Below are 72,089 nucleotides of genomic sequence, written 5' to 3'. Positions count from 1 at the left end.
TGTATTATACTCCAGAGCTGCACTCACTATTCTGCTGGTGCAGTCACTGTGTACATACATTACATTACTGTTCCTGAGTTACATCCTGTATTATACTCCAGAGCTGCGCTCACTATTCTGCTGGTGCAGTCACTGTGTACATACATTACATTACTGATCCTGAGTTACCTCCTGTATTATACTCCAGAGCTGCACTCACTATTCTGGTGCAGTCACTGTGTACATACATTACATTACTGATCCTGAGTTACCTCCTGTATTATACTCCAGAGCTGCACTCACTATTCTGCTGGTGCAGTCACTGTGTACATACATTACATTACTGTTCCTGAGTTACATCCTGTATTATACTCCAGAGCTGCGCTCACTATTCTGCTGCTGCAGTCACTGTGTACATACATTACTGATCCTGAGTTACATCCTGTATTATACTCCAGAGCTGCACTCACTATTCTGCTGGTGCAGTCACTGTGTACATCCATTGCATTACTAATCCTGAATGACATCCTGTATTATACTCCAGAGCTGCACTCACTATTCTGCTGGTGCAGTCACTGTGTACATACATTACATTACTGATCCTGAGTTACCTCCTGTATTATACTCCAGAGCTGCACTCACTATTCTGCTGGTGCAGTCACTGTGTACATACATTACATTACTGTTCCTGAGTTACCTCCTGTATTATACTCCAGAGCTGCACTCACTATTCTGCTGGTGCAGTCACTGTGTACATACATTACATTACTGATCCTGGGTTACCTCCTGTATTATACCCCAGAGCTGCACTCGCTATTCTGCTGGCGCAGTCACTGTGTACATACATTATATTACTGATCCTGAGTTACCTCCTGTATTATACTCCAGAGCTGCACTCACTATTCTGCTGGTGCAGTCACTGTATACACACATTATATTACTGATCCTGAGTTACATCCTGTATTATACTCCTGAGCTGCACTCACTATTCTGCTGGTGCAGTCACTGTGTACATACATTATATTACTGATCCTGAGTTACATCCTGTATTATACTCCAGAGCTGCACTCACTATTCTGCTGGTGCAGTCACTGTGTACATCCATTGCATTACTAATCCTGAGTTACCTCTTGTATTATACCCCAGAGCTGCACTCACTATTCTGCTGGTGCAGTCACTGTGTACATACATTACATTACTGTTCCTGAGTTACATCCTGTATTATACTCCAGAGCTGCACTCACTATTCTGCTGGTGCAGTCACTGTGTACATACATTACATTACTGATCCTGAGTTACCTCTTGTATTATACCCCAGAGCTGCACTCACTATTCTGCTGGTGCAGTCACTGTGTACATACATTACATTACTGATCCTGAGTTACCTCCTGTATTATACTCCAGAGCTGCACTCACTATTCTGCTGGTGCAGTCACTGTGTACATACATTACATTACTGATCCTGAGTTACCTCCTGTATTATACTCCAGAGCTGCACTCACTATTCTGCTGGTGCAGTCACTGTGTACATACATTACATTACTAATCCTGAGGTACATTCTGTGTTATACTCCAGAGCTGCGCTCACCATTCTGCTGGTAGAACAGACTATTTTCTGCGGTATGTATGTGCAGCTTGTGATTTCCTCTGACCGTTGTTCTCCTCTTATAGAGAAGCCTTGAATCGCGCAGCCGTTCTCCTCAGTATGACAAGAGTTGGAAAGAGGATTGACAGTGTGTGGGGCGCAGGAGGCGGACAGCAGCCAGTTAAGAAATTAGTGAAAGAGGTAAATGTGATAAGAGCAGAGACGTGGCGTCCTGGTCACTGATAATCCAGTATACAAACCAGTGTAACCGAGCGCTCATAAAAGCCTATGGTGAGAGAGTGCAGCTGGAAATCTGTATACGTTAATAACCGTTACTCCCCTTTTCATGTCGCTGTCTCTTCTCTGGTGGTCCCTCCTGGTCCTGCATCGATGACATCATATGACAGCTGCAGCCAATCACTTGCCATAGCACTGATGATTGCATGGCAGATGAGGCTGTGATTGTAAGCAGCGGTTACTTGATAGATGTGATATTGTCACTCAAACCGCCTCCACGCTGGAGAGCCCCAGAGTGGAGGCGGTTTGAGGAGGAGAGTAATGGTTAATTTATTACTTTTTATATATATATATATGCATCCTGAACCTTTTATCTTAGCCTTGTATGTGCCACTGCATTTATTCTTCTTCCCATCAGATCGATATGCTGCTGAAAGAGTACGTGTTATCCGGAGATGTGTCCGAAGCTGAACGTTGTCTCCAGGAGCTGGAAGTTCCTCATTTCCACCATGAACTCGTATATGAAGTAAGCCCCTTCTTCTCTCCTCCGCCCACCTGTCCACAGTGCGGCAGACAGGAGAACGTATTCATTCCTATCCCTTGTGCAGGCAATACTGATGGTCCTGGAGGCGAGCGGCGACACCACCTACAGGATGATGCTCAGCTTGTTAGAGTCCCTCTGGAAGTCGGCTGTGATCACCTTGGACCAAATGAAAAGGGTAAGACTGCCCTCTGCTGGTGGGAGACGAGGTCTACAACAGAATTAATGAGTGTGTTACACTTCGCTTCTCTTTTTTTTTAGGGCTACGATAGAATTTACCATGAAATTCCAGATATTAATTTGGACGTACCTCATGCATACTCTGTTCTGGAGCGTTTCGTGGAGGACTGCTTCAAAGCTGGAATCATTTCTAAACAAATACGGGACCAATGTCCATCCAGGTGACTACTAGAATGATTTTCTTCTATAGGTCGCAAATTATAAATCTATCATCTGAAATAGTAGTGGCCAAATAGTGCCAAAGACTAGTCACACGTAACTGGGGGAGGAGCAGCAGACACGTGAGAAAGTGATACCGAGCCTGAGTGCCATAATGGAGTCACGGGGGGTGGGCAGCCGCTGTGCATCATTCACGTCCCTTACCCGCCAATATCCGGTGATTTTATAGGGTGCCATTTTTTTTATTTTTTTTTTTTCTTTTTTTATTTATTTATTTATTTTTTGGGGGTGAGTACAAAGCAACACTAAAATACATTTTAAATTGTATTCCTCTTCCCCCTAAAAACTGTTTTTATATATTAGATACGTGTTTTCTTTTTTTGTCCAAACGGGTGGGCTTTCTAGCAAAGATTTGGACCAGAAGCTTTTTTTTCTAATTTCATTTATTTCACACATCATGCCCCCCATAAGGCTGGGGAAAGGGTTGGGGGGGGGCTTCTCAAACTTCATTACAAATGTGACTTTCCCAGTAGAATTGACCATTCTCAATTCCGCAGATTTTTTTTTTACTTGTGGAGTGGCTTTAACCCTTTCCTGACCGGGCTATTTTCTATTTTTGAGCTTTTTGTTTTTCCCTCCTCTTCTTCCAAGAGCCATAATTTTTTTTTTTTTTTTTCCCATCTACGTAGCTTTATTAGGGCTTGTTTTTTTTTTTTGCAGGACGAGTTGCACTTTTGAGTGACACCTTTTCAGGAAAAAAAAAAATTCAGGTGTGCCAAAATGGTAAAAACTGTGCAATTACGCAGTGCTTTTTTTTTTTTTTTTGTTTTCCTATTTTTCTCCATTATACAGTAAAAATGACCTGGCAATGTGATTTTACAGGTCAGTATGATTATGGTGATATCAAACATGATTATTCTTTAAGTAGTGAAACAAAAATTGTAAATTTTTTAAAAAAATAAATAAATACGCCCGAGTCACTATTTTCTGAGAGCCCGTAAAGTTTTTAATTTTCGAGCTGAGGGCTTGTTTTTTTCAGTCAATGTTTTTAGTGATACCATTGGGGTAGATACGATATTTTGACATCCCCTTGTTTCATTTTTTTTTCGCTGTTGCTGTGGTTTTTGATTTTTTTTTTTTTTTTTTCCTCTCATTTCATTTATATTTTGATACAGTGGATTTTTACAGACCTGGAGATATCACGTGTACTTTTTAAAAATTTTATTTTAATGGCGGGGGGAGAAAGTGGGGTATATATGCCCAGTGGCTGACATAAATATTGAACACGTCACCAATTTTATAAGTTAATACAGTACAGACCAAAAGTTTGGACACACCTCCTCATTTAAAGATTTTTCTGTATTTTTATGACTATGAAAATTGTACATTCACACTGAAGGCATCAAAACTATGAATTACCACATGTGGAATTATATACTTAACAAAAAAGTGTGAAACGACTGAAAATATGTCTTCTATTCTAGGTTCTTCACAGTAGCCACCTTTAGCTTTGATGACTGCTTTGCACACTCTTGGCATTCTCTTGATGAGCTTCAAGAGGTAGTCACCGGAAATGGTCTTCCAACAATCTTGAAGGAGTTCCCAGAGATGCTTAGCACTTGTTGGCCCTTTTGCCTTCACTCTGCGGTCCAGCTCACCCCAAACCATCTCGATTGGGTTCAGGTCTGGTGACTGTGGAGGTCAGGTCATCTGGCGTAGCACCCCATCACTCTCATTCTTGGTCAAATAGCCCTTACACAGCCTGGAGGTGTTTGGGGTCATTGTCCTGTTGAAAAATAAATGATGGTCCAACTAAACGCAAACCGGATGGAATAGCATGCCGCTGCAAGATGCTGTGGTAGCCATGCTGGTTCAGTATGCCTTCAATTTTGAATAAATCCCCAACAGTGTCACCAGCAAAGCACCCCCACACCATCACACCTCCTCCTCCATGCTTCACGGTGGGAACCAGGCATGTAGAGTCCATCCGTTCACCTTTTCTGCGTCGCACAAAGACACGGTGGTTGGAACCAAAGATCTCAAATTTGGACTCCTCAGACCAAAGCACAGATTTCCACTGGTCTAATGTCCATTCCTTGTGTTCTTTAGCCCAAACAAGTCTCTTCTGCTTGTTGCCTGTCCTTAGCAGTGGTTTCCTAGCAGCTATTTTACCATGAAGGCCTGCTGCACAAAGTCTCCTCTTAACAGTTGTTGTAGAGATGTGTCTGCTGCTAGAACTCTGTGTGGCATTGACCTGGTCTCTAATCTGAGCTGCTGTTAACCTGCGATTTCTGAGGCTGGTGACTCGGATAAACTTATCCTCAGAAGCAGAGGTGACTCTTTGTCTTCCTTTCCTGGGGCGGTCCTCATGTGAGCCAGTTTCTTTGTAGCGCTTGATGGTTTTTGCACTTGGGGACACATTCAAAGTTTGCCCAATTTTTCAGACTGACTGACCTTCATTTCTTAAAGTAATGATGGCCTCTCATTTTTCTTTACTTAGCTGCCTTTTTCTTGCCATAATACAAATTCTAACAGTCTATTCAGTAGGACTATCAGCTGTGTATCCACCAGACTTCTGCACAACACAACTGATGGTCCCAACCCCATTTATAAGGCAAGAAATCCCACTTATTAAACCTGACAGGGCACACCTGTGAAGTGAAAACCATTTCCGGTGACTACATCTTGAAGCTCATCAAGAGAATGCCAAGAGTGTGCAAAGCAGTCATCAAAGCAAAAGGTGGCTACTGTGAAGAACCTAGAATATAAGACATATTTTCAGTTGTTTCACACTTTTTTGTTAAGTATATAATTCCACATGTGTTAATTCATAGTTTTGATGCCTTCAGTGTGAATGTACAATTTTCATAGTCATGAAAAATACAGAAAAATCTTTAAATGAGGAGGTGTGTCCAAACTTTTGGTCTGTACTGTATATTTCTGAAGGTGCTATTGACATGAAATGCTCACCAGATGTCCGTAACAACCAATCCAATCCACACAGGAAAAAAAATAATCTATACATGTCCATAAATTTAAGTTATGCGTAATAATGAGAAATGATGCAGAGAAAAAGTATTGAACACTCTTAGTTAAATTTATTTAATAACTTGTACAAAAGCCTTTGTTGGTAATGAAGCTTCAAGACACCTCCTGTATGGAGAAACTAGTTGCAGGCTTTGCTCAGATGTGATTTTGGCCCGTTCTTCCACATAAACACAGGTCACATCCTGAAGCTTCCGTGGCTTCTTCTATGAACTCTGAGCTTTAGTTCCTTCCATACATTTTCTCTTGGATTCAGGTCCGGTCTGCCATTCTAGCAGCTTTATTTTCTCTCTCTGAAACCAATTGAGTTTCATTGGCTGAGTTTTTGGGATCATTGTCTTGCTGAAATGTCCACCCTTGTTTCATCTTCATCATCCTGGTAGACTGCAGCGGATTTTTATCTAGAATGTCTCGGTACATTGCCAGTGCCTTATGCTGAAAACCAGCCCCACACAATCATGTTCCCACCTCCACACTTCACTGTGAGTATGGGTGTTTGGGGTCAGGGCTGTGGAGTCCATAAGCCAAACCTCCGACTCCTTCATACACGGCTCATGTTTAAGTGATAAATTTACTGTAGCACAGATTCATCTCCGCTAAAAGTCTAGACCCTCAGATCAGGAATAGGACAGACATTTATAGGACATTTCAGAACTTTCCCAAATTCTTATGAAAAAATATTCCCCACAAACTGCATTGAACTCCGACTCCTAAAATATATAATAAATTGGGTACAGGAGTTGGTCCATTTTATACTGACTTTGACGCCACCAAATTGGGCTCCGACTCCACAGCCCTGTTTGGGGTGATATGCAGTTGCCTTTTGGCCTCCAAACATGGTGTGGCATCCAACGAGTTCAATTTTGGTCTCTTCTGACAAGACTATATTCTCCCAGTATTTCACAGGCGTGTGTAAATGTTGTTTGAACATGCTTTTTGTTCAGCAATGGAGTCTTGCGTGGTGAGCATGCTTACAGGCCATGGAGGTTGCGTGGTGAGCGTGCATACAGCCCATGGAGGTTGCGTGGTGAGCGTGCATACAGCCCGTGGAGGTTGCGTGGTGAGCGTGCATACAGGCTGTGGAGGTTGCGTGGTGAGCGTGCATACAGGCCATGGAGGTTGCGTGGTGAGCGTGCATACAGGCCATGGAGGTTGCGTGGTGAGCGTGCATACAGGCCATGGAGGTTGCGTGGTGAGCGTGCATACAGCCCATGGAGGTTGCGTGGTGAGCGTGCATACAGTCCATGGAGGTTGTGGTGAGCGTGCATACAGCCCATGGAGGTTGCGTGGTGAGCGTGCATACAGGACATGGAGGGTGGGTACATTACTTTATAGTTTTTTTTTTTTGTTTTTTTTTTTTACACAATTGTACCTGTTGAATCCAGGTCTTTCTGTAGCTATTCACAGGTGTCCTTGGACAACTCTTCTGATAATTCTTTGCACTCCTCTGTCTGAAATCTTGCGGGTGGCACCTGGTTGTGGCTGGTTTATGGTGAAATTATCTTTTTTCCACTTCCGGATTATGGCCTCTCATTGCTCACTGGAACCTTCAGTAGTTTAGAAATTCTACTGTAACCAATGACATCAGTATGTTTTGCAACAATAAGGTTGCGAAAGTCTTGAGACATCTCACGGATATTCCCCATCATGAGATATTTCTTGTGTGGCACATTGGTAATGAGACACATTTCTATAGGCCATCGGGTGAACCAGCTGATATTATTTCTCACTAAGTGGCAGGATTGCTCTCTAATTACTGACAGATTTCAGCTGGTGTCGGGACTTTTTGCTCCTCTCTTTCTTCATGTGTTCTATACCTTTTCCCTGTGTCATTTCTCATTATTACACATAATTTATGGATATCTATGGTGTGATTTCTTTGCCTGTGTGAATTGGATGGGTTGTTACCGACATCTGGTGAGAATTTCATGTCAGTAGCACCTTTAGAAATATTCATTACTTATTTCACCCGTTATATATGTCAGTAAGGAGAAAATATCTGCGTCTCGTGTATTTTATTGTCAAATAGCTGCAGATTTTCACTGCAGATTTTACACCAAAAATCTTCAACAATTCTGCAAAGTCTGAAGTGGCTGTAAAGGGCACGAGATTAAGGGGGGAAACTGGTGTCTCCTGATATGACGATTAGTAGGGTGGTCTTAAGAAGTGTGATTTCACTTGCTACTTCTACAGTAAGAGATATATATCTGGGCACACGGCTCGTCCGACACATTACTTGCGTTCTGCCTGTGACCAGTCGACGTGCGGTTTCTGCAGTAAATCTGTCTCTTTGAAGAAGAATGAAAGCTCAAAGAGACGCCAGCATGCACTTACAGTAAGAGGTTTGTCTTCTGCTTGTAAACCTTTTATTATATATAAATCCCTTCATGTAGGGGCATGTGTGAAAGGGATCAAGGCAAACGCCGTAGATGTACCGCATCCATTAATGGGGCTTTCTGCCTTTGCTTTGTACATGTGGCGTTCTTAGGACAGCTCTTACCTTGTGCATGGGGTTACAACAGCGAAGGCGAGCGCATGGTTTTGTTTTCCAGGCATCTCTAGTTGATTTGCGTCTTGCATGTGATGGAACAAAGCTCAACATCTGACCGTTCCTCTAAAGGGGCTTTCCCTAGATCAATTTCAGGAGTGCACCACTTCGTCTCCTTGTCTGCCGGGGCGGTGCGCACCTTAACACCAGCAGCATTGTCCTACCGCTGATCTGAACTGTGTACTCTCTAAAGCTGCAAGCAGAGACTTCTTTTCCTCTGCAGCGTCGGAGTAGCACAGGTGGATAGAAACTCACTGATCCAGTGACCCAACCAGCAGCACTAGCTCTACAGCTTGTAAGCGCTGCTCCCTTTGTTTAGGAAACCAGACCCAACCAGCAGCACTAGCTCTACAGCTTGTAAGCACTGCTCCCTTTGTTTAGGAAACCAGACCCAACCAGCAGCATTAGCTCTACAGCTTGTAAGCGCTGCTCCCTTTGTTTAGGAAACCACACCCAACCAGCAGCACTAGCTCTACAGCTTGTAAGCGCTGTTCCCTTTGTTTAGGGAAACCAGCCACGTATGACAGACTGCAGCGGTGGCTGGTAACCTAGGTACCATCCCTCCATTCTTTAAAGGAAACCTGTCAGCAGGAATGTCCATGTTAAACTAAAGGTATGGGCAGTATAGTGCTATCATACTGATTTAATATATACCTTTAGTTTAGTTTAAAAATCTGCAACCTGGTTTTCGTTATATCTTAATGCTACATTTCGGTGCTTCGGGGTAGGACTGTGGGTAGGGTCTTCGGCTCAGAGGGCTCAGCCACGGCCCCTCCAGTGCCTGCTTCATTAATATGAATTTCGGGTTGGCATTGTCTTAGCTGGGGGCGGCGCTCTCAGGGGTGGCGGTCTTCATGAAAATTACAACAGCGCATGCACAGATCAACCTAAGGCGCTCTTCAGGAAAATGGCGCATGCGCAGGATGAGATCTTGGCTCTTCTTTTGATATTCACATCAAATATTTTGCAATTTTAACCATTTACGCTGTTAAGAGGATATGAAAAAAAGAGACAACATTGAAATGTAATTTCTTTCCATCACAGAGGAAGAAAACGATTTGTGAGTGAAGGAGACGGCGGGCGTCTGAAATTCGAGAGCCATTAGAGGAGATGACGGCAGGAGGCGGCACGGCTGGGCACAGTTAACGTTTATGAATCTCCTATATTTGTTCTTATGGGTACAAAGTCTTTCTATAATAGTTTTCTAAATAAAACCGTTTGAGAAGTTGATTGATTGGGGGTGGGTCGCTGTACGGAGACACATGGTGAGACTCAGAAGCTGCACTGTATATATATCTGGACGTGCCATGTGTTTCCAATCCCTCTGTAGCCACATGTACTGGCCGCTCGTCTGTCCTACACGGTAAATCACTCTGAAGACTCGTTATCGTGGGGGGCCGGGGCCCTGAGACCCTCCGTTGTCTGGCGGCTGCTGCTGCTGCTGCTGCTCTTTATACACATATTTTGCTTTTGGTAGCTGAAAGGGAGAAGTGACTTGTTCTGTATAATTTATCCATTTGTGCCAGAGGGGGCAGAGTTTTACTTTATATATATATATATATATATATATTTTTTTTTTTTTTTAAGCAGACGGATTGAGGTGGGAGGGGGATATTTTTATTCACCTTTCCTGAGGAAAAACTAAAATTTTGACATGAAAACGTACAGTATATGGTGGCTGGAACATCTATTTTTCTACAAAAAAAATAAAAAAAAATAACTGGACATACAAACTTAAGTTCTGCTAGAACGCGCGTGTGTGTATACATGAGTGCAAAACTAAATAAATGTTTAGTGACGCAACAACGGCCTCGGCTGATGTTTATGTGCGACCGACGCGATCACCGTCAATTAATGGATTACATGGGACTGTATACATGAAGCAAATGAATCTGAAAGCCCCAATTTTCCTGTCCTTTTTGGCCTCTCTTGTAGTCAGAGCTTTCCTGTATTGTATATCTCTTATGGAAGAAATCAAGCCTGAGATGTCACTCGGAGCAAAAAAGATCACCAAGCTAAGACTTAGCTACTGTGGAAGAAGAGAGCAATGACTAGTGAAGGACATCATGGCCATAAGAACAGAAGGAAGACCAGCAACCCAAGGGCTTGATACTACCAAAATAATGGCTGAGAAGATCCCGGTGGAGCTATCTAGGCTAGTAAAAGATCAATCTTCCTACAGAGCGTTCATCCTTCAAGTCGCCATGGATCGAGATCGAGCCGAAGGTCATTAAAACAAATTAAAATATCCCGTATGAACACTTCATGAGTCAATGTGAAATGTGCCCATTTACAATGAATATCCACTTTGAGACACCAGACCGGACACAAATGGATCTTCCTATTTGGCCATTAGACCCCGAGCCCGCGGTGAGGAGCATGAAATCAAGTGGTAAGTTTTCTGTAGATCAGATTTATTATAAATCCACATTTAGGATGGGGAAAAATTGAGCGATGAGAGCAAGGCCTTGTCCTCAGCTAGACGCGGCTGCTATAGCATAAATCGCCAACATTGTGGGGGTTTTCTCATGTAAATGGTGTGGAGATTATACCGAGAAGGATATAATAAACCAGCTAAAGAAAGGGGAAATAACGCCACTAGAAAAGGATTACAGGAGGATGTGAACAATCGTACTTAAGAAAGGGCTCAGAGAGGAGTGTAAGGAATCGTTGCCATGAAAGGGGAACAGGAAGATGTGAATTGTTCAGATGAATAAGATCAGAGGTGGATGTGAAGAATCGTTCGGAAAAGCGGGCTGTGTAGTCAAGAAATCTGCAGCTAAATACAATGCTGGTGCCAACTAATATGTGTGAATGCAGCTATGACAGCAGACCACTGCTGATGTCTAAGGGAAGGCGACTCCAGAGAGGAAATATATTACTGAACGGTGGGAGATCAGGACCTGGAGGAACCCAGATTTCTTTCAGATGTGGATAGGAGGGTCAGGATTTGGCGTAAGCAGCATGAATCTATGGCCCCTCTTGGTACGGCAGGGAGACTAATGGTGGGAGAAGGTTTTCTGGCCGCACCCTACCTCCTCTGATACCTGAGGATTGATATTTTGCCACTAAGAATTACACTGCTCAAAAAAATAAAGGGAACACTTAAACAACAGAATATAACTCCAAGTAAATCAAACTTCTGTGAAATCAAACTGTCCACTTAGGAAGCAACACTGATTGACAATCAATTTCACATGCTGTTGTGCAAATGGAATAGACAATAGATGGAAATTATTGGCAATTATCAAGACACCCTCAATAAAGGAGCGGTTCTGCAGGTGGGGACCACAGACTACATCTCAGTACCAATGCTTTCTGGCTGATGTTTTGGTCACTTCTGAATGTTGGTTGTGCTTTCACACTCCTGGTAGCATGAGACGGACTCTACAACCCACAGAAGTTGCTCAGGTAGTGCAGCTCATCCAGGATGGCACATCAATGCGAGCTGTGGCAAGAAGGTTTGCTGTGTCTGTCAGCATAGTGTCCAGAGGCTGGAGGCGCTACCAGGAGACAGGCCAGTACACCAGGAGACGTGGAGGGGGCCGTAGGAGGGCAACAACCCAGCAGCAGGACCGCTACCTCCGCCTTTGTGCAAGGAGGAACAGGAGGAGCACTGCCAGAGCCCTGCAAAATGACCTCCAGCAGGCCACAAATGTGCATGTGTCTGCACAAGCGGTTAGAAACCGACTCCATGAGGGTGGTATGAGGGCCCGACGTCCACAGATGGGGGTTGTGCTCACAGCCCAACACCGTGCGGGACGCTTGGCATTTGCCACAGAACTCCAGGATTGGCAAATTCGTCACTGGCGCCCTGTGCTCTTCACAGATGAAAGCAGGTTCACACTGAGCACATGTGACAGACATGACAGAGTCTGGAGACGCCGTGGAGAGCGATCTGCTGCCTGCAACATCCTTCAGCATGACTGGTTTGGCAGTGGGTCAGTAATGGTGTGGGGTGGCATTTCTTTGGAGGGCCGCACAGCCCTCCATGTGCTCGCCAGAGGTAGCCTGACTGCCATTAGGTACCGAGATGAGATCCTCAGACCCCTTGTGAGACCATATGCTGGTGCGGTTGGCCTTGGGGTCCTCCTAATGCAGGACAATGCCAGACCTCATGTGGCTGGAGTGTGTCAGCAGTTCCTGCAAGATGAAGGCATTGAAGCTATGGACTGGCCGCCCGTTCCCCAGACCTGAATACGATTGAGCACATCTGGGACATCATGTCTCGCTCCATCCACCAACGTCACGTTGCACCACAGACTGTCCAGGAGTTGGCGGATGCTTTAGTCCAGGTCTGGGAGGAGATCCCACAGGGGACCATCCGCAACCTCATCAGGAGCATGCCCAGGCGTTGTAGGGAGGTCATACAGGCACGTGGAGGCCACACACAATACTCAGCCTCATCAGGAGCATGCCCAGGCATTGTAGGGAGGTCATACAGTCACGTGGAGGCCACACACAATACTGAGCCTCATCAGGAGCATGCCCAGGCGTTGTAGGGAGGTCATACAGGCACGGGGAGGCCACACACAATACTCAGCCTCATCAGGAGCGTGCCCACGCGTTGTAGGGAGGTCATACAGGCACGTGGAGGTCACACACAATACTCAGCCTCATCAGGAGCGTGCCCAGGCGTTGTAGGGAGGTCATACAGGCACGTGGAGGCCACACACAATACTCAGCCTCATCAGGAGCGTGCCCAGGCGTTGTAGGGAGGTCATACAGGCACGTGGAGGCCACACACAATACTCAGCCTCATCAGGAGCATGCCCAGGCGTTGTAGGGAGGTCATACAGGCACGTGGAGGCCGCACACAATACTCAGCCTCATCAGGAGCATGCCCAGGCGTTGTAGGGAGGTCATACAGGCACGTGGAGGCCACACACAATACTCAGCCTCATCAGGAGCATGCCCAGGCGTTGTAGGGAGGTCATACAGGCACGTGGAGGCCACACACAATACTCAGCCTCATCAGGAGCATGCCCAGGCGTTGTAGGGAGGTCATACAGGCACGTGGAGGCCACACACAATACTCAGCCTCATCAGGAGCGTGCCCAGGCGTTGTAGGGAGGTCATACAGGCACGTGGAGGCCACACACAATACTCAGCCTCATCAGGAGCGTGCCCAGGTGTTGTAGGGAGGTCATACAGGCACGGGGAGGCCACACACAATACTCAGCCTCATCAGGAGCGTGCCCAGGCGTTGTAGGGAGGTCATACAGGCACGTGGAGGCCACACACAATACTCAGCCTCATCAGGAGCATGCCCAGGCGTTGTAGGGAGGTCATACAGGCACGTGGAGGCCACACACAATACTCAGCCTCATCAGGAGCATGCCCAGGCGTTGTAGGGAGGTCATACAGGCACGTGGAGGCCACACACAATACTCAGCCTCATCAGGAGCATGCCCAGGCGTTGTAGGGAGGTCATACAGGCACGTGGAGGCCGCACACAATACTCCGCCTCAACAGGAGCATGCCCAGGCGTTGTAGGGAGGTCATACAGGCACGTGGAGGCCACACACAATACTCAGCCTCATCAGGAGCGTGCCCAGGCGTTGTAGGGAGGTCATACAGGCACGTGGAGGCCACACACAATACTCAGCCTCATCAGGAGCATGCCCAGGCGTTGTAGGGAGGTCATACAGGCACGTGGAGGCCACACACAATACTCAGCCTCATCAGGAGCATGCCCAGGCGTTGTAGGGAGGTCATACAGGCACGTGGAGGCCGCACACAATACTCCGCCTCAACAGGAGCATGCCCAGGCGTTGTAGGGAGGTCATACAGGCACGTGGAGGCCACACACAATACTCAGCCTCATCAGGAGCATGCCCAGGCGTTGTAGGGAGGTCATACAGGCACGTGGAGGCCACACACAATACTCAGCTTCATCAGGAGCATGCCCAGGCGTTGTAGGGAGGTCATACAGGCACGTGGAGGCCACACACAATACTCAGCCTCATCAGGAGCATGCCCAGGCGTTGTAGGGGGTCATACAGGCACGTGGAGGCCACACACAATACTCAGCCTCATCAGGAGCATGCCCAGGCGTTGTAGGGAGGTCATACAGGCACGTGGAGGCCACACACAATACTCAGCCTCATTGTGACTTGTTGTAAGGACATTACATCATGGTTGGATCAGCCTGTAGTGTGTTTTTCCACTTTAATTTTGGGGGTGACTCCAAATCCAGGCCTCCATTGGTTAATAAATGTGATTTCCATTGATGATTTTTGTGTGATTTTGTTGTCAGCACATTCAGCTTTCTACAGAACAAAGTATTCAATGAGAAGATTTCATTCATTCAGATCTAGGATGTGGTATTTGAGTGCTCCCTTTATTTTTTTGAGCAGTGTACTTTAAAAAAACCTGTCATTGGGTCAGCAGTGCCCCCTAGAGGGGAGATAAGGGAGCTAAAGATCTATCATTAAAGTCTGCTATAAAAAGGAGATTTGGAGCTCAGTATCCGACCAGTTTCCACTGCTTCTGCCATCGCACCAAACTCTAGACGCAGGTCACAAATATAAGCTGCTGCGGCCACCCTCTTACATCTACAATGCACTCGTCTGCTTTATCTTGAATGTTTAATGTCAAATAACTTACAAAACTGACAACTAATAAAGTAACTAAGCCAATAACTTCACACTCTGGGGGTGGTGTAGTCGGGGTCATGGCTGGCTTTCCGGCTGCTCGTTCAGAGCCACTTCCTGCTGTCGGATTGTCTCCTGGGCGTCCCTCTGCATCTTTTCCAGCTTTGTTAGGGTGACCGACTTCAGGGGTAACAGCTTCGGTTTGCACATCACCATGGTGGGGACGTCTTCAACGCACAGCTGCCCTACAAAGATCACAAATGTACGGATACGATAAACAAACCTCTTCTATATGGCGGCGGAACAAAACGTTCAGGGCAAGACGTTTTTGCGGAAAAAATCACAGAACGTCAGTCACAAAACAGAAGAATATGAACTCTGCAAGGACATTTCACCAGATAAGATACAAACCAAGAATGGCAATGCCTCTAAAAGATCGAGGCTTAAGTCGGCTCCATGCAATGACTTCTGCACAAGCTGAGCTGCACTGTAAAGTATAGAGGGCAGAGAACTAAGTTGACAGATTTCAGGCTGCAGCTTTAGCTCTAATGGAGCCTATATCCAGTGCAGCATCACTTTCGCTCTATATGCAGTGCAGCGTTGTACACCACAGCTCACTTTTTGCGTTACAGCAGTAAAATGCTCAGCACTTCACAGACCCCGGAAACATTACGGCAGACGATATGGGGGTCTGCGAGTAGTGAGATCCTGCAGGAGCAGAAAAAACAACTTTCAGGATCAGGCTGCACTGTCTCCAGGGAACATTTACTTTTAGCGTTTCATATGGTGGTCTTAATCTCTTGGTACAACATTGTGAACAGCGCTGGGGTCCACGTGTGTGGGGGGACGCAGGAGCTGAGCTTCCTCCATACAGTGGATCCTGACTATTTTACATAACCAGCATCTGTGCCGTTTCAGACAGACCTGAGCTCTGATCGCTGCTGTTAACCCTCTGACAGGAGCGGGTGCTGCTGCTGCGTGCGTACAACAATGGCTTACCATGGCAGCTGGAGACCTGCTGTGGGGATAGGGTACCCACTTATAAACTCAAGACTACCTACAATATAAGCGATCAGACAATGACCGGTTCAAGCCTCCTAAGGGACTAAAAAAAAATAAAGTGAAAAAAACCTAAAAAAATAAAAATCCGAAATCGCCTCATTTTCCTCTTTTTTAAATGTAAAATTAATAATTTGGTGCTGGTGCGTCCTTAAAAGTCTGGTCCCAAATAAATAAATAAAACTAAAATAACTCGTACAATATATGCCGTAAAGCGAAAACAATGTCAAAACCAGAACTATTTTTTTTTCAGCCACAACTTCCCTAGAAAAAAAATGCAATAAAAACCGAGCATAAAGAGTCATATGTGCCATCAAATTGGTATCAATAAAATAATAATTATCATTTCACAGCAAAAAAAAAAAAAAAAAAAAATTCCCGGCCTCTTAATCCGTTCAAATCTACGGAAAAGTAAAACGCTATGCGTCTCGGATAAAACAAACGGCGTTGAGTTTCCACACATGTCCGCTGCAGTCAATCACTGTTCTCAGCGGTCTCATGCAAGCATCATGGACCAAGGCTACTGATTGGCTGCAGCGGTCCTGTACATGTACGGCACAGCAGAGTTGGTGCTGGGGTGATTTAGTTATGGGTTATGACTTTTTTTTCCACACATTTGCTGCTGATCGGGCACTAATTTAATGATTAATATTTACTTAGAAATATGGAGCATTTTTGTATCACAAGATGGCGTGCTCCGTACATGCGGTGCACCGCTGACACCTCTAGGCCTTTCTCCCTGACTGATAAATCCCCTGAATACCTCTGCTCCTTTCATCTCTGATCGCTCCCTGTTGGGAGACGTTTTATGATGTTGGGAGTCGCTGCAGAAATCCTAGTAAAATGCACTCACCTTGTTTAGGGAGCACCTCCCGGAACATCGACTTCACCTCTGGCATCGTGGATAGTTGGAGGGAGAATGCAGCCGAATGTTCGGAAAAGTGAGGTAAGGGACGGGGCGCTTGGTGCCGGCGGGATTATTATCGGACCGATCTGTAATCTATCGGCAGACGACTCGTCACGTGATCGGATTATTGGATCCTTCTGATTTACGGCCGACGACCGATCATCTAAAACATTTCCAGGAATTCAAAAATTCCTGTTATTCCTCTGCTTTCTGTGTTTGTTCTCAGCCGCTTTCTAGATCTCTGCTTGTTGTCACTAAATGAAAACGATATTAGTATCTAAACTTGTAGGAACTCGTTACACAACTGAGAGTTTATTATCATTGTGTCTGGCACAGACAATCCTACATGACCTAAATACAGGAAGCATCATTAATGCCCTGATAGTTTGGTACATTGTTTCAGTGCAAGTAAAATATATCAGTCTGCTTATATCACAGGGAAAAGTCTGTACTTAAGGTACAGGATGATGACGCTAACAATCGGGGTACAGGATAATGACGCTGACACTGGGGGTACAGGATAATGACGCTGACACTGGGGGTGCGGGATAATGACGCTAACAATCGGGGTACAGGATAATGACGCTGACACTGGGGGTACAGGATAATGACGCTAACAATCGGGGTACAGGATAATGACGCTGACACTGGGGGTACAGGATGATGACGCTAACAATCGGGGTACAAGATAATGACGCTGATACTGGGGGTACAGGATAATGACACTGACACTGGGGGTACAGGATAATGACGCTGACACTGGGGGTACAGGATAATGACGCTAACAATCGGGGTACAGGATAATGACGCTGACACTGGGGGTACAGGATAATGACGCTAACAATCGGGGTACAGGATAATGACGCTGACACTGGGGGTACAGGATGATGACGCTAACAATCGGGGTACAGGATAATGACCCTGACACTGGGGGTACAGGATAATGACACTCAGGGTACAGGATAATGACGCTGACACTCGGGGTACAGGATAATGACATTGATACTCAGGATGCGGGATAATGACACTGACACTCGGGGTACAGGATAATCACACTCGGGGTACAGGATAATGACACTCGGGGTACAGGATAATGACACTCGGGGTACAGGATAATGACACTCGGGGTACAGGATAATGACACTCGGGGTACAGGATAATGACACTGACACTGGGGGTACAGGATAATGACACTGACACTGGGGGTACAGGATAATGACACTGACACTGGGGGTACAGGATAATGACGCTGACACTGGGTACAGGATGATGACACTCGGGGTACAGGATAAAGACACTGACACTCGGGGTACAGGAGAATGACACTCGGGGTACAGGAGAATGACACTCGGGGGTACAGGAGAATGACACTGGGGGTACAGGATGATGACGCTGACACTGGGGGTACAGGATGATGACACTGGGGGTGCAGGATAATGACGCTGACACTTGGGGTACAGGATAAGGACACTGGGGGTACAGGATGATGACACTGGGGGTACAGGATGATGACGCTGACACTGGGGGTACAGGATAATGACACTCGGGGTACAGGATGATGACACTTGGGGTATAGGATAATGACACTGACATTCGGGGTGCGGGATAATGACACTGACATTCGGGGTACAGGATAATGACACTCGGGGTACAGGATAATGACACTGACACTCGGGGTACAGGATAATGACGCTGACACTCGGGGTGCAGGATAATGACGCTGACACTTGGGGTACAGGATGATGACACTAACAATCGGGGTACAGGATAATGAAGCTGACACTCGGGGTACAGGATAATGACACTGACACTGGGGGTATAGGATAATGACACTGACACTCGGGGTACAGGATAATAACACTGACACTCGAGGTACAGGATAATGACGCTGACACTCGGGGTACAGGATAATGACGCTGACACTCGGGGTACAGGATAATGACGCTGACACTCGGGGTACAGGATAATGACGCTGACACTCGGGGTACAGGATAATGACGCTGACACTCGGGGTACAGGATAATAACACTGACACTTGGGGTACAGGATAATGACACTGACACTCGGGGTACAGGATAATGACACTGACACTGGGGGTACAGGATAATGACACTGACACTGGGGGTACAGGATAATGACGCTGACACTCGAGGTACAGGATAATGACGCTGACACTCGGGGTACAGGATAATGACGCTGACACTCGGGGTACAGGATAATGATGCTGACACTCGGGGTACAGGATAATGACGCTGACACTCGGGGTACAGGATAATGACGCTGACACTCGGGGTACAGGATGACACTGACACTCGGGGTACAGGATAATGACACTGACACTCGGGGTACAGGATAATGACACTGACACTCGGGGTACAGGATAATGACGCTGACACTCGGGGTACAGGATAATGACGCTGACACTCGGGGTACAGGATAATGACACTGACACTGGGGTACAGGATAATAACACTGACACTCGGGGTACAGGATAATGACACTGACACTCGGGGTACAGGATAATGACACTGACACTCGGGGTACAGGATAATGACACTGACACTCGGGGTACAGGATAATGACACTGACACTCGGGGTACAGGATAATGACACTGACACTCGGGGTACAGGATAATGACGCTGACACTCGGGGTACAGGATAATGACACTGACACTCGGGGTACAGGATAATGACACTGACACTCGGGGTACAGGATAATAACACTGACACTCGGGGTACAGGATAATGACGCTGACACTCGGGGTACAGGATAATGACACTGACACTCGGGGTACAGGATAATGACACTGACACTCGGGGTACGGGACGATGACGCCTCATTTCCCTCTCGCTCCGTTGTTACCTTTGGAGACTTCAGCTCAGAAGCCTCCGACTCTCACAACCTCCGTTACTTGGTAACTGGTGACGTCATCACGCAGGTCCCGCCCCGCAGTGCACGCTGGGAGCTGTAGTTTTTCCGTCTGGGGCAGTGGGGACTCTCAGCTTCTGCACAGTGAGGGATTAGCCATCGGTTTATTGTGACGTTTCTCGGATTACGATGTGCTGTGACGAAAAGCTCCAAATTTCTGCAGATTGTGAGATTCTTGATTTGTGATTAAAGTTTATTGAAACCAACGCGAGAAAAAACGAGGCTCACTGGAGAGGGCAGGTCCACGTCTAACATGTGACCACAGAGATGGGCGTGGCATAGTGACAGCGAGTCACGTGATTCAGAGGGAGGGGAGCGCGGTGACGTCATGCGTCGCAGAGCGGAGGAGGAGGCGGAGAGGAGGAGGATGGCGGCGGAGAGCAGAGCAGGGAGACGGGCAGAGGAATAACAACAACAGCAGCTGCACGGTGCGTGTGACCGCGGCCATCACTGCGACTGTGCGCGCGGCGTGTGAGGTACCGAGAGGGGGGTGCGGGGACGGGAGGGCCTGAAGCCTGGGCCCGAGCAGTGTAACCCCCGGTGGTGGCCTGTGTGACAGCCGCGTCCCCCCCTCTCCTCCCCCGTGTGACAGCGGCGTCCCCCCCTCTCCTCCCCCGTGTGACAGCGGCGTCCCCCCCTCTCCTCCCCCGTGTGACAGCGGCGTCCCCCCCTCTCCTCCCCCGTGTGACAGCGGCGTCCCCCCCTCTCCTCCCCCGTGTGACAGCGGCGTCCCCCCCTCTCCTCCCCCGTGTGACAGCGGCGTCCCCCCCTCTCCTCCCCCGTGTGACAGCGGCGTCCCCCCCTCTCCTCCCCCGTGTGACAGCGGCGTCCCCCCCTCTCCTCCCCCGTGTGACAGCGGCGTCCCCCCTCTCCTCCCCCGTGTGACAGCGGCGTCCCCCCCTCTCCTCCCCCGTGTGACAGCGGCGTCCCCCCCTCTCCTCCCCCGTGTGACAGCGGCGTCCCCCCTCTCCTCCCCCGTGTGACAGCGGCGTCCCCCCTCTCCTCCCCCGTGTGACAGCGGCGTCCCCCCCTCTCCTCCCCCGTGTGACAGCGGCGTCCCCCCCTCTCCTCCCCCGTGTGACAGCGGCGTCCCCCCCTCTCCTCCCCCGTGTGACAGCGGCGTCCCCCCCTCTCCTCCCCCGTGTGACAGCGGCGTCCCCCCCTCTCCTCCCCCGTGTGACAGCGGCGTCCCCCCCTCTCCTCCCCCGTGTGACAGCGGCGTCCCCCCCTCTCCTCCCCCGTGTGACAGCGGCGTCCCCCCCTCTCCTCCCCCGTGTGACAGCGGCGTCCCCCCCTCTCCTCCCCGTGTGACAGCGGCGTCCCCCCCTCTCCTCCCCCGTGTGACAGCGGCGTCCCCCCCTCTCCTCCCCCGTGTGACAGCGGCGTCCCCCCCTCTCCTCCCCCGTGTGACAGCGGCGTCCCCCCCTCTCCTCCCCCGTGTGACAGCGGCGTCCCCCCCTCTCCTCCCCCGTGTGACGGCGGCGTCCCCCCCCCTCTCCTCCCCCGTGTGACGGCGGCGTCCCCCCCTCTCCTCCCCCGTGTGACGGCGGCGTCCCCCCCCTCTCCTCCCCCGTGTGACGGCGGCGTCCCCCCCCTCTCCTCCCCCGTGTGACGGCGGCGTCCCCCCCCCCCTCTCCTCCCCCGTGTGACGGCGGCGTCCCCCCCCCTCTCCTCTCCCGTGTGACGGCGGCGTCCCCCCCCTCTCCTCTCCCGTGTGACGGCGGCGTCCCCCCCCTCTCCTCTCCCGTGTGACGGCGGCGTCCCCCCCCTCTCCTCTCCCGTGTGACGGCGGCGTCCCCCCCCTCTCCTCTCCCGTGTGACGGCGGCGTCCCCCCCCTCTCCTCTCCCGTGTGACGGCGGCGTCCCCCCCCTCTCCTCTCCCGTGTGACGGCGGCGTCCCCCCCTCTCCTCTCCCGTGTGACGGCGGCACCCCCCCCCTCTTCCCCCGTATGACAGCGGCATCCCCCCCCCCCTCTTCCCCCGTGTGACAGCGGCGCCCCCCCCCTCTTCCCCCGTGTGACAGCGGCGTCCCCCCCCCCTCTTCCCCCGTGTGACAGCGGCGTCCCCCCCCCCCTCTTCCCCCGTGTGACAGCGGCGCCCCCCCCCTCTCTTCCCCCGTGTGACAGCGGTGTCCCCCCCTCTCTTCCCCCGTGTGACAGCGGTGTCCCCCCCTCTCTTCCCCCGTGTGACAGCGGTGTCCCCCCCTCTCTTCCCCCGTGTGACAGCGGTGTCCCCCCCTCTCTTCCCCCGTGTGACAGCGGTGTCCCCCCCTCTCTTCCCCCGTGTGACAGCGGTGTCCCCCCCTCTCTTCCCCCGTGTGACAGCGGTGTCCCCCCCTCTCTTCCCCCGTGTGACAGCGGTGTCCCCCCCTCTCTTCCCCCGTGTGACAGCGGTGTCCCCCCCTCTCTTCCCCCGTGTGACAGCGGTGTCCCCCCCTCTCTTCCCCCGTGTGACAGCGGTGTCCCCCCCTCTCTTCCCCCGTGTGACAGCGGTGTCCCCCCCTCTCTTCCCCCGTGTGACAGCGGTGTCCCCCCCTCTCTTCCCCCGTGTGACAGCGGTGTCCCCCCCTCTCTTCCCCCGTGTGACAGCGGTGTCTCCCCCCCTCTCTTCCCCCGTGTGACAGCGGTGTGTCCCCCCCTCTCCTCTCCGGCGTGACAGCGGCGTCCCCCCCTCTCCTCCCCGGCGTGACAGCGGCGTCGTCCCCCCTTCTCCCCCCCCCCCCCACCCCCGTACTCTCTCCTGGGTGACTGCGGCGTGTGACTTACTCCCTTTACCTTCTTTAATTGCTGTGGCACTGACCCCCCCTCCCCCACCTTTCCGTTCTCCCTGTGTGACCACCCCACTCGCCTCTCCATTTTGCACCCCCTTATTTTTATCATAGGTATCATCACCCCCATATCTCCTGGTGCAGCTTTCTGCCTGCGGCTCCCATCGTCGGTCCGTGTGTCCTGGTGATCTGTGGGGTAAATCCTGCACCTGGGCTTTGTCTACAGGAGATACAGGGTTCAAGACCCTGGACTGCAGGACCGCTCGGTGACAACCCTCGTTACCGCCAGTGGGTGGCCGCATCGGTTGTCGCTCTTAACTAAATACTGATGGGACTGTGCAGCGACGACTGAACGGTTCCTTCTCGCTGAATTGTCCTGATTGTCAGTGGTGGATTCTCAGGACGGAAATGTGGAATCTACTATTACTCCAATCGGATCTTCTGGTGGCCGCAGACTTGGCAGCGTTATTGCGGCTTCAATTCTCATTTGGACTCTGCCCCCTCTATAGAGATCGGCGATGGTTTGCTGCCGACATCACATGTTCTGTTACTTCCAGAATGGATCTTATCCGACTCTTCTTGGCTTTTTAGTTGGTAGCAAATGATCAGTGGGAAATGTGCAACGATTTCATAAAACGTCAATCTGTTGCTCTCTGTTATCAGTCATTCCAGGCAGGGGAGAGGCTGACTGTGGGGTTGGGTGTTTCTTGCTCCCTGTTCGGTGTTGGCAGCATTTCTGTACTCGCTGACCCTGTTACTTCTGATCGCTGTGACCCCTCTACACCGGTCATCACGGCCTCACTCCGGTCTTTCTCCAGCGCAGTGACCGGCCTCTGCTGCCATTCCTGGTGATTGCCAGCATGGACTACAGGATGACACATTGTAGCAAACGTCCAGATCTGGAGATACATTGATTCTCACATGTTGGGCTGACAAATAGGACACAATTGTACCAATATCTTGTCCTGGAGCCTCTGCGCTCTGCTGCCCCTTCACTGCAGACATTAGTGGAAGATCGTGAAAGTTGGATGATACATTGTAGCAAATGTCCAGATTAGGAGACAATCCTAACAATGGTATAAACCTTTGCATTTCATTCCTAAAATTGTGCATTGGAATTTAAGAGCTTGCCTGTAAAGATTTCCACAAAAGCATTAGAAATCTTGTGGTATTTCCATGTCTGCACCCACTGAGAGGTCACTAGAGAAGAAGCCGGGCAGGACACGGGCTGCATTTAGCGAGCCTGGCCCCCGGGGGTTATTTCCTCTGTGCAGTTTCACTTTTGTTTAGTTCTTGGTAAATCCTCCCAGTGATGTTGTTCCTGCACTTCCAGACCGGTCCGGTGTAACCATGAGCGTCTCCCAGAGCCGCGTGCACGGTTGGTGCATAATTCAGACTGTACTTTCCTTATTTCCCGTCATACTTTGATATCATTTTAAAGAGGTTGTCTTCCTCATGCACAGACATAATGAACGTCTTTCTCTGCCTCGGGCGGCATTCTGTAGAGCGGGAGGTGCGCTGCAGAGTGATGTCGTCACACCCTGGTGCCTGCACGGGACCCGACGGCTCCACTCCCACATAAGAAGGCAGTGGCGGCCTTAACGACAGAAGGGGGACATTGTGGCCCAGGAGCTTTTCGTTAGTGAAGTTTCACATAACTGTATTTTTCTAGCAACAAATCGGCACCGAGCTGTACAGATCCTGCTACTAATCCCCTGTGGAAAGTGTCAGCGTGCAAAAGAATAACCTTCCTGGTAATTTCTGGAATCCATTGTATGTCTGTCTGTCCATACCCCTGACACTGATGACGACGTCTCATCTCATGTGACTTCTGTAGCCTCTGACTGCAGTGGTCATCTAGAAAGTCTCAAATCACCGCTGGAAGTCACTTTAATAACTTTATTTTTTTTACTTCGCTATTGAACTCCATGTAGAGAGGTTGCAGCCATTCTGCAGGAAAAATTGATGCACTAAGGATTTAACGTCTGCAGCGTATCTCTCTCTGTGCAGATATTGCTGTGCTGAGGAGTCCAGGAGGTGGAGTCACTGGTGATTGACAGCTGTATGCACGCTCACATAGGGAAGGCTCCTTTTGCTTAGATCATCCTGCTTCATAGCTTGCGGTCTACTGATCAGGACTTGGGCCAGTCCTCCCTCAGAGTGATCCTGGTTCTGGAGGTCTCGACCATTATTGCCCATTCATCTAATATCAGCCATTGATGATGGGTGCTAAGCCGACGTTCTCTTCTAACCCCCACAGTAAGTGGAGCGCACACGACACAGTGACCATGGTCAGTGTTGAAAGCTCCATCTTAGCCAGACGCTGTCATGACTGTCTTTTTTTTTCTTTTTTTGCTGATCTTCTTCTGACTACTGTGTCTGTGTGACAGTAATGTGAACGAGTCTAACATCTAATATTTTCATGCACTGTAGAGTAAGTTTAGGATTTCCTCGAGGCGGCACACACCTTTTCTTTCAGGCATTGTTCTACATATACAGTCATCCCGCTAATTTTACCTCCTTTCTCGCGGGTGTCACTGTGGAGTCCTAACCTAAAGCTCCAGATCCGTCAACAGCAGCTTGTTTGTGGGTTTCTTTTTTTTTTGCATATAGTTTTTCTTCCTTGCACTGCACAAAGATATAAAAGCTGTCATGAAAGGATGTATTATTTGGGTAATCTGTTTGTCCTGTGCGCTGGGGAATAGTTACACAAATGGACGCTGAGATGAGCGGTTTCGGGACGGCTGGTACACGCTGATCTCCGAAGTGAAATAATACTCTGCTTTTCAGGTTTCTCGTGGACACAGTGGTGGACTGCAGCGGCCGGCCGTGGTGTGTGGATAGCTTTACGCTTGTACGTGGCAGCAAAGTGGAGTCTAATCAGATATCTCGCCATGAGAAGCGGCCGCCCATCACTTCTGCCGCCGCTTTTTTCACATTCGGGAAAATCTGTCTGCTCATTTCAGTATTCAGAAGTCAGGCCATGGGGGGATTACTAGATTATGGTAAAGCTCTGTCTGCCAGGAATAAAAAAAAAAAAAGGAAAAATCGTAATATTTGGAGAAAATCCCATGTGGCCTTATTGACAGTGCAAAATGATGTGGGAACCACCGAGTCTGTGACTTAGGAAATGCTGGGAGTTGGAATCGTATAACAGCTGGGAGATGCTGGTGGTTATTCTACATATACAATCATTAGAGAAATCTCAGTCTATAAAAGTGCAGAATACACTGCTGCCAAATGTGTGTGATCCCGGACTGCTATTGTAATGCATGTACACAGCGGCTGCGCTAGCAGAATAGTGAGTGCTGCTCTGGAGTATAATACAGGATGTAACTCAGGATCAGTAATGTAATGTATGTACACAGTGACTGCACCAGCAGAATAGTGAGTGCAGCTCTGGGGTAGAATACAGGAGGTAACTCAGGATCAGTAATGTAATGTATGTACACAGTGACTGCACCAGCAGAATAGTGAGTGCAGCTCTGGAGTATAATACAGGAGGTAACTCAGGATCAGTACAGGATCAGTAATGTAATGTATGTACACAGTGACTGTACCAGCAGAATAGTGAGTGCAGCTCTGGGGTATAATACAGGATGTAACTCAGGATCAGTAATGTAATGTATGTACACAGTGACTGCACCAGCAGAATAGTGAGTGCAGCTCTGGAGTATAATACAGGATGTAATTCAGGATCAGTAATGTAATGTATGTATACAGTGACTGCACCAGCAGAATAGTGAGTGCAGCTCTGGAGTATAATACAGGATGTAACTCAGGATCAGTACAGGATCACTAATGTAATGTATGTACACAGTGACAGCACCAGCAGAATAGTGAGTGCAGCTCTGGAGTATAATACAGGATGTAACTCAGGATCAGTAATGTAATGTATGTACACAGTGACTGCACCAGCAGAATAGTGAGTGCAGCTCTGGAGTATAATACAGGATGTAACTCAGGATCAGTAATGTAATGTATGTACACAGTGACTGCACCAGCAGAATAGTGAGTGCAGCTCTGGAGTATAATATAGGATGTAACTCAGGATCAGTAATGTAATGTATGTACACAGTGACTGCACCAGCAGAATAGTGAGTGCAGCTCTGGAGTATAATACAGGAGGTAACTCAGGATCATTAATGTAATGTATGTACACAGTGACTGCACCAGAATAGTGAGTGCAGCTCTAGGGTATAATGCAGGGCTCGAGTCCTTCTCTCATAGAATATGAAGTGTAGAATTCTTGCACATACAGGTAACTTATTTGTACTTTTCTGTGCAGGTTTTCCATAGCTTTCCCTTATTTTTCCCGGTTCTCTCTGGATTGTGAGGATGAGTTCTGCAGTAAATATGGACAGGCTGCAGTTGACCGTCTGTCACTTTCCGTGCAGTTTCTCCGCAGCGTGCCGATGGGATTCGTATAGTCGTGTTCACATTGCTCAGTAATTGCTGCTAATACACACGATGTGATAACCCCAATATTACATGGAGTCGGTCTGTTCTCGGTGGTTTCACGCTGTGGATGTGACGGAGCCTCTGTATTCGGGGTGGGGTTGATTGTTGTGGTTTTGTTAGCGGCGCGGCGTCATGTAGAAAGGAATCTGCAGCCTCGTAAAGAAGGGGAGTATTGTGTCAGCGCCGCTTCTACAAGTGTCCGTCCCAGGAAGGGTTAACTGTCGCCTCCTGGCGGTCGCGCCCCACACGCCCTGCTCGTTATGTGTATAAAGCTTAGAAGACTCATTAGAAAATGTGCGGTTTTGGATTTATAAGCATGTGCATTGTTTTATTCATTTCCTACGGCTCCAGTAGGTAAACACGGGGCGGCTTCCTGCTTCCTAGATGGCAGCGGGCGAAGGACGGGCGTCTGCGTCGCTCTGAGCACAACCGGGAGACAGCTTCATAGAAATACAGTGCGCAGGTTAAGAACTGCAGCTGTCTAGGAAGTTTTGCTTAGTTTCTCACGATCTTTCAACATCTCTGCTTGTTGTCAGTGAATTCTAATATTACTTTTTTTATGCAGAGACTTCACAGAGGCTTGTTACAAATGTATCCATTCTAGATAATCCACTGTGACACCGCCGCCGCGGCCCTCTCGCTCCGCCGCGGCCCTCTCGCCCCCCCCCGCTTGCCGCCGCGGCCCCCTGATACTTTCTTACAATGTGTCATTTTGGAGTCCAGACTCGGAGGATTTTCTAGGGTGGATACAATTTTGCCATCCACTCTGAGAAAAATGAAGTCTTTCAGCGTCTTTTTGTAAGCAGTGATTGATCCTGTTCACTGACAGCAAGCAGAGATCTGGAAAATGATGAGTAATTGAGACTTGAAATATTTTAGAAAGTTGCAGAACTTTTCATTAGACAACAATTTTGCCTTTTCTTATCTTTGGTCGGACCTCTCAGGTACCAGATTTTACATAGCGGAAAATGGGATCATGAGATAAAATCCTGCGGCCACAAAGCGGCTGAATTGTTCTCTTTCCTCTTATAAACATGTCAGGACCTCCGAGCTGGGCCGAGTATATGTGTGTTTTGTAGGGTACAGAAATGACAATTTTTAATTCTTATAGTTTTTTTTGTTTTTTTTTTTTGCAAACTTCTTTGTGAAATAAAGTGTTCAGACGGCAATGGCTGATAAATCTCTCCAGAAATAACCCGGTGCCAGGTGTCGTCTGCCGCGGTGATCGCAGCGCTGCATCTGCGCTCCAGCCGCACTGCAAACATGAACGTGAAGAGTGATGAAAGTGCAGCGTGGGGGGGGGGGGAGGGGAGAATGTTTCAGCAAGTAGTCGGGACCCTCTGAGCGTTTGGCATATTTCAGTAATCACCATTGTACAGTGATTTCTTTACATTTTGCATCCAAACCCTCTCTGTTCTGCCGTCCTTTTAACTGGACAGAATATGGGTGAGGACGGGAACCCCTCAACTGAGACTTGTCTGTTTTGATTCTGAGTAATTGTCTGTGATTGTGTCTGATTTTGGAGAAACTGCAGACAATCACCTTTCAGGTTTTACCGGTTCTTAGCATTTTATTTTTTTTTATGTATTTTGAGACGGAGGATTCCATCCCCTCCCCCCATCCTTTGTAAGTGAGGTATAGTAGATGGTCCGTGTGATCCCATTAAGCTCCTTGTTTGCATCTTTCATCTCAGCATTGATGATGTTCTTGTGTTGTGTAGAGTCGAGTCCTGTACTTCCAGCAGCCTCGGCACGATCCAGGAGTGGTGCAGGAAGAGACCGGAGGCACGAGGCAGAAATAACTGGGACGATCCAGGAGTGGTGCGGAAGAGACCGGAGATACTGAACTCTGTTGCTTTCTTAGTTCTCCTCTTGTGTCCCATGCACCGCACCATCGTTTTATCTGTTACAAAATATTATCACTGTTCATCCTGATCCTCCAGATTCATGGACAGTGATACTGGCACAGAAAGCAGTAAGAGCCGCACCTAATAGACTCCTTCCTTATGTGCCATTTTGGGCTGGTGACTATCCTTATGGGCGCTTGAAAGCAGTGACTACCTCTAATTTCCCTATTGATAATTCCGCAGCAGAACGTACCCCCCCCAGCAGACCACGTCACAGCTAAAGGGGTCTGGGAAGCAGAAGGTGTCCTCACTTATTTATCACAATCTTATTTAGTGCTTCAGAGCATCTAAAACAATTAAGTAGCTTTGTGAAAAGTCAGAATTAAAAAAAAAAAAAAAAAAAATTATTTTGTGTACACCGCTCCAATGCAATTGTTTGTGTTGCCATGGTCACAGACTACAAACAAAATCCATGTAGTCTATTATGTGTTTTATTACACCTCCTCTGATTGGTAACCTTCAGTCAGTAGAATACTAAGGGGGTTTGTTTGTTCTATAGGTGACCTATGAGTCTGCATGGGAGCTGTATACACAAAACAGACAATTTGTAGTCAAGACTGTTCGTAAAGTTGCATTCATTTTATTTTATGCTCGATATTACAGGTGTTCCCCAGGGTTTTGGGGGTCTCAGCTGGGTATTTGATCTGAGGTTTCATTAATTTACTGTTCTGGGATCTGAATTTTGGGACCCGGATTTTTGGGTCTGATTTCTAGGTCCTTATTACATTTTTTTGGATGTTAGATTATGGGCATGTGTCCGAATTAGTTTTGGTGTCTCGTCTGCATTAATTTTAAGGTCTGGAGTTTGACTTCTGTTCGAAATATTTGGCGTCTTGAGGTCTGAATTAATTTTAGGTTTTAGGGTCTGGAATAATTTTGTGTCTGCGGTCGTCCTGCAGATTTACTTGTTTTTAGCTTTTATTATCAATACTAGACTTTCCTTGAAATTTTTTTTTTTTTCTTTCCGCAGTCTCCCGCGCTTTATAGCTTTGCAGCCTCTGTATTTGCCCAAATCGAATTTAATTAATCATTTGCTCTTTCTTTTTTTTATATTTTCTGTTTTCATCTCATGATATTCATTGATGTGTTTTGCATCAAGTTCTTCAAATTGGCCAAAGTGGTTCATGAATTTTGCGCCAAATCAAAAAAACTTTTTTATTTTTTTCTAACTTTTTTTTTAGAAGTTTTTTTAAAAGTTTCACGTTCTGCTAAAATGTTGCAGAATTTGCATACAAATAAAATCAATTCAGAAGTAAATAAAGTCGCTTAAGTGCAGAATGAGCGTGTGGAATAAATAAAATTTTGCAACTTTTTATAAAGTCTTGATGATACAGCTGAAAACACTTGCAAAAACCTAAGTGCTGCCCGCAATGATGAACATTGAAAAAAACAAACATATAAAATAGACAAAAAAATAAGGCAAAGGGTGCAAATTCAGCAATGACTCAGGCCCCAAATATCTTTAACCCATTCTGGCCGTGGCAGTGAAGATTGTCTCCTGGTCGTGCTGCTAGTGTTTGTACAGGTGGGGATAGTACTGCGACGCTTCTTTCTTTTTGGAGCTTTTCTTCCGTGTCCTCATTGATAATTGTGTAGAAACATAAAATCACAGACGATCCCTATAATAACACGGGCTGGGATGAGCCGCGCTGTGTGTTTAGTTACATAGTTGTGTGTCTGGAAGAGCCGCCGCCTCTGGCCGGGGCCTGCCGCCGCCTCTGGCCGGGGCCTGCCGCCGCCTCTGGCTGGAGCCCGCCTCTGTCCTAGATGAATAAAGCAGAATATCTTTACCCATTTATCTGCCATTTATTGTCTCCAGCGTAGCCGCATTGTGTATTGGAGTCCGGGGGAGTCTAAAATCTCTTCTTGATTCATGCTGCTGTTTTGTTCATCCCCCATGCTTTACACTGCAGCTTTGCTTCTTCTGATAGGCTGCTGTTTATAGGCACACGCTGAGCAGGAAGTCTGTAAGCTGGGAGGTGATTTTCATTATAGTCATGGAAAAATAATTATAGATTACAGTAATTTAATCCCAATGACAAAATACTGCGAGACATAAACATGAACAATGGAGACTCTGGAGAAATGGTTTAGAAGAAAGGAATAGGAAGTTTCTTTGAGAATTGTTAGGCATCGCCCCCTCCGGGATTTTGTCCTTCTTATTGGTGTAGAGAGCAGATCCTCCAGCGATTGGTTGTAACCTGTGGCATCAGGTGTTCGGTTTCCCTGCAGCGCCACCACAGGAGAAATGAAGCATTACACGGTTCTCATTGGTATCAGTGGGCTGGTCGAGTAATAGAAGGACACGTTGGGACCTGTGGGCTGAGAGATGGGCTTTGTGGTCTCTGTAAATGGTCTTTAATGTATTAAGACGTCCTCTGCAGACACTTATCTCTAATTTTCAGTTTTCTCTGAGCTAGTGGGGGGGGGTACGAGCTGCTATTATGACTCTAATACACTGCACAAATGGACACAAAGGATAGATTTTTCTTCTTATCTCTATATAGTAAATGTTCAGAAGCAACAGCTGCATGGAGGACAATATACAGCAGTACTGAGCTCCTGTAGCTGTGAATCCTGCACTGAGATGCGATGAAACACTTACTGGAAAGTAACAGACATAGAGGTTATTATACAGAAGTTTTGAACAGTGTAGTGGTGTATTCAGCACCGAAAAAGAGATTAACACTTTCTAGTAAACAGCATGAAAGGCGTAATACAGAAGTACTGAGCAGTGTATCTGTGAGTACAGCATTGGGTTGAGGTGCACTAACTAGAAAGAAGCAACAAAATAGAGGAGGACATGGGGCTAGGTAAGAACTCACTAGAAAACAGCACCTTGATCTGTCAGTGTTTTGCTCTTCTTGGCCTCTCGCAGCGCTTCTCCCTCCCCTCTCCATACACTACAATAGGCAGCTGTAATGTGGCCCCTCTGAGCCTGCAGACCATCTTGTCTTGAGCAGGGTGGATTTTAGCCATTTTTGAGCAAAAGTTGAGTTCAGTAGGTGATGGGGGAGGGGAAGAGAAGTGGCTCAAAAGTGGAGAAAGAGGCTGATTTCTCCAATAAGACGTATTACAACGTCTATTGTACAAACGATTTGTGGGAAGTTCCTGAAAACATCACTGACCGTTTGACTGTGCCGTCAACAATTTTGGGTTTCCTCATTCACCTCGGAAGAATTTAAGTAATTAGAAAACTTTCCTCGGGGGCTGGAGGCGGCTCGTTCTGTGTCTCAGGTTTCGCTTTCTTCCTTACACCTCGGGCTGACGGCTGCACTGATTTATCTGAAAGCTAAAGAAGGCGAAAAAGTCAATTACGTTCTGTGTCGGTGATGTCCCTGTTGAACTACAGTTCCCAGCATTCCTTCTGTATACATGCTGTGACGGCTCGGCCGTGTCTGATGGACACAAACTTTAGGCCATTGACCTCAGGTCACATTTCCCTTAGTGATTACGGTGGAGTTTAGTCCCCCGTCATAGTTGTTGGGTGGCGCACATCATTCATGGCGGAGGACATCCACAAATGTCATTAACTCTTCATGGTGCAAATTGGATTAAAGATTCCTATAAACAATGGAGAAAAGTTCTCAGATCCCACTTTGGGGATGTATCTGATTCTTTTATTCTCCGGGGACACAAGCTGCTGCCCCAGAGGTCTGCTGGGGATGGAGATGTCAGGCAGAAGCTTTCTCCCCTCTCCACAGTCAAACCAGGAGGTGTATGAGGTTGGAGGCCGCTGCTCTAGTGTAGTGTAGTCCTAGTAAAGTCTCCGCCATCATTTGTCCTGGCAGATAGTCTATTGCTCCACTGTCCTTCATAAAAAAAAAAAAAAAAAAAAAAAAATGACACCCGCACCTCCCGGATCGGCACCGTTCATCCAATCGCAGCGCTGTGTCTCCCTGTGGTCACATGGCACTATCATGTGATGTGAGTGCTGCAGACAATCGGCAGCTGCTGATCTGCTGCAGCTTCCATTTCTCCATCAGAGCGGACGTCTGCTGCTGTCCATGATGAGTTGTGATCTTTATATTAACCCGAGAGCACGTGGTTAATTTCTCTGCAGCTCCCCCAAAGGAGAAATGAAGTATTACACTGCTCACAGGAAACCGTGCTCCTTGTATGTAATGATGTGCCGGGTGCTCCAGATGCTCCACATTTTGCAGAGTAACTTTTCTAAAGTCTGATGGTTGCACTTTCTGTTTCTTGTTAAACAGTTGTAATGTTTTTTTTTTCCTATAGTTTCTTCATGCTTCAATCCTAAGTCACATCCAGAGCTGAACTCTGTATTCTTCTAGCATCTTGTTAGCCAACAATTGGTCCAATGATTATATAATCCGATTTTACCTTAGAGGAGTAATCCGGTTCTGCTTACTTCCCGATCGTGGGGTGTGGAAGTGATTGGGGGCTGATGACATCATGTCTACAATTACTTGCAGCGCTCATGTACGAGGCGGTAGAGATCTGTACATGTGATGTCACCGGCCCCACTTACCTGCCGATGCAGAACTGAGCAGGTCCAGCTTACACCTTTTAAGGCCTCATATCCCTTGCTGCAGCTCTGGCTGTGACTGGAGATAAAGATGTGATTTAAGTCCGTAATGGTGCAAATAGGATATTTGTAACGTTCTTATGACTGTTTTCGATATTTTCTTTTGCTTTGATTTTCATTTTCTTGTCTTTTTTTTTTTTTTTTTTCCCCCCCAGATGATCTGATCGGACCTGGAACCAATCTCCTGAACATTTCCCATCTGCTTTGATTCGTTGGCTCCGATCCGGGATAAAACATGTAGCTCGGGGTGTATATCTGTATTCGCGAGCGACTGGTATTTTTTTTTATTTTCTCCAATATAAAGGATTGTCCTCGGCTCTGTCCATGTTGAGCTCCTGAGGTTTGCGGGTTAATCCATCACTATGAGCAGCAGCATAGGAAAAGATAAGGACCCCAAGGATAAAGACCCTAAGGGGCCCAGCACGGTGAAAGACCGCGACAAGGAAGCCAAGGCCTCTGGGGGTCCCGTGAAAGAGAACAAAGACAAGGACCTTAAGACCAAAGTCAAAGATGCCAAAGAAGGGAAGAAAGACGCAGGTGGAGCGCAACCCGGAGTGGCGTTCTCTGTGGACAACACAATAAAGCGCCCCTCGGGGGTCTCTGGCATGCGTAAGAAGGCCAGCAATGCCGAGGTGATAAAGGAACTGAACAAATGCCGGGAGGAGAACTCCACTCGATTGGACCTGGCCAAGAAGTCCATTCACCAGCTCCCGGCCTCCATCAAGGAGTTGACGCAACTCACAGAACTTTATTTATATGGTAACAAGCTGCCGTCGCTGCCAGCGGAGGTGGGCAGCCTGGTGAACTTGGTGACGCTGGCGCTTAGCGAGAACTCTTTAACCAGCCTGCCGGACACTCTGGAGAGCCTGAAGAAGCTGCGGATGCTGGACCTGCGGCACAACAAGCTGCGGGAGATCCCGGGCGTGGTGTACAAGCTGAGCTCCCTCACCACGCTCTTCTTACGCTTTAACCGTCTTACGACTGTGGAGAAAGACATCAAAGCCCTGGCAAAGCTGACCATGCTGAGCATCCGAGAAAATAAGATCAAGCAGCTGCCGGCAGAGATCGGTAAGGAGGCGCCAGGGGGGCGGTTGTATTTATTGCAGTGGTCTGGGTACTGGCTGTTCGGGGGGGGGGGGGTACATACTTCTGCATGGTGGAGGCAGCCGCATGGCCGCTACAGCAGGAGAGGCTTCACATCATCTTAGGCCCAATGTCACGGGATTTTGCAAATGCAGTAAAGTTCAGATCTTCTTCACGGGACGTCCTCGCCTACCTGAAAACGAGCCAACAATTTTCTGTCATTAATCTGCTTACTCTAATAATGTTACCTGTTCCCCTGAGGGGGTAGCATTTCGCCTTGTGATACTGAGAGACTTATAGGCCACGCAATTTCTTTAAAGAGGCAAATAAGCTCTTCAGAGAGAAGGAGAACTTGAACTCTAGCACCATCTGTTGGAAGTAGCAATTTTATAAGTCTGTATCGACCCTCTAACGAGCCTTGGCACATGACTTGTGATAAGAAGCCAAAGCAGACACTCCATATGCAGACTCATGTTTCGGGGTGTTTGCCCCTCACCAGTGCAAAGCGGTGAGAGGCTTCTGAGAGGTGGTGCTGGAGTTTTTCTCCTCTTCCTCTCTGAAGAGGCTATTTGCTTTCTTAAAATCCCAGTGGAGTTTCACATGCCTACAAGCCTCCTTATGACTCCACAAGGAGAAATTTTATTCCTTACATCACATGTCAGAGGCTTCTCACCCAGATAAATCAGCCCTTGATTTGCACTAATGAGGGGCACATACCCCAAAACACGTATCTGCAAATGGAATTTCTGGATTGGCTTCTTATCCTAAATCGTGTGGCAAGGCTCGTTAAAGGGTTGATATTGACTTTTAGACTTACTATTTCTAATGGGTGGCGCTAGAGTTCCTGTCATCTGAAGAGGCTACTTGCCCCCTGACGCATATACAATACTTGCACCAAAAACAAGCCAACATTCATCTGTCATTATTGAGCGGACTCTGATAGTCTCGGGCACACTCTCGTTCCTATACCAGCACAAAAAAAAAAAAAACACAATGACCCAGGATGCACTGGGAACAAAATGGTGCCCTATAACCGCAGACACATGCACCATAAACCATTTTTTATTTGTCGTTACTGCACTCGATCTAATGGTGCATTGCATGTGCAATCCTTCTGACACCTGCGATAAAAATAAACGTGCATACCCATCACCTGCAGACCCATGCACAGCGCCCGGGGATGCATGCACAGCGCCCGGGGATGCATGCACAGCGCCCGGGGATGCATGCATCGGAAGCACAATGTGCGCTCGCTGAGTGCTGCGGCTGCCTCGGGGAGGTCAGGCGTTTTGGGTTCATGCACCCTGCTTCTGCCCGGCTCTCCTCTGCAGTCGGGAGCTCATCCTCTCGTCCCCATTGAAAATCAGGGATAGTCATTTCCTGACTCTGAACAGGACAGGAAGACTATCTCTGATTACAGCGCCGGCGGTCGGGGGGCTGCGATCAGGGGCCATCCTGGTGTGTGTCCTCTGTATACAAGATGCCACCTTGGACCCCCATGTCCCAGGCATACGGGAGCTCGCTGGTTTGGGTTGGACCCCGCTCAGTAACCTCAGCATCTGCAGCTTTCTGGTAGACTTTATTTCAGCTCATCACCATTTTCAAGATCTCTGCTTGCTGTCAGATCATTCACTGTTTCCATAGTGCAGATCCTAATACATTGTCACAGCTGAGGATCTGGTGCAATTTATACAGCCTGGACCTAGATATTTACCTGCACTGATACATTGTAACAAGCTATCAGCCCAACAAAGAGATTGTGTTGTGATGTATCTGGCTCACAAAGTATTATCTACATTATGTCCAATTGTACCAAACCTTCAGCTGTGAGAAATATTGGGTCCGAAGGGGTTTTCAGCTATAAGATGCAATTCACTGACAGGAGGAAGCTGTACTGAACGGCGATGCCTGGCCGCGGTCCTGTAATGACTCCGCACATACAGGGCTGGAGATGGCAAAGGACCAGGATACAACATCACTTTATTTCCAGGATTGTGGGGGTCCTGTGCGTCGTTCTCCCACCAATCAGCCGCTGAAACAGGCGGATCTGCGGCTTGTTTACATAAACTCATTTACCCGTTATCGTACCGTGTTGTTTTCCCTCCACAGCAGCGCTCCCACCACCGACTGTGCAGGGAACTGCAGCCGACATCAGGCACTTGAATTGAGTTGTGCTTCAAGTTTAGGATTGTGGGGTCTGAAAGAAAACACCCCCAACCCCCACCGAGTGTGATCTTTCTCAGATGGCAATACCCCTTTAACAGGACCTTTAAACAGTTGAACATCATAGGACCCTTAAAGATCAATGGTAGTCTGACTCCCACACCTCCAAAATAGAGCGTGCAGCTCTGGAGTATAATGCAGGATGTAACTCAGGATCAGTAATGTAATGTATGTACACAGTGACTGCACCAGCAGAATAGTGAGTGCAGCTCTGGAGTATAATACAGGATGTAACTCAGGATCAGTAATGTAATGTATGTACACAGTGACTGCACCAGCAGAATAGTGAGTGCAGCTCTGGAGTATAATACTGGATGTAACTCAGAATCAGTACAGGATCAGTAATGTATGTACACAGTGACTCCAGCAGAATAGTGAGTGCAGCTCTGAAGTATAATACAGGAGGTAACTCGGGATCAGTAATGTATGTACACAGTGACTGCACCAGCAGAATAGTGAGTACAGCTCTGGAGTATAATACAGGATGTAACTCAGGATCAGTAATGTAATGTATGTATACAGTGACTGCACCAGCAGAATAGTGAATGCAGCTCTGGAGTATAATACAGGATGTAACTCAGGATCAGTAATGTAATGTATGTACACAGTGACTGCACCAGCAGAATAGTGAGTGCAGCTCTGGAGTATAATGCAGGATGTAACTCAGGATCAGTACAGGATCAGTAATGTAATGTATGTACACAGTGACTGCACCAGCAGAATAGTGAGTACAGCTCTGAAGTATAATACAGGATGTAACTCAGGATCAGTAATGTAATGTATGTACACAGTGACTGCACCAGCAGAATAGTGAGTGCAGCTCTGGAGTATAATGCAGGATGTAACTCAGGATCAGTAATGTAATGTATGTACACAGTGACTGCACCAGCAGAATAGTGAGTGCAGCTCTGGAGTATAATACAGGAGGTAACTCAGGATCAATACAGGATAAGTAATGTAATGTATGTACACAGTGACTGCACCAGCAGAATAGTGAGTGCAGCTCTGGAGTATAATACAGAAGGTAACTCAGGATCAGTAATGTAATGTATGTACACAGTAACTGCACCAGCAGAATAGTGAGTGCAGCTCTGGAGTATAATACAGGAGGTACCTCAGGATCAGTAATGTAATGTATGTACACAGTGACTGCACCAGCAGAATAGTGAGTGCAGCTCTGAAGTATAATACAGGAGGTAACTCCGGATCAGTAATGTAATGTATGTACACAGTGACTGCACCAGCAGAATAGTGAGTGCAGCTCTGGAGTATAATACAGGATGTAACTCAGGGTCAGTACAGAATCAGTAATGTATGTACACAGTGACTGCACCAGCAGAATAGTGAGTGCAGCTCTGGAGTATAATACAGGATGTAACTCAGGATCAGTAATGTAATGTATGTACACAGTGACTGCACCAGCAGAATAGTGAGTGCAGCTCTGGAGTATAATACAGGATGTAACTCAGGATCAGTAATGTAATGTATGTACACAGTGACTGCACCAGCAGAATAGTGAGTGTAGCTCTGGAGTATAATACAGGATGTAACTCAGGATCAGTAATGTAATGTATGTACACAGTGACTCCACCAGCAGAATAGTGAGTGCAGCTCTGGAGTATAATACAGGAGGTAACTCAGGATCAGTAATGTAATGTATACAGTGACTGCACCAGCAGAATAGTGAGTGCAGCTCTGGGGTATAACACAGGGTGTGTGTTAGTTTGGTGTTTTCAGTGTGTTTCTTCGCCCCCTGGATCGTCCGTGGTCATTATGTCAGGCATGGCAGCACATCCATACATGTGAGTGTGTATAGTCTTGGACTGCAGTAACTTCCACAGCCATAACATACCTCTTATGTTCTGCAGATGGGCGGGGTTTGGGATGATCGGACCCCCCACTCATCACCTGTCCTCTGTGCATTTCCTGCATTATTATTTCTGCCCCTTCAGGTCACTCTGACATCTCCATTCCTTTCCTGCACTGACTGGTGGACTCTTCACTGCTTATCCTGATGTTGCTGGTTATTAAATCTAATGCCAGAAGAAGTGTAGACCGACACAGACTGCACAAGGAGATTGTGGCGTATTGCAGTGCGGATCTCTGACGTTCAGGGGTTGTATAGTGAATAGATTGTCACTGGATGTAATCTTCCTCTGATCTTAGGAAATGCTCTGCGGCCTGACTTAATGGGTTAAAAGTGAAGGGGCCGATTGCAGCCATTTACTACCTCTCCATGTACCAGGAGGAAGTTTCCCTGGTTAAGTTACTACATTCTTTGCTGGGTGAACTCTGTTAAAGAAAGTTGCTTCCCCTTTAAAATTGAGGAAAGTTCATGGCCATGAATAGATTAATACCGCCAAAAATACACAGGTGTCCTACTCTGTGGATCCTTTAACCCTTAATGACCTGTGACTGTTGACTGCAGGGTGTATAGAGCTGTGTGATACAGCCGGCGTCTGCCTGTAACAGCTGGGATCTGAGCGCTCCAATCTCTGCTGTTTAACTCTTTAGGTGCCACAGGCCATCACTGACGGCGGATTTTACATGTATTGGGTTGTGGTGTAGTATAACAGTATAGAACATCAATCACCGATCAGATTAGAGTTCCTAAGGGGACAAAATTATATAGTAAAGATTAAAAAAAAAAATGTATTTTCTCTCCCCACACCCCAAAAGAAAAAAACAAAGTTCACCCCCCACCTTCTTTTCCTAGTTTAAAAATGGAGATTAAAGTAAAGGGGATAAATGTATATTATACCTGTGCACAGGTCGCGTGTGGTACTGCAGCTCCGTGGCATTCACTTTATCTGACGCAGTCCATAGAATCGTGAGGTCCTAAGTAGCCATGTTTTCCTAACCCTGAGCGGTGAACACCCCCTTTAAGGGGCGGAGTTTGCTGTGTCCCCTGAATACATTGTATCCGCTGAATGTAGCAATCTGTAAACAGACGTTTGTTTCCGTTATCTGATACAAAGTCTTTGCGCCCTCGCTCCCCGCTCTGAGCCGTACATTATTCTCTACATCAGGCCCTGCCTGGTGATGACAGCTGCAGGCAGCGGAGGGTTAACGCTGTAATCTCGCTGCCGAGCGTTGACCTCCCGCCAAGACTCTCCGCTTCGGTGCAGGGTAAAAATTCTTTTCTGTTGACGTCAAATAGATTCCCAGCGTCAGGATCTTGAGATTGCTTCATCATACTTTCCAGAAGCCGCTGCTCGCACTTTGCAGAGGCCGGACGGTACCGGACGGAGCGGGGACGAGGGTCTCCCACCCCCAGACTGGACGTCCGCTATGGTCGCCCCGTCTAGATTAGTGGATCCCACAACAGAAATAATTGCTTTCTATTGGCGGATTTACATTAGACCAATGGAGGAGACAGATTGGCGAAAACTCAGCTACACAACCAAGTAGATAGGAATAAGACCCTCTGTAGTGGCGGACTCTCTGGGAATCCCACCTCGTTAGTCCTGTCCGATCTATGCCCTCCACCCCAAAGAGCCCCCGAAACCAAGGCACAGTGCATGGGACGTGCTTCCTGCCGTCCCCCACAGATTTCATGGGTGGGAGCTGCGCTGCCCTCCTGACAATACACAGCTGCCTGACCCAGATGTGCAGCGCAGAAAATCCCACAGTCCCCGCACTCTCCCCGCACCACCGATGTGATCCGACCTTCCCGCATCATCAGGACAGAGGCTCCACTGCTGTACGTGCTGCTCTCCACCGCCCGGGCCTCGCCCGCAGCCCCCTCTCTCTGACCTGTAAACGGGGTCTTCTTCAGTGATTCTGGGGTATTGGGCAGTCGTTAGAATAGCATTCTCCTACCTGGGATTCTCCAACTACTGAAAAACTACAACTCCCAGCATGCCCCGACAGCCAGAACCATTCTTGTATTTCTATACGGGTCTGGCGGCAGGACAGGAGGGTGCGTGTCAGGCGCAGCTGGGTGGGTTGTGCTTTTCTCAATTTTTGTCTTGCAGTTGCTATTGCCAAAACCTCTGCCTGAGCCGAGCCCTTCTAGAAGACGATTTACTGGAATATTTCCTGGGTTACAAGCTCAGACACGGCGGCGTTCAGCAAGTGTGATTCCAAGACCTGATGCACTGTGAACATTACATCATGGCGCAGAGTTTACAGATTGAAGATACAGGGTGAAAATCAGAAGTAACATGCTGTACTGCAGAGCTGCGCTCACTATTCTGCTGGTGCAGTCACTGTGTACATACATTGCATTACTGATCCTGAGTTACATCCTGTATTATACTCCAGAGCTGCACTCACTATTCTGCTGGTGCAGTCACTGTGTACATACATTACATTACTGATCCTGAGTTACATCCTGTATTATACTCCAGAGCTGCACTCACTATTCTGCTGGTGGAGTCACTGTGTACATACATTACATTACTGATCATGAGTTACATCCTGTATTATACTCCAGAGCTGCACTCACTATTCTGCTGGTGCAGTCACTGTGTACATGCATTACATTACTGATCCTGAGTTACATCCTGTATTATACTCCAGAGCTGCACTCACTATTCTGCTGGTGCAGTCACTGTGTACATACATTACATTACTGATCCTGAGTTACATCCTGTATTATACCCCAGAGCTGCACTCACTATTCTGCTGGTGCAGTCACTGTGTACATACATTACATTACTGATCCTGTACTGATCCGGAGTTACATCATGTATTATACTCCAGAGCTGCACCCACTGTTCTGCTGGTGCAGTCACTGTGTACATACATTACATTACTGATCCTGAGTTACCTCCTGTATTATACTCCAGAGCTGCACTCACTATTCTGCTGGTGCAGTCACTGTGTACATACATTACATTACTGATCCTGAGTTACATCCTGTATTACACCCCAGAGCTGCACTCACTATTCTGCTGGTGCAGTCACTGTGTACATACATTACATTACTGATCCTGAGTTACATCCTGTATTATACTCCAGAGCTGCACTCACTATTCTGCTGGTGCAGTCACTGTGTACATACATTACATTACTGATCCTGAGTTACATCCTGTATTATACTCCAGAGCTGCACTCACTATTCTGCTGGTGCAGTCACTGTGTACATACATTACATTACTGATCCTGAGTTACATCCTGTATTATACTCCAGAGCTGCACTCACTATTCTGCTGGAGCAGTCACTGTGTACATATATTACATTACTGATCCTGAGTTACATCCTGTATTATACTCCAGAGCTGCACTCACTATTCTGCTGGTGTGTCCTCTGATTATATAGATGATTTTTCTAGTGGTTTCGGTGGTTCCCCCTGTCCATCATTGTTGTGTATCCTGTGATTTTGGCCGCTGGGGTTCTGGTATTTACCCAGTGATTAGATCCTGTGTATAATCTGCTCATCTGGGATTAGCGCTGTAATTCCCGTCTAAACAACACTAATGAAAATGTAGCGAGCGGCTGACAACTGAGCATGAATTTTATTATCATTGCTGGGGCCGATGATTTCAGCTTGTGGTAACCCTCCCTTCTCTTCCCCACTCCCCTCCCCGTCTCTTCTCTTCCCCCTCCCCGTCTCTTCTCTTCCCCCTCCCCGTCTCTTCTCTTCCCCCTCCCCGTCTCTTCTCTTCCCCCTCCCCGTCTCTTCTCTTCCCCCTCCCCGTCTCTTCTCTTCCCCCTCCCCGTCTCTTCTCTTCCCCCTCCCAGTCTCTTCTCTTCCCCCTCCCAGTCTCTTCTCTTCCCCCTCCCCGTCTCTTCTCTTCCCCCTCCCCGTCTCTTCTCTTCCCCCTCCCCGTCTCTTCTCTTCCCCCTCCCCGTCTCTTCTCTTCCCCCTCCCCGTCTCTTCTCTTCCCCCTCCCCGTCTCTTCTCTTCCCCCTCCCCGTCTCTTCTCTTCCCCCTCCCCGTCTCTTCTCTTCCCCCTCCCCGTCTCTTCTCTTCCCCCTCCCCGTCTCTTCTCTTCCCCCTCCCCGTCTCTTCTCTTCCCCCTCCCCGTCTCTTCTCTTCCCCCTCCCCGTCTCTTCTCTTCCCCCTCCCCGTCTCTTCTCTTCCCCCTCCCCGTCTCTTCTCTTCCCCCTCCCCGTCTCTTCTCTTCCCCCTCCCCGTCTCTTCTCTTCCCCCTCCCCGTCTCTTCTCTTCCCCCTCCCCGTCTCTTCTCTTCCCCCTCCCCGTCTCTTCTCTTCCCCCTCCCCGTCTCTTCTCTTCCCCCTCCCCGTCTCTTCTCTTCCCCCTCCCCGTCTCTTCTCTTCCCCCTCCCCGTCTCTTCTCTTCCCCCTCCCCGTCTCTTCTCTTCCCCCTCCCCGTCTCTTCTCTCCCCCCCCCTCCCCGTCTCTTCTCTTCCCCCTCCCCGTCTCTTCTCTTCCCCCTCCCCGTCTCTTCTCTTCCCCCTCCCCGTCTCTTCTCTTCCCCCTCCCCGTCTCTTCTCTTCCCCCTCCCCGTCTCTTCTCTTCCCCCTCCCCGTCTCTTCTCTCCCCCCCCCTCCCCGTCTCTTCTCTCCCCCCCCCCCCCTCCCCGTCTCTTCTCTCCCCCCCCCCTCCCCGTCTCTTCTCTTCCCCCCCCCCTCCCCGTCTCTTCTCTTCCTCCCCCCTCCCCTCCCCGTCTCTTCTCTTCCTCCCCCCTCCCCTCCCCGTCTCTTCTCTTCCTCCCCCCTCCCCTCCCCGTCTCTTCTCTTCTCTTCCCTCCCCCCTCCCCTCCCCGTCTCTTCTCTTCCTCCCCCCTCCCCTCCCCGTCTCTTCTCTTCTCTTCCCCCCCCCCTCCCCCTCCCCGTCTCTTCTCTTCTCTCCCCCCCCCCCCCTCCCCCTCCCCGTCTCTTCTCTTCTCCCCCCTCCCCGTCTCTTCTCTCCCCGGGGGCCCCCCTTTTCCCTTCTCGTCCTCCTCCTGGGCTGTGTCCTCAGTGTTTTCCTTTTTGTCTCCGCAGGGGAGTTGTGTAATCTCATCACGCTGGACGTAGCCCACAATCAGCTTGAACACCTCCCAAAAGAGATCGGGAACTGCACGCAGATCACCAACCTGGACCTGCAGCACAACGAGCTCCTGGACCTGCCAGAGACAATAGGTGAGGAGTCCTGTGGGGGGCGCTATGCGGTGTATTGGCTGCTATGATCACTGGTCCTGTGACATTGCACAGTTAGTCTGATGTAGCATCCGTGCCCCGAGATATTAATATGGTTTATTACCGAGGTTTTTTTCAGTTTTATTTAAAGGGAATCTGTCACCCCCTGACACTTACCTGACCTCTAATATGGGCAGACAGGTGATAGAAATGTAAATCTATTCCTACCTGTATGGCCCATATTAGAGAATATCTGCATAAAGACCGGAGGAAAAAGTGCGCCTTGCGTAAAAGGTGAAGCGTGCAGGATTTGGCCACCGAAACTGCACATCACAGCGCTCCGCCCCTCTGCCCGCGCCTACTCCGGCACTGATCTCCTCTTGGTTATACTTCCATGTTAGTTCTGACATCCTGGATTGAGGCCGCGCCGCCGCCGCTGGAAGCGCCATTGAGGAGTGGAGCGCTGGGGAGGACCTGCTGTGATTTTGGGAGTTATTTCCTGCCCTCCACTTTGGGGTCCGGCGATTTTTGAGTATCTTATTCGGCTTTTTTAACGTTTTAATTCGCTCAGTTCAGGTCAGCGCATTTTTTTTATGTCCTGACGGCGACACAACCTAAAACTTGTGTGTGAACAGGGCGTACTGCTGCCGGTACCGACGCCGTGGGCTGTCATGTGGCAGTTCTGTTCACCTTTCACATTCTGCACCTTCTACAGTTGTCTGTGCCCTGTCTGATATTTAGGCCGGTGCCATTTGAGCGGGGAACGGTCCTTGCTTCCTCCTCTGGTGACCCACAAGTGGGTGTGGAGTGACAACATGGCTGTGGTTTCCCCACTGGGCCGTGTCACAACCCTACATGACGGTAAATGACAGACCTGCGGTAAAGTCAGCCAGCTGAAAAGCGAAACCAGGACGAAAACAGAGTGCTGCTTTACAGTGTGCCATTGCCTTAAAGGGCCGGTCTGACCGTACAGCTCGACCATTGTATGAGGAAGACGTCTACACCCCTGTGTTGTGGATCCCTCTACATTTCCTGGATCTCTGATTGCTGTCACTGGAAAAAAAACAAAAAAACAAAAACGTTTATTTTTTTTTTTTACTTTACTCCCTTCCTGATTAATATCTTGCTGAGGGTTTGTTGCAGTGTAGCAGGGGTTGTCAACTGGGATTGCAGAACAACTGAGAATATTGTGTCTGGCTCAGATGATCAGCTGTTGTGATACAGTGTAACAAACCCTCAGCTGTGAGAAGTGTTCAGACAGCATATGCACACTCAGCCATGTATAAGCTGACGGTTGGGTGTCGGACCCCCCCAGTCTGAACGTGACGCTCTATTCTTACTCCCGGAAGACCCCTTTAATGTTGATGCTCAGCAGTAGAAGTGCTCCCCCCCGGTGGCCACTCTGATTCATCTGCAGCGTGACATTGCGTCCCCCATAGCTAGCAGCCCCCCGACCCCATTCTTACAGGGCTTTCGGTTTTGATATAATAAGTGTAGCTTTGTAATATACATTGTTTCAGTTTTCTTCCATTCTCAGGATCTCTGCTCGCGGTCAGTAAATGAGCGTGCTCTTCAGAGGCCGTTCACACTGTAGAAATGTACATTTGTATCAGGCAATCAATCCCCTGTGAGCTGCACGGCCTGATACATTGTCACAGACTCGCTACCGACTGGATACAGCGACCAGAAGTGTCACTCACTGACAACAAGCAGAGATCTTCAGAGCCCAGAAACAAAGTTTGTGAAAGTTTATAAAGAGCTTAAACTTCAAAAACCTAAAACTTTCTTCCATGTTCCCCTGCCCTCCCCCTCCAGACGCGGATGATCCCTGGAGAAGGGGAAACAAGCCTGAGTACCCGGATTAGCCACATCTTGTCCCTTCTTGTCTCCGTCATGTCAGGGCAGACGGACCCTCACCGCACAGTATTAGTGTTTTTTTCTCCTGGCTGTTACATATTTAATAAGGTGTAAGTGTCTCATCTGTGGGACCTGAGAGCAGCGCGCACACCCCGGCTCAGCGCAGACATTAACCCCATGTTCTCCAGCCCGATCTACACCCCACCCTGGTGAATCGGCTCCATGGATACTAATGACCAGACGCACGCGGCAGCTTCTCTTCTTGCGGACCATTGAGTGACGCCCGGTCAGGCCAGACTTCTGACCACGGTCTCCCAGAGGACAATTATTCCCACCATAATGATGATTCTCTTGTCTTCTGACCTGTAGGAAATCTCTCCAGCCTGAACCGCCTCGGTCTGCGATACAACCGGCTATCGGCCATCCCCCGCTCCTTAGCGAAATGCAGCGAACTGGACGAGCTGAACCTGGAGAACAACAATATATCCACGTTACCGGAGGTGAGAGCCGACGCCGAGCGCAGCTGCAACATACAGAGACTTTCTGCAGCTTCATCATATATTATGTATTCACTATTAAGATGTCTGCTTGTTGTCAGCGAACAGAAGCTTTTATTGTTTACATCCAGAGACAGAAAACCTGTGCAAATTACATAAGTAAATATATTACATTACTGACCAGGCATTATACCCCAGAGCTGCACTCACTATTCTGCTGGTGCAGTCACTGTGTCCATACATTACATTACTGATCCTATGTTACATCCTGTATTATACTCCAGAGCTGCACTCACTATTCTGCTGGTGCAGTCACTGTGTACATACATTACATAACTGATCCTGCACTGATCCTGAGTTACATCCTGTATTATACTCCAGCGCTGCACTCACTATTCTGCTGGTGCAGTCACTGTGTACATACATTACATTACTGATCCTGAGTTACATCCTGTATTATACTCCAGCGCTGCACTCACTATTCTGCTGGTGCAGTCACTGTGTACATACGTTACATTACAGATCCTGAGTTACATCCTGTATTATACCCCAGAGCTGCACTCACTATTCTGCTGGTGCAGTCACTGTGTACATCCATTACATTACTGATCCTGAGTTACATCCTGTATTATACTCCAGAGCTGCACTCACTATTCTGCTGGTGCAGTCACTGTGTACATACATTACATTACAGATCCTGAGTTACATCCTGTATTATACTCCAGAGCTGCACTCACTATTCTGCTGGTGCAGTCACTGTGTACATACATTACTTATTTTGTACTGATCCTGAGTTCTGCTGGTGGAGCACAGGTTCAGAAATGTAAATGAGTGCAGCTCTGGAGTATAATACAGAATGTAACTCAGGATCAGTAATGTAATGTATGTACACAGTGACTGCACCAGCAGAATAGTGAGTGCAGCTCTGGGGTATATACTGGATAGGTAATGTATGTGATGCTTCAGCCCTTATTTATAGGGATGTGCTTTCTGTGTGCGGTGCTATTATTTTGCTCTCTCCTGGTCCCGCTTTCCTCGCACTTTTGCTCGTACTGATGGGGTATAGCGGTTACTGACTTCACGGGGAGTTGGATTTTCTACAAATGGCTTCATAAATTAGTCATGATTGCAGCAATTGCCAGCATTTCTTCCTCCTCTCTGTAATCGCGCCCTAGCGCTGGCTCTGTGGCTGTATACGGGGAGCGCTGCTGTTCGTTCTCCCCCTCCTCTCATGCACGGTTTTTGGTAAACTGTTTTAGCTTCTCTTCACGCCTCAGGTTTAACCCTTTCTGCCATTTTCAGCATTCAGTTTCTGTTAGGTTCTCTGCAGCGTTTTCTGGGGTCCGCAGTGACTCTTCTGCCTTCTCCTTAGGGTGCAGATCTGCCCAGGGGTTCGGGCTCTGAATGTAAATCAGGGTTTCCGTTCACTGACATGGAGCAGAGGTTTTCAAAACTTGGGAGTTTTTTTTTATTGTTCTAAGTTTCTGTTCTGTGGATATTGGCAAGTCTCCGCCGCTCATTAACCCTTTGTGTGTCTGTCCCAGGGCCTCCTCTCCAGCCTTGTGAAGGTGACCAGCCTGACCCTGGCCAGGAACTGTTTCCAGTCTTACCCCGTGGGGGGTCCCTCCCAGTTCTCCACTATCTACTCCCTCAATATGGAGCATAATCGCATTAATAAAATCCCGTTTGGAATTTTCTCCAGAGCGAAAGTATTAAGTAAACTGAATATGAAGGTGAGTCCGGATCACACGTGACATCTTGTATCACAGGGACTTTCGCCGGCAGTGTCTGACCCTGCAGATACTGTATATCGGCATGTGTAACACAAAGGTAGAAAAATCAAGGAATACATTAAATCCCTTTTTGAGATGAAGGAAAAGTAAAGAATTTTCAAAAGGAATAATATATATATATATATATATATATATATATATATATATATATATATATATATATATATATATTTATTAATAATAATTATATATATATATATATATTAATAATAATTATATATATATTAATAATAATTATATATATATATATTAATAATAATTATATATATATATATATTAATAATAATTATATATATATATATATATTAATAATAATTATATATATATATATATTAATAATAATTATATATATATATATATTAATAATAATTATATATATATATATATATTTATATATATTATAATATATATTATAATTTTTTTTTATTTTTTTTTTTGCAATTGGACTTTATTTTAGGTATAGCCAAATTATAAATTTTATCCCAAATTAATACTTTGCAAAACTTGATGGCTAACCTATACTGTTCTTCAAAATGAAATGTTTCTTAGATTGCAAAGCCACATACAGCCATGTTGAACTGCAATAAAAATAAAAGTTAAACTTCAATCTGACATTTATTTTTTTTTTGCATATGAGAAAAAATGTTTTTGATTTTCATCCGTTTCGGGTCCATTTGTACCATCAGTGGCATTTGCTTTTCTTGCATGCAAAAAAAAAATAATTTAAGCTTCTCCCACCCAGTAAAAAGCCGTCTGAGTGATATCCTCGTATTTTTTTGTTATGGACCCAATCACATGAATAGGCGCATTTTGATCCACAAAATAAAAAAACAAACAAACGTGATCGTTCCCATAGTACATAATGGGTGCGTGTACGGTCAGCGAGAAAACGTGGACAGAGCACACGAAACACGAACGTCTTGAGGGGGTCAAACGTGGTACGGCTAAGAGAGAATTGAGGCCGGATCAGAGCCGCCGCATGGTTTCCTCAGTCGCTTTTCACCTCCGTGGTCTCATTGCGGCTTCCATTATCTCTACACGTTAGCTCGTCACTTTGTAGCCTTTTTGCCCCAGGTTGTATCCACTTACTGCAGATTGTAACTAGTACATACCGAGTGGAGGGAGCAGGACAGGACGGGGGGCGCCCATCTCAGGTATAGAGGGTCTTCATATTCCTGCGATGAGGATAATCTCCCTCCCAAAAAGTACTCCTAGCAGATATTGTGTCTGAGCCCTGAGGGATCTGTGTGGTGCGGGGACTCTGCGCGGAGCAGAACGTGACCAGCTATCGTCTTCCTCCCCAGGACAATCAGTTGACGTCTCTGCCCCTCGACTTCGGGACGTGGACAAGCATGGTGGAGCTGAACCTGGCCACTAACCAGCTGACAAAGATCCCCGAAGACGTGTCTGGCCTGGTCTCCATTGAGGTGGGTTCCGGACCCTGGTACCGTCGTGGCGGTGGACACTCTTGGTCGTCCCGCTCTTCTGAACCTTCTGTCTCTTTCTTCCTCCAGGTCTTAATCCTGTCAAACAATCTATTAAAGAAGCTTCCTCACGGTATCGGAAACCTGCGCAAACTGCGGGAGCTGGATCTGGAGGAAAACAAACTGGAGTCACTGCCGAACGAGATTGCCTACCTGAAAGACCTGCAGGTAACGTGGCCGCTCTCAGGCTGGCCCCTTACTCACCGTAGTCTTGGGATCTGGTCTCGGTCAGACTTCTGTGAGCACTAATATACCATGCAGCATAATGGACACGCAACGTCGTCACGTCCTCTCTCGATTACTTTCTTGATAGATTTCTAGTCCAGTGTTCTGATACAAACCCCCGACAGTCACCTGCTAATAAATGTGGTTGTGTCCTCTCTGCTGCAGGCAGAGATACTATGATATAACTCTGCTGACAGTCACTACTAGAGGGAGAGTTCGGTGTACACTGTTACTTTCAACCACTGTGGACTCTTCTGGACTTATTTTTATTGCATCATCTGCACTTTTAGGAATACAACAGATTTGCAGTTGGTTTCAATGACAAATGTTCTACCACCTTTCTCTTGCAGCTTGCACGTGGTACAATACAGAGCATGCTGCTCAGTTCGGCTGCTCAGGGCTCAGTCTGAAGCTCCTTTTTTTTTCCTCCTGAACCTTAATCTAAACTCAAATCTAATCAAATGAAGTATGATTCATGCTCATAATAAGGCCTGTTTCACACCACGCTATTGTGGGGCACTTAAAAAGGTATTCCCATCTCCAAGATCCTATCCCAATATGTAGTGGGTGTAATAATAATAATATTAGCAAATTCCTCCAATTAGAAATGTAGGATAGTTTTTCTGATTCGCTATGTTTCGTTCCTCATTTGCAGGACCTTGGGTATCCATGGTTCTGGCCACTGATATAGTGACAGTTAGTTAGCTAGTTGTCGTAACCATGGGATACCTAAGGTTCTGCAATGCCTGCACATGAGGAAAGACATAGCGAATCAGAAGAACTAGACTACATTTCTAATTGGAGGTATTTGGTAATATTATTATTATTATTACACCCACTACATATTGGGATAGGATATTGGAAATGAGAATACCCCTTTAAGTGTACAGCAGGGCCCTCTCCCCTATGTACCCGCCTGTCATTGTTAGTTTCTTCACTGTAATTATATCTGTATTTTGCATGTAACCTCGTCTCATGTACAGACCAGAGAATGAATGGGGCTCTAAAATAAATAGCTGAATGCAGCAGCTTCCTGAGCTCCCCCTAGTGGTGGCCTCAGACAAGTTAATTTTTATCAAGTGAATCATGCATGCGAGATAAATGGGTCGATCCCAAATTTAATCAACTTTTTTTTATTGAAAGTTTTCTGAAAATTTAAACATTAAATACAAAAATTAAACAAATTCCCCAACATAGATCAATGTAAAGTGTCAGATACAGAGTGTAAGTCACAGCGCCGAGAAGAGGAAATGGCCCCCAGAAGTGGAATAGTCTGTGGGATCCCCTCCAGAATTTCTTACCTTTGACCTTCTTCAACAGGACTTATTTCACACTCACATTTTTCTTTTGAGCGTATTGGATATTTCTTTAAGACCAGATCCAGCAGAGCTCTGCACAATACTGAGATCAGAACCATGAGACGCCACCGTCCTCGGTATTATCGGCGATCACATGTTTAACCCTTTCGCGCCAGAGCCTGTTTGCACGTTAATGACCAGGCCAATTTTTTCAATTCTGACCACTGTCACTTTATGAGCTAATAACTCTGGAACGCTTCAACGGATCCCGCTGATTCTGAAATTGTTTTTTCGTGACATATTGTACTTCATGACAGTGGTAAAATTTGTTCAATATGACTTGCGTTTATTTCTGAAAAAATTGGAAATTTGGCAAAAAATTTCGCAATTTTCAAACTTTTAATTTTTATGCTCTTAAACCAGAGAGAGATATCGCACAAAATAGTTAATAACATTTCCCAAATGTCTACTTTACATCAGCACAATTTTTGAAACATAATATTTCAAGAGTTGAAAGTTGACCAGCAATTTTTCATTTTTCCAACAATTTACAAAACTATTTTTTTTTTTTTTTTTAAGGGACCACAGCACGTTTGAAGTGACTTTAAGGGGTCTATATGACAGAAAATACCCAAAAGTGACACCATTCTTAAAACTGCACCCCTCAAGGTGTTCAAAACCACATTCAAGAAGGTTATTAACCCTTCAGGTGCTTTACACAAATTAATGGGACGTGGAAGGCAAAAATGAAAGTTTTACTTTTTTTTCCACAAAAATGTTACTTAAGCCCCAAATTTTTTATTTTCACAAAGGTAAGAGGAGAAAATGCACCATAAAAGGTGTTGTGCAATTTCTCCGGAGTACGCCGATACCCCATATGTAGTGGAAAACTACTGTTTGGGCGCTCGGCAGGGCTCAGAAGGAAAGGAGCACGGTTTACGTTTTGGAATAAAAAATTGGCTGGAATTGACAGCAGATGCCATGTCACATTTGGGGAGCCCCTGATGTGCCTAAACAGTGGAACCCCCCCCCCCCACAAGTGACCTCATTTTGGAAGCTAGACCACCCCTCAAGGAATCTATCTAGATGTATAGTGAGCACCTTGAACCCTCAGGAGCGTCACAGAATTATATAATGCTGAGCCCCGAAAATAGAAAAATCCCTTTTTTTTTCCCACAAAAATGTTTTGCCCCAATTTTTTTTTATTTTCTTAAGGGTAACAGGAGAAAATGGAATCCAAAACAGAGTCATGTGATGGCTTTTTTTTTTTTTTGTGGGACGAGTTGACGTTTTTATTGATACCATTTTCGGGCACATGACATTTTTTTATCACTTTCTACTACGATTTTTGGGAGGCAGAATGAACAAACATCAGCAGTTGATAAGGCAGCTTTATTCTTCGGGTCAGTACGATTACCGCGATACCTCATTTATATAAATTTTATGTTTTGCAGCTTTTACATCAACTATTTTATAGAAAATAGAATTGTTTTTGCATTGCTTTGATCTCGGAGCTATAAACTTTTCTTTTTCCACTGACTGAACTGTATGGTGGCTTTTTTAATTTTTTTTTGCGGGACAAGATGACGTTTTCAGCGATACCATTTTTATTTCCATTTGACTTTTTGATCGCGTTTTATTCCCCTTTCTGTTCGGCGGTATGATGAAATAACAGTTTTTTGCTCCGTTTTTTTTTTTTTATTTTTTTTACGATGTGCACAGAAGGGGTTAACTAACGTGACCGTTTTATTGATGGGGTTTTGTCCGGATGCGACATACCATGTGTGTACTTTTTTTTTGTATTTCCATAAATATATGTATTTATTGGTTTAATGCTTTTTTTTTTTTTTTTATATTTATTTTTCTAAGTTAAAAAATGTTTTATAACTTAGCCCCTGTATGGGACTTCAGTTTTTATTTTTCTGGTCTCATGCGTCTCTGGTCTCTGCCATGACAACCGCAGAACGCGTCACGGGGGTCTCCGGAGAGGTGAGTGGATGACCCCTTCTCCCTCTCGCTGTCTTCTAAATACCGTGATCGCTATTGAACGCGGAATCTAGAAGCTAGGAAAGGGTTAACATCATTGGGACCTGATCCAATTCAATCCGGTCCCGATGATGTGACGTGTCAGAGCTGTCGCTCTGCACCGGAGGAGTCTCCACGCTTTTTTGGACCCTGGGGGTCCTGAGCGCTGCGAGACTGCCCACCATAGACCTACAGTGGAGGGTCGGGAAGCGGTTAGTGTCTGCTTTCCTGGATTTTCTTCCATTGTGCATCTGTTCAGTAATCCTGTATTTCTGGTGTTTTTTGTTTTCACGCTTTCAGCTTCATAATTTTCTGGTAGTAAAAGTATTCTTTTTTATTAACCAGAAATTGGTGCTTACAAACAATCAGCTGACAACGTTACCAAGAGGGATCGGCCACCTAACGAACCTGACGCACCTCGGTCTTGGGGAAAACCTCCTGACGCATCTTCCAGAGGAGATCGGTGAGTGGATATTATATGTCCGGGATGGACTGTAACACAAGTATCAGAGCCGCCGCATAGTGACTACAGGGGGCGTAACCTGTGTGTATATCCTGGGGCACTGCGATGGGTCAGTACAGGTCACCTGCAGTCCTATGTAACACCACAGATAACACTGTGATAACTTTCGGAGTACAGATAATGTAGTAGATGTCACCTGCAGTCCTATGTAGCACCACAAATAACACAGTGATATCTCTCTGAGTACAGATAATGTAGTAGATGTCACCTGCAGTCCTATGTAACATCACAGATAACACAGTGATAACTTTCGGAGTACAGATAATGTAGTAGATGTCACCTGCAGTCCTATGTAACACCACAGATAACACAGTGATAAGTCTCAGTACAGATGATGCAGTTAGATGCCTTTTGCAGTCCCATGTAACGCAATGACATCTTGCATGTTGCAGGTACATTGGAGAACCTGGAGGAGCTGTATCTGAACGACAACCCCAATCTGCACGGTTTGCCGTTCGAGCTCGCCCTGTGCAGCAAGTTGTCAATCATGAGTATCGAGAACTGTCCCCTCAGCCACCTTCCCCCGCAGATCGTGGCCGGGGGTCCGTCCTTTATCATCCAGTTCCTGAAGATGCAAGGTCCTTATCGTGCCATGGTCTAATAATGCAAGTCCCACACACTGTACAGCCCGCGTTCATGTCGTCTCCATGTATATATATATCCGGGCGGCCGATCTCTGCGCTCATGTTTCTGTTTACATACGAGATATGTATAATGTAATGACAAGAAGGCAAATTTACTACGACCGCATTACGTGTTTTTGCTAATAGAGGAATCATAGCCATTTAGATTTTTTTTATTATGTAAGAAAATATCAATCGCTTGTCAGAATTTTTTTTTTTTTTCCTTTGCTGAATTTAATGTATTTTTTTTTTGTATATACAGTATATATATATATATATTTTTTAAGGTCATTGTTACCTGGATTTCCAGCACGGTTTTTAAGAGTCGCCGATATTATTTTGGCAGTGATCGCGGCGGTCAGGATTCTGTGTTACCATTGGAGCCCGTTATGTCATGTGGTTAAAAAAAAAAAAAAATCAGAACGGTTAACGATTTCTGCCTTTTATTTTCTTCCCCGTCTGATCGCACATACAGGAGCCTGTATCTGGTACAAGACTCACATCTGCTCTAACTTATTATGCCACCTTTTTTTATATATATATATATATATATATAAAATACGTTATTCACTGTTGGGGGTGAATCACTGTTTTACTTAAAGGGATTGTCTAGGATTAGAAAAATAAATACTCATTTAAATAGCGCCACTATTGTTCACAGGTTGTGTGTGGTATTGCAGCTCAGCCCTAGTCGCTTTATTGGAGCTGAACTGCAATACCAGGCATCACCCATGCACAGGGGTGGCGCTGTTTTTGAGAAAAAAAAAAAAATTTCTAATCCTGGAAAGCCCAATTAATAACTTTTGACTTTTCTTTCTAATTTACTTTTTTAAAGGGAAAACATTCAATCTGGATTTAAAGCGAGATCCCCGCCCCTATCATAAAGTCTCTCCCATATCATGTCACGTTTATCTGATTTGCGCACTCTCTTTTCATATCAAATACCCAGATTTTTTTTTTTTTTTTTTAGCAGTTCAAACCCCTTTAAGAGGTAACTTTTTTTATTATACACAATACAGAGACCTTTTATGATGGAGGAAGGGGGGACCGTTATACGCACGAACGGCGCCAGTTGCTTAAAATACTATCACACCCAGTGGATTAATCTCCATGATTCGCAGCACAAGCCTCAGTTTTCTGCAATGATTTTTCCAGCCTTGTAAGATATTTTGCAGTGTCCGTCCCTTTAAAAAGCTTCATCCCAGTGATGAGATGTATTGGGCCTTCAGTTCCTGATATTTGCACGGTCCTCGTGTACCGACCGTGGTTACGTTTGTGTCCAGCCTTGAAATATTTCCGTATTCTGTTCCTTCCTCGTAAGAAAACAAAAACCTCAAGTGCAAAAACAACAATTGGCGCCAGTACCTTTTAATTTTAAGCGTCTCTCCTTCCGAGTCTATCACACTTCCTTCTTGGGATCCCGTACACTTTTGCAGCTTTTCCGCATTTAACTCTTGTGATCAGGGCAGACGCGTTTCGCATTCCTTAATACACAAGCACATTTACCTCCTACCAAGGTGGTCTCAAAACTGGAGGGTGTCAGTGCATGATAGGAGTTGTAGTTCTGCCGCAGTTGCTGCTCTAGAACTGGAGGCCATCCGGTCCGGATCATTCTGACATGGATCGCTTTCTTTTTTTAATCCTTTTCTTCCCGTTCCATTTTGACGACGCATTTTTTGACTTCATATCTGCTGCTCCTGTGCCTGCTGAGTGCCTTCAGTATGGCCGCCGGGGTCATAAACGTCCCACTACTTTTATAGATAGCGGGAAAGAATAAGTGAAGATCGTGAGATGCTGCTCCTGTGCAGCAATCCACAGCCTCCCACCTGTTTGTCATCAGCAACCAGCATTTCATTAACATTGGAAGTAATACGTGAACGGTTTGTGGTCTATATCGTGACGGAAAGTGGGAAAATAAGCCCCCCTAGGATGGCAGATAAGATATGTGCCCCCTGAGATGGTCGATAGAATATGCGCCCCCCCTGCGAGATGGGAAACGTGCTTCCCCCGTACAGTTGTTCAGTATAAAGCATGGTCATATAGTCTGTGCATTTATCCATATGATGTAAGTGGAGCTAGTAGTATATAGTATACAGTGCTTGGAGCCACAAGACTCCCAGCTTGACCACCCCAAACCCCACGGTGGGGCTGGGTGGGCCTCTCGGCCACTTCGCTGTGCAGGACCTCAGGGACCGCAATGGGCCCAACTAACGCCCCTGCACAGACGAGGCTCCACGGGGCAGAGCAGAGAGGTAAAGGGGGCGCAGTGCAACACCAGCGCTTGACCCCCAATAATCATAGTGAAGTTGTAGCCCCTATAAGATGGGCGTACCCATCTGAGCTGCCATCGGTGGCTGCACGGCATTCGGGCGCCTGCTCAGGAGGCAGGTGGGGAGCGGCGTGCGATACAGACGAGATGGGTTGGTAAATATCATGTAATTTTAATGACGGGGGCCGAGTGCAGTGTAAGTGATAATTACATCATGGGCATTAGGCAGAGTGTTTCAGGAGGAGCCGCAGAGAGGGGAAAGCAAATTACCCTCCGGATATCGTTTAATTTTTTTTTTCTTTTTTTTTTGCAATAATATCCCATTTCTTGGGCCCATTAAGTGCTGAAAGCTTCTGGAAGTGTGACGCTAAGTGCTCATTAGTCGCTGTAAAGTGCTGCACAGGAAGCGGGTCACATGACCTCACGTCGGGGTTGGGTTTTGGCGTCTTTGTTCAGCCACCATCGCATTAATGATATTTTTGTAAGATTTATATCATGTGCCGCCCTACACCGGCCTTCTGTTCTGTTTTCAGAGCCGGTAGCCATATGGCGATAGATAGTATGGCGCACATTGCAGCAGATCTCAGTATTGGTGCGTTATCTGATCCTTGGAAAGCTGGGTGGCCTCTCTTGCCGAACCCGTCCTATAACACATCTCTGCCCAATTAAGAAAATACACAGAAGCCAAAGCTCCCTGTGTAAGCAAAGTGAGCTTACCGTTCAGGGGTCTGAGAAAGCCGGGTGGCAGCCGTACAGAGGATTTCAATTTTTTATTCCTTATTGCTAAAAGAATCCTGCAATTCTGCCCCTTTCTTTGTGCCATTAAGCCCCTTAAGCCAAATATTAGTGCCAGTGGTGTGCACCTCCCATGCCAAAACTTGGACCGGTGGTCTCCTACCTTGTGAGCTTCTGTTGCGAGCCTCATGTGGCATGCTGGGAGTCGAAGTTTTGCAGCAGGTTGGTGACCACTAGCCTCCGGGCCTGGAAGCCTTTACTGTAGTGAAATGGCCAACATCAGTAAATGAGAATGGACTGAGCCAGCGGCAGACCTTCCTGAGCCGGGCGCTGGTTCTCCTGGCAGTCATCACCCCGTCTGCCTCTTGTCAGCTGAGAGCGGTGGCTTTATGCTTCTCCGGCTCAGTCCATCACATGGTTGTCGCTGGCGCCTTGGCCGTAGGTTTATGAGATCACCTGTATTCTAATCTCACTCGATGCTCCGCAGTTTGCAGCTCTCCTGGGTGTTCTAAAACTACAACCCCCATCATACCCCTTCTGGAATTCTGGAAGGAGTAGTTTCTCCTTCACTCGCATAGTTTCTTGATGCAGAGCGTTGTCTAGTAGAGTAGTAATGGTGACTTCCAACCTCTATGGATTGAATGTCCCTCCCTATTCCTGCCCCCTGAGGTTGTTCCTGGTTGGATGTCCCCCCCCTATTGCCCTGCCCCCCGAGGAGGAGCCTGGTTGGATGTCCCCCCTATCGCCCTGCCCCTGAGGAGGAGCCTGGTTGGATGTCCCCCCTATTGCCCTGCCCCCCGAGGAGGAGCCTGGTTGGATGTCCCCCCTATTGCCCTGCCCCCCGAGGAGGAGCCTGGTTGGATGTCCCCCCTATTGCCCTGACCCTGAGGAGGAGCCTGGTTGGATGTCCCCCCTATCGCCCTGACCCTGAGGAGGAGCCTGGTTGGATGTCCCCCCTATCGCCCTGCCCCTGAGGAGGAGCCTAGTTGGATGTGCCCCCATATCGCCCTGCCCCTGAGAAGGAGCCTGGTTGGATGGTCCCCCCTATCGCCCTGCCCCTGAGAAGGAGCCTGGTTGGATGTCCCCCCCCTATCGCCCTGCCCCTGAGGATGACAGTGCTACGCCCATTTTCCTGCCCCCGAGGTAGCTCCTCCTTGTAGTTAACTGCTCGGCATGTGTGTAGGTCAGTAAGAGCTGTAGAATTTTATCGGACGTGTTCCTTCTCTTTGATGAAGGCCCCGTTCACACATCTGATTATATCCTTCTTTTCATGGATCGAGCACATAGCCCTTCTTACTGTCTGAGCTTTTTCATTCTTCTAAGAAAAAAATTTGTCATTTTTGTTTATTTTTTTTTTCCTTATTTTGTGGAGACCTGTCCAACTTGTGGACCAATGTAAGAGAATAAGTCCACAAAAAATGACGTAAATAAGATGAATGATGTAGAAAACCTGCTGCTAGGTCTCTGGAGATACCAACTAGTTCCCTGTATATCCGGCCGGGAACATAAACTGCAAGATTATCTATAGAAAAAATCTACAATTTGGTTCAGTTTATTTCATAGTGACTTGCCGAGAAAATAATGACATGACTTATCCTGTGCTGATCCTGTATTATACTCCAGAGCTGCAGTCACTGTGTACATACATTACATTACTGATCCTGAATTACATCATGTATTATACTCCAGAGCTGCACTCACTATTCTGCTGGAGCAGTCACTGTGTACAGACATTACATTACTGATCCTGAGTTACCTCCTGTATTATACCCCAGAGCTGCACTCACTATTCTGCTGGTGCAGTCACTGTGTACATACATTACATTACTGATTCTGAGTTACATCCTGTATTATACTCCAGAGCTGCACTCACTATTCTGCTGGTGCAGTCACTGTGTACATACATTACATTACTGATCCTGAATTACATCCTGTATTATACTCCAGAGCTGCACTCACTATTCTGCTGGTGCAGTCACTGTGTACATACATTACATTACTGATCCTGAGTCACATCCTGTATTATACTCCAGAGCTGCGCTCACTATTCTGCTGGTGCAGTCACTGTGTGCATACATTACATTACTGATCCTGAGTTACATCCTTTATTATACTCCAGAGCTGCACTCACTATTCTGCTGGTGCAGTCACTGTGTACATACATTACATTACTGATTCTGAGTTACATCCTGTATTATACTCCAGAGCTGCACTCACTATTCTGCTGGTGCAGTCACTGTGTACATACATTACATTACTGATCCTGAATTACATCCTGTATTATACTCCAGAGCTGCACTCACTATTCTGCTGGTGCAGTCACTGTGTACATACATTACATTACTGATCCTGAGTCACATCCTGTATTATACTCCAGAGCTGCGCTCACTATTCTGCTGGTGCAGTCACTGTGTGCATACATTACATTACTGATCCTGAGTTACATCCTTTATTATACTCCAGAGCTGCACTCACTATTCTGCTGGTGCAGTCACTGTGTACATACATTACTGATCCTGTACAGATCCTGAGTTACATCCTGCATTGTACTTCAGAGCTGCACTCACTATTTTTAGTAATAAGTGCATTTTTGGAGAATAGTGAGTTCAGCTCTGGAGTATAATACAGAATGTAACTCAGGATCAGTAATGTAATGTATGTACACAGTGACTGCACCAGCAGAATAGTGAGTGCAGCTCTGGAGTATAATACAGGATGTAACTCAGAATCAGTAATGTAATGTATGTACACAGTGACTGCACCAGCAGAATAGTGAGTGCAGCTCTGGGGTATAATACAGGATGTAACTCAGGATCAGTAATGTATGTACACAGTGACTGCACCAGCAGAATAGTGAGTGCAGCTCTGGGGTATAATACAGGATGTAACTCAGGATCAGTAATGTAATGTATGTACACAGTGACTGCTCCAGCAGAATAGTGAGTGCAGCTCTGGGGTATACTACAGGATGTAACTCCAGATCAGTAATGTATGTATACAGTGACTGCACCAGCAGAATAGTGAGTTCAGCTCTGGAGTACAATAACGTAGCTCCGTTCTCCGTACAGGATACATAATGTCATGCATTTTCAGGCCCTCTGAGGGTACATTCTATATATATATACTCCTGTATACCCCTTACTCTCCGGCATTGTATGTAGCAGCTGTATACAAATAATTGTCTGCTGTAGTCAGAAGATGGAGCAGAATCTCGGTGACTCCTTATTGTGACGGTTTTGGCAATAACTTCCTCTCCTGGTTATTTCCATCAGGGCTTTTCTCTTTCCTCGGTCTCTTCCATACCTTTGGTTCCTTTGCTAATGATTCCGGTTCTCCTTCCGCCGGCGCCAGTTCAATATTCTGTATTTTCGCAGCAGTTGTGTACCGTGCGGAGGCGGCGGCGGCGGCAGCGTTCTGCGGTTCTGGATATGGTTCCTATGATTCTGCTGCTTTTGCCTCCATCGTGGAGATATTACGTATGTATCCGCGCTGCAGGGACCCACCTGATCCCCCTCGGAGCGACACATAACTTTTACTTTCTCTAGCTGCAGACATTTGCACTTTTTTACGTTCGCCTCCCTCTTAATCATTGTATATATAAATGTCAGCAAGTATCAAATTAAACATGTTCCAACTGTGCAGCGTGTCTCCTCTTATTTTTGGGAGGGTTTGGGAAAGGGGACAATGAGGTTTTCTGAGTCTTACCTGTGTCAGTCATTTTAAATAATGGTGGTCCCTGGGTTTTCTATAGGGCCACACATGCAGAGCTGCAGGATGAGGTTGTGAAGTCTAAATGCAACTACGGATTTCCCATGTAAATGATATTTCTCTCCTTTTTATATTAGTTGAATGTCATGGTTTATTGGCAGTGCACCATGGGGAAAAAAAATGCTAATTAACTCTTGCGGTGCGCCAGAGAACAGTGCATTATGGGATTTTGCCTACGCAGCTTGCTGACATCTAGACGTCTGCTCCTGTTCCACCAGAAAAAGGTGAAAAATATCTTCTAGAATCGCGAGTTCATTCCGTCCATCCGGATCCTGGTTTTCTCTGACCTGTGCCCGTGAGGACCATTTACTAGTCCATAGAGATGTCAGATTATCCATGGATCTGTCGCTCTTTGTATTTGTTAAAGGGTTTGCATTAAATTGTATAAAATAATATCGAAAAGAATAATCGTGTATTTTTTACCATGTCCAGCCCATAGTACATTTTTAAAAAAAAAAAATTCTAGACATCCCCTTTAAAAAAGGCAGTTCAGAATGTGACTTATGCAGGTAAGACGGTCCTCAATCTGTACAGTGAGAGGGATGGGGACCGGGCTCTCACAGCCATGAGCGGTCTCTGCCAGAGAGAGGAGACTCTTCACATACAGACTATTCGCTGGGTGACGGAGATATTTAGCCAGTGCGAACCAATGTGGCTGACGGGAAATAGATTCCACTTTTGTCATAATCTACAGGCAAAATTATAACAGCAGAAGTTGAATAAATCTGCAGTGAGAACATGCGGACTAGAGAGATGTATGATCTGTACATGAGCGCCACCTAGGGCATGAACTGCACTGAAAAATAAAAAAAATGTTATTAAAGGAAATCTGTCACCAGGTTTGTGCTACCTTCTGTGAGAGCAGCATGACCTAGCGGCCAAAGACACTGATTCCAGCGATATATCATTTATTGGGCTGCTTGCTGTCATTTTGATAAAAATCACTGTTTCCTCTGCAGCCGATTTAGCAATGCTCTGAATGCTGAGCTCTGTATAACACCGCCCACACCACTGATTGGCAGCATTCTGTGTACAGCACCACCCACCCTGATGGGCAGCATTCTGTGTATAACCCTGCCCCCACCACTGATTGGAAGCTTTCTGTGTATAACCCTGCCCCCAACACTGATTGGAAGCTTTCTGTGTATAACCCTGCCCCCACCACTGATTGGAAGCTTTCTGTGTATAACCCTGCCCCCACCACTGATTGGAAGCTTTCTGTGTATAACTCCGCCCCACCATTGATTGGAAGCTTTCTGTGTATACCTCCGCCCCCACCACTGATTGGAAGCTTTCTGTGTATAACCCCGCCCCCACCACTGATTGGAAGCTTTCTGTGTATAACCCTGCCCCCACCACTGATTGGAAGCTTTCTGTGTATACCTCCGCCCCCACCACTGATTGGAAGCTTTCTGTGTATAACTCCGCCCCACCACTGATTGGCATTTGTAAGTTGTCAATCGGTGGGGGCGGGGTTATACACAGAAAGCTACCAATCAGTGGTGGGGGCGGGGTTATACACCGCATGAATATGCTTGACTACCTGGCGACAGGGTTACTAGTCCTCTAGTGATCTACTGATAAAACAATGAATTTATCCTGATGAAAGATTCCCTTTAAAAACAAACCCCCAGAGGATAAATGAAAGCTGTAAAATAAGAAAATGCATCAGTAGAATGACAAATACACGGCGTTACCATAATCATCCTGCGCCAAGCAGAGAAAGCCATGAACTGTAGTAAACATTCCTGCAAGACATCAAGGTCTGTACAGGTAAGAAATTCCATCCCATCGCTGCAAAGAATTCGAGTCATTTAAGAACATTTTTCTGTGGAGCAGTAATATAGTTGTATTCTTGTAAATACGAGCAGTATTATAGTAGTTATATTCTTGTACATAGGGGGCAGTATTATAGTAGTTATATTCTTGTACATAGGGGGCAGTATTATAGTAGTTATATTCTTGTACATAGGAGCAGTATTATAGTAGTTATATTCTTGTACATAGGGGCAGTATTATAGTAGTTATATTCTTGTACATAGGAGCAGTATTATAGTAGTTATATTCTTGTATATGGGAGCAGTATTATAGTAGTTATATTCTTGTACATAGGAGCAGTATTATAGTAGTTATATTCTTGTACATAGGAGCAGTATTATAGTAGTTATATTCTTGTACATAGGGAGCAGTATTATAGTAGTTATATTCTTGTACATAGGGGCAGTATTATAGTAGTTATATTCCTGTACATAGGGGGCAGTATTATAGTAGTTATATTCTTGTACATAGGAGCAGTATTATAGTAGTTATATTCTTGTACATAGGGAGCAGTATTATAGTAGTTATATTCTTGTACATAGGAGGCAGTATTATAGTAGTTATATTCTTGTACATAGGGGGCAGTATTATAGTAGTTATATTCTTGTACATAGGGGGCAGTATTATAGTAGTTATATTCTTGTACATAGGAGCAGTATTATAGTAGTTATATTCTTGTACATAGGAAGGAACAGCATTATAGTAGTTATATTCTTGTACATAGGGGGCAGTATTATAGTAGTTATATTCTTGTACATAGGGGCAGTATTATAGTTGTTATATTCTTGTACATAGGAGCAGTATTATAGTAGTTATATTCTTGTACATAGGAGCAGTATTATAGTAGTTATATTCTTGTACATAGGGGCAGTATTATAGTAGTTATATTCTTGTACATAGGGGCAGTATTATAGTAGTTATATTCTTGTACATAGGGGCAGTATTATAGTAGTTATATTCCTGTACATAGGGGCAGTATTATAGTAGTTATATTCCTGTACATAGGGGGCAGTATTATAGTAGTTATATTCTTGTACATAGGAGCAGTATTATAGTAGTTATATTCTTGTACATAGGGGCAGTATTATAGTAGTTATATTCTTGTACATAGGAGCAGTATTATAGTAGTTATATTCTTGTACATAGGGGTCAGTATTATAGTAGTTATATTCTTGTACATAGGGGCAGTATTATAGAAGTTATATTCTTGTACATAGGGGGCAGTATTATAGTAGTTATATTTTTGTACATCGGGGCAGTAATATAGTAGTTATAATCCTGTACAGTAGTGTTCAAAATAAAAGCAGTCCAATATGAGTAACCAGATTAATCACTGTTTTTGGGATAAATTCTATCACCACATTTCAAACAATTCACCAGTCGGTGCAATAGATTGTAAGAAAACCACCAGACTCAACATTCATGATCTGCAGTTTTTTGTGTCTGTGTATTTGAATAATTAATTGTATGAGATGTGTTGAAAATAATAACAGTGTGGTGGTCAATTAGTGCTGTCAATCATTCTGTGAAGAAACAGGTGTGAATCAGGTGGTCCTTATTGAAAGGTGAAGCCAGCACATGTTGTACAATGCATTTCTCATTGAAAGCCTAAGAAATATGGGTTGTTCGAGACATTGTTCAGGAGAACAGCGTACTTTGATTAAAAAGTTGATTGGAGAGTGTAAAACTTATAAAGAAGTGCAGACAATGATCGGCTGTTCAGCTAAAATGATCTCCAATGCTTTAAAATGGAAAGCAAAACCAGGGAGACGTGGAAGAAAACCGAAGACTACCATTCAAATGGATGGAAGAATAGCCAGAATGGCAAAGGCTCAGCCGATGATCAGCTCCAGGATGATCACAGACAGTCTCAAGTTACCTGTGAGGACTGTGACAGTTAGAAGATGCCTGTGTGAAGCTAATCTCTTATAAGAAGTCCCCGCTAAGTCCTACTGTTAAAAAAAAAAAAAAAAAAGACATACTGAAGAGGATACAATTTGCCAAAGAACACATCAACTGGCCTAAAGAGAAATGAAGAAACATTTTGTAGACTTATGAAAGTAAAATTGTTCTTTCTGGGTCCAAGGGCCGCAGACAGTCAGACGACTCCCAAACTCTGCATTGAAGCCACAGTACACTCTGCAGTCAGTGAAGCATGGTGGTGAATCATCATGATATGGGCATGTTTCACTTACTATGGCGCCAGACCTATTTACCACATAACCAGGGATCATGGACCAGTTTGCATATATGAAAAAATACTTGAAGAGGTCACGTTGCCTTACACTGAAGGGGATATGTCCTTGAAATGGGTGTTTCACCAAGACAACAACCCTAAACACACCAGTAAGCAAGCAAAATCTTGGTTCCAGTCTAACTAAACTGAGGTTCTGGAGTGGCCAGCCCAATCCCCGGGCCTTAGTCCGATAGAAAAATTGTGGGATAACATCAAAAATACCGTTTCTGAGGCAAAGCCAACAAATACCAAAAAAATTGTGGGATGTAGTCAAAGCCTCCTGGGCTGGAATAACAGGTGACAGAAGTTGGTTGACTCTATGCAACATAGATGTGAAGCAGTTCTAAAATAACTGTGGGTAACAACTAAATATTAGGTTAGTGATTCACAGGAATGCGAAATCCTCAAAAAAAAGAGACATATTGTGAGTTTGTAAAGACAAATGCAGACACTGATATTTTTTTTTAGATCAGCCCAGTGTTCATTTTTTTTGTTATTTTCTGTAAAGTAGTTAAACATTATATAGAAAACAGTGTGCAATGTTCCCAATGCATGGAAATAAAAACTAGTGTAAAGATTTTGTGCTTAACTCATGTATTTGATCACACTGCTATTATTTTGAACACTACTGTACATAGGAGCATTATTGAAGTTAGAATTAATTATTTCTAACACTTTGATCTGTCTGGAACTTTTGAGGAGCAATTTCAGGTACATTTGATCTGACTCTTACCAGTTTAAGATTCATTAGATTAGGTTTGGATTCTTTCCTCTTTGTGCGACTCCCTTTTTTTTTATTCTCTCTTATTTGCTTACCCCGTTGTATTCTATGGCTCTTAGATCTTGTGGATTTATTCTCCTGACCTGTTCTCGTTGGCTGTCTTGGTCAGTGCTGTGTATATAGATGTCTCTATAGGAACATGGTGTGTGTGATTCTATATTTTGACCCTGCTGACAGTTTCTATGGCTGCTGCTGGGATGCTTTTGTAGTTCTATATATATTAGATAAGCAGATGAATGATAATGCTCTGTCCTTGCTTGGGTTCTCCATACGGTCTTCTCACACACACGTGCCCCTGCATGGTAATTATAGAGCAGCTACTGATGCTGCAACCTGGTCTATAATAACGCCATACTAAGCCGAGCCATGGTGGAAGCCACATATAAGAGGTCTTGAATCTCTGTATTCCACTGAGTGGAGAAAATTCTATGAAAATATTGGGCACTCACGTTTCCAATCTATCCAGACCAAATGATTGGTTTGTTATTCCAGTATAATTTTATGCATATTCACAATTTTGTTTGAGAATATCATCTCATACCTCCCCTTAAATGCAATTTTGTAAGTTGTTATGTAGGTGTATGCATTATATGTGTGTATAAATATATACAGTTATATGAAAAAGTTTGGGCACCCCTATTAATCTTAAGCTTAATATTTTATAAAAATTGGTGTTTTTGCAGCAGCTATTTCAGTTTGATATATGTAATAACTGTTGGACACAGTAATGTTTCTGCCTTGAAATGAGGTTTATTGTACTAACAGAAAATGTGCAATCTGCATTTAAACAAAATTTGACAGGTGCATAAGTATGGGCACCCTTATCATTTTCTTGATTTAAATACTCCTACCTACTTTTTACTGACTTACTAAAGCACTGTTTTTGGTTTTGTAACCCCATTGAGCTTCGAACTTCATAGCCAGGTGTATGCAATCATGAGAAAAGCTACTTAAAGTGACCACTTGCAAGTTGTTCTGTTTGAATCTCCTCTGAAGAGTGGCATCATGGGCTCCTCAAAACAACTGTCAAATGATCTGAAAACAAAGATTATTCAACATAGTTGTTCAGGGGAAGGATACAAAAAGCTGTCTCAGAGATTTAACCTGTCAGTTTCCACTGTGAGGAACATAGTAAGGAAATGGAAGAACACAGGGACAGTTCTTGTTAAGGCCAGAAGTGACAGACCAAGAAAAACATCAGAAAGGCAGAGAAGAAGAATGGGGAGATCAGTCAAGGACAATCCTCAGACCACCTCCAGAGAGCTGCAGCATCAACTTGCTGCAGATGGTGTCACTGTGCATCGGTCAACTATACAACGCACTTTGCACAAGGAGAAGCTGTATGGGAGAGTGATGCGAAAGAAGCCGTTTCTGCAAGCACGCCACAAACAGTCGGCTGAGGTATGCAAAAGCACATTTGGGAAAGCCAATTTCCTTTTGGAAGAAGGTCCTGTGGACTTATGAAACCAAGATTAAGTTGTTTGGTCATACAAAAAGGCGTTATGCATGGCGGCAAAAAAACACAGCATTCCAAGAAAAACACTTGCTACCCACAGTAAAATTTGGTGGAGGTTCCATCATGCTTTGGGGCTGTGTGGCCAATGCCGGCACCGGGAATCTTGTTAAAGTTGAGGGACGCATGGATTCCACTCAGTATCAGCAGATTCTTGACAATAATATTCAAGAATCAGTGATAAAGTTGAAGTTACGCAGGGGATGGATCTTTCAGCAAGACAATGATCCAAAACACCGCTCCAAATCTACTCAGGCATTCATGCAGAGGAACAATTACAATGTTCTGGAATGGCCATCCCAGTCCCCAGACCTGAATATCATTGAACATCTGTGGGATCATTTGAAGAGGGCTGTCCATGCTCGGCGACCACAAAACTTAACTGAACTGGAATGGTTTTGTAAAGAGGAATGGTCAAAAATACCTTCATCCAGGATCCAGGAACTCATTAAAAGCTACAGGAAGCGACTAGTGGCTGCTATTTTTGCAAAAGGAGGATCTACTAAATATTAATGTCACTTTTCTGGTGAGGTGCCCATACTTATGCACCTGTCAAATTTTGTTTGAATGCAGATTGCACATTTTCTGTTAGTACAATAAACCTCATTTCAAGGCAGAAACATTACTGTGTCCAACAGTTATTACATATATCAAACTGAAATAGCTGCTGCAAAAACACCAATTTTTATAAAACATTAAGCTTAAGATTAATAGGGGTGCCCAAACTTTTTCATATAACTGTATGTTTCTTTTGTTGGAGCTTCCCTCCATAGACATTAGAACCTTGAGTCCCAGTGCTTCATATATCCATTGATTCATTGTATCATGAATATATACATTAACATGGGAAAAACGATCAAACAGAGACACTAGGAACGAGGCCTGATCATTGTCGTCAGGGTGTCCGGGACCAGGAGATTCACAAACTGCTATTCTTATTGGGTCCTGCTGGAGGTGCGAGGTGGGGAGTTTACTGAAAATGGTGGGATCAAGGAAAAACCTTCAGAGAAGGATAAAAGGAGTGGAAGAAAGGATGAGAGAAAGACGTGAAGGATCTCTCTATTTACATGTCATAGTCAAGAAAACTGACACCAAATACAATGACGAGGTCAAACATGTATTCATGTATTATTGTATAAAAGGAACGCTATTACAGTAGTTATATTCTTCTACATAGAGGACATTATTATAGTAGTTATATTCTTGTACATGGGGCAGTATTATAGTAGTTATATTCTTGTACATGGGGCAGTATTATAGTAGTTATATTCTTCTACATAGAGGACATTATTATAGTAGTTATATTCTTGTACATAGCAGCAGTATTATAGTAGTTATATTCTTATAGATAGATGCAGTATTATAGTAGTTATATTCTTATACATAGGGGCAGTATTATAATAGTTATATTCTTGTACATTGGGGCAGTATTATAGTAGTTAGATTCTTGTACATAGGGGGCAGTATTATAGTAGTTATATTCTTATACATAGATGCAGTATTATAGTAGTTATATTCTTATACATAGGGGCAGTATTATAATAGTTATATTCTTGTACATAGGAGCAGTATTATAGTAGTTATATTCTTGTACATAGGAGCAGTATTATAGTAGTTATATTCTTGTACATAGGGGGCAGTATTATAGTAGTTATATTCTTGTACATAGGGGCAGTATTATAATAGTTATATTCTTGTTCATAGGAGCAGTATTATAGTAGTTATATTCTTGTACATAGGGGCAGTATTATAGTAGTTATATTCTTGTACATAGGAGTAGTATTATAGTAGTTATATTCTTGTACATAGGAGCAGTATTATAGTAGTGATATTCTTGTACATAGGAGCAGTATTATAGTAGTTATATTCTTGTACATAGGGGGCAGTATTATAGTAGTTATATTCTTGTACATAGGGGCAGTATTATAGTAGTTATATTCTTGTACATAGGGGCAGTATTATAGTAGTTATATTCTTGTTCATAGGAGCAGTATTATAGTACTTATATTCTTGTACATAGGAGCAGTATTATAGTAGTTATATTCTTTTACATAGGAGCAGTATTATAGTAGTTATATTCTTTTACATAGGAGCAGTATTATAGTAGTTATATTCTTGTACATAGGGGCAGTATTATAATAGTTATATTCTTGTACATTGGTGCAGTATTATAGTAGTTAGATTCTTGTACATAGGGGGCAGTATTATAGTAGTTATATTCTTATAAATAGATGCAGTATTATAGTAGTTATATTCTTGTACATAGGAGCAGTATAATAGTAGTGATATTCTTGTACATAGGAGCAGTATTATAGTAGTTATATTCTTGTACATAGGGGGCAGTATTATAGTAGTTATATTCTTGTACATAGGGGCAGTATTATAGTAGTTATATTCTTGTACATAGGGGCAGTATTATAGTAGTTATATTCTTGTTCATAGGAGCAGTATTATAGTACTTATATTCTTGTACATAGGAGCAGTATTATAGTAGTTATATTCTTGTACATAGGAGCAGTATTATAGTAGTTATATTCTTGTACATAGGGGGCAGTATTAGAGTAGTTATATTGTTGTACATAGGAGCAGTATTATAGTAGTTATATTCTTGTACATAGGGGGCAGTATTATAGTAGTTATATTCTTGTACATAGGGGCAGTATTATAGTAGTTATATTCTTGTTCATAGGAGCAGTATTATAGTACTTATATTCTTGTACATAGGAGCAGTATTATAGTAGTTATATTCTTGTACATAGCAGCAGTATTATAGTAGTTATATTCTTATACATAGATGCAGTATTATAGTAGTTATATTCTTATACATAGGGGCAGTATTATAATAGTTATATTCTTGTACATTGGGGCAGTATTATAGTAGTTATATTCTTATACATAGATGCAGTATTATAGTAGTTATATTCTTATACATAGGGGCAGTATTATAATAGTTATATTCTTGTACATAGGAGCAGTATTATAGTAGTTATATTCTTGTACATAGGGGGCAGTATTATAGTAGTTATATTCTTGTACATAGGGGCAGTATTATAGTAGTTATATTCTTGTTCATAGGAGCAGTATTATAGTAGTTATATTCTTGTACATAGGGGCAGTATTATAGTAGTTATATTCTTGTACATAGGAGTAGTATTATAGTAGTTATATTCTTGTACATAGGAGCAGTATTATAGTAGTGATATTCTTGTACATAGGAGCAGTATTATAGTAGTTATATTCTTGTACATAGGGGCAGTATTATAGTAGTTATATTTTTGTACATAGGGGCAGTATTATAGTAGTTATATTCTTGTTCATAGGAGCAGTATTATAGTACTTATATTCTTGTACATAGGAGCAGTATTATAGTACTTATATTCTTGTACATAGGAGCAGTATTATAGTAGTTCTATTCTTGTACATAGGAGCAGTATTATAGTAGTTATATTCTTGTACATAGGGGCAGTATTATAATAGTTATATTCTTGTACATTGGTGCAGTATTATAGTAGTTATATTCTTATACATAGATGCAGTATTATAATAGTTATATTCTTATACATAGGGGCAGTATTATAATAGTTATATTCTTGTACATTGGGGCAGTATTATAGTAGTTAGATTCTTGTACATAGGGGGCAGTATTATAGTAGTTATATTCTTATACATAGATGCAGTATTATAGTAGTTATATTCTTATACATAGGGGCAGTATTATAATAGTTATATTCTTGTACATAGGAGCAGTATTATAGTAGTTATATTCTTGTACATAGGAGCAGTATTATAGTAGTTATATTCTTGTACATAGGGGGCAGTATTATAGTAGTTATATTCTTGTACATAGGGGCAGTATTATAGTAGTTATATTCTTGTTCATAGGAGCAGTATTATAGTAGTTATATTCTTGTACATAGGGGCAGTATTATAGTAGTTATATTCTTGTACATAGGAGTAGTATTATAGTAGTTATATTCTTGTACATAGGAGCAGTATTATAGTAGTGATATTCTTGTACATAGGAGCAGTATTATAGTAGTTATATTCTTGTACATAGGGGCAGTATTATAGTAGTTATATTTTTGTACATAGGGGCAGTATTATAGTAGTTATATTCTTGTTCATAGGAGCAGTATTATAGTACTTATATTCTTGTACATAGGAGCAGTATTATAGTACTTATATTCTTGTACATAGGAGCAGTATTATAGTAGTTATATTCTTGTACATAGGAGCAGTATTATAGTAGTTATATTCTTGTACATAGGGGCAGTATTATAATAGTTATATTCTTGTACATTGGTGCAGTATTATAGTAGTTATATTCTTATACATAGATGCAGTATTATAGTAGTTATATTCTTGTACATAGGAGCAGTATTATAGTAGTGATATTCTTGTACATAGGAGCAGTATTATAGTAGTTATATTCTTGTACATAGGGGCAGTATTATAGTAGTTATATTCTTGTACATAGGGGCAGTATTATAGTAGTTATATTCTTGTACATAGGAGCAGTATTATAGTAGTTATATTCTTGTACATAGGGGCAGTATTATAATAGTTATATTCTTGTACATTGGTGCAGTATTATAGTAGTTATATTCTTATACATAGATGCAGTATTATAGTAGTTATATTCTTATACATAGGGGCAGTATTATAATAGTTATATTCTTGTACATTGGGGCAGTATTATAGTAGTTAGATTCTTGTACATAGGGGGCAGTATTATAGTAGTTATATTCTTATACATAGATGCAGTATTATAGTAGTTATATTCTTATACATAGGGGC

General features: G+C 45.3%; 2 protein-coding genes across 2 annotated transcripts in view; both read left to right on the top strand.

Moving 5' to 3' along the window:
• Positions 1 to 10,140, top strand: part of PDCD4 (programmed cell death 4) — a 47,470-nt gene extending 37,330 nt beyond the window's left edge. The window contains exons 8-12 of the mRNA XM_073684735.1: positions 1,651 to 1,765; positions 2,220 to 2,327; positions 2,410 to 2,520; positions 2,604 to 2,743; positions 9,379 to 10,140. Of these exons, the coding sequence (XP_073540836.1) occupies positions 1,651 to 1,765; positions 2,220 to 2,327; positions 2,410 to 2,520; positions 2,604 to 2,743; positions 9,379 to 9,439 (535 nt within the window). The 3' untranslated portion in view covers positions 9,440 to 10,140. The remainder of the gene's footprint in view (positions 1 to 1,650; positions 1,766 to 2,219; positions 2,328 to 2,409; positions 2,521 to 2,603; positions 2,744 to 9,378) is intronic.
• A 9,961-nt stretch (positions 10,141 to 20,101) lies between these two features.
• On the top strand, positions 20,102 to 59,204 carry SHOC2 (SHOC2 leucine rich repeat scaffold protein). The gene is made up of 9 exons (XM_073684734.1): positions 20,102 to 20,254; positions 33,665 to 34,577; positions 43,713 to 43,850; positions 46,074 to 46,204; positions 47,746 to 47,934; positions 49,299 to 49,421; positions 49,509 to 49,646; positions 53,372 to 53,489; positions 53,942 to 59,204. Exons 2-9 carry the CDS (start codon positions 33,872 to 33,874, stop codon positions 54,148 to 54,150), a joined length of 1,752 nt encoding a protein of 583 aa, XP_073540835.1. The 5' UTR covers positions 20,102 to 20,254; positions 33,665 to 33,871; the 3' UTR covers positions 54,151 to 59,204.
• The last annotated feature ends 12,885 nt before the right edge of the window (positions 59,205 to 72,089 follow it).

Source organism: Phyllobates terribilis, unplaced genomic scaffold, assembly GCF_046119375.1.
Source record: "Phyllobates terribilis strain yellow unplaced genomic scaffold, ASM4611937v1 Scaffold_5__5_contigs__length_657084704, whole genome shotgun sequence".
NCBI lineage: Eukaryota > Metazoa > Chordata > Amphibia > Anura > Dendrobatidae > Phyllobates > Phyllobates terribilis.
Note: the sequence above shows the minus strand (reverse complement) of the source record. Positions and strands in the feature narration are given on the sequence as shown.

What these genes read in the sequence shown, in the direction of transcription:
- SHOC2 (XM_073684734.1), top strand. Translation starts at nt 33,872, where the DNA reads ATGAGCAGCAGCATAGGAAAAGATAAGGACCCCAAGGATAAAGACCCT. An exon ending in GCAGCTGCCGGCAGAGATCG is followed by an intron (nt 34,578 to 43,712) that starts GTAAGGAGGCGC and finishes TTGTCTCCGCAG; the next exon opens with GGGAGTTGTGTAATCTCATC. An exon ending in GCATCTTCCAGAGGAGATCG is followed by an intron (nt 53,490 to 53,941) that starts GTGAGTGGATAT and finishes TGCATGTTGCAG; the next exon opens with GTACATTGGAGAACCTGGAG.